This window comes from Cryptomeria japonica, chromosome 7 (genome assembly GCF_030272615.1).
Source record: "Cryptomeria japonica chromosome 7, Sugi_1.0, whole genome shotgun sequence".
In the NCBI taxonomy this organism is placed as follows: domain Eukaryota; kingdom Viridiplantae; phylum Streptophyta; class Pinopsida; order Cupressales; family Cupressaceae; genus Cryptomeria; species Cryptomeria japonica.
The window spans coordinates 592,252,832-592,324,920 of record NC_081411.1 but is presented as its reverse complement, the minus strand read 5'-3'; the positions used below and the strand labels follow the sequence as shown (position 1 = coordinate 592,324,920).

Genomic DNA, 72,089 nt, shown 5'->3' with positions numbered 1-72,089 from the left:
ATTCCCACCATGGTCCCGACGAATTTTCTCCAAATTTGTAAGGCAGATCCACATCAGTTTAATTAGCTCAGATCCAAAGTTACATCGCGATCCCGAACTAGTAACACCGCATTTCACTCATTTTCTCTCTCTTTTCCACTTAGTCAACAAGTCAATTTTCTCATTTACTAAAGAGGGTAAATCACATTTCAACCACTTGCAATCCACTTAGAATTCACATCCTTGTTCCCCTCGGATTTGGATCTAGTGGATTCAAGCCCCAGTTTTGAATGTAAAGTTCCTCCCAAGTGAAAATCAACCTAGTGGCTTCCTTTCTCTCTCCTAAGTGGGGAGTCACTAGGATCCAATTTTCCACTTTAGAAGACCATTGTTAGCAAGAAAACTAGGGGATACATATTGGAGTTTTGTACCCATAGGATAAAAAATTTCAACATTAAGCACATATGTACCCATTTATAAACCCCTTCTATAAAATGAGTTGGTACAATGAATGCGCTTTTATACCATTTGATTTATAAAATTCCAAGGCTATACTTTGAGTTAGTAAACAATTAAGGTAATTGTATAAAACTTAAATTAATAGAATAGATAAAATTAAATATTACTTGACATTATTAAATTGTAATTAAGAATAAAAAAGGAGGAAAATCTATAATGTATAGACCATTGTTAGCAAGAAATCTAAGGGATACAGATTAGAGTTTTGCACCCATAGGATCTATGATGTTGTAGTTTTATACCATAGACTTAGTCTCTATTGAGGAAATAAGAAAAGGTATTCTAGATCCTATCTTAGTTGTAAATTAGAATAAAATGTCACATAGACATAATAGACCAGAAATCAAAATTATTATTATTCATATATCAATATATATCCATTACATTTCTTATATCTCCTTTATATGTATATATTATCTATATCTTCTATCTCTTCTATATCTCTCATTTATTTTTGTTAATAGGTATTTCCTATCTACTTATATCAACAATAGGGGACGTGGCCCTTAGATGACATCCCTAAAGTAAAACCTATCTTCCAAAACTCCTATTTTGGACCCTTATTTCTAGTTTGCTATTACCTATCTATGGACCGGTTTTTGTATACTATTTTTCAGCCAACATCATCCCCTCATTAAAACATTAACTTATCCTCAAGTAAACCTGGTCCAGAATCATGATGAAAATGTTCTAACCTTTCTTTGTTGAGATATCACAGTAGGATTTTTTCATCTAAAGTCTCAAATTAGATTGCTTTAGAATCAAGAATATCATTGATTTTATCGTTGACCATTATAGTAAAGTTAAATTATTGAAATAGAAAGAGCCATCTCCATATATTGTTGAACTCTTTCAAATGCTAAAAGGGGGGGCTGAATCAACATATATAAAAAATTAACCGATTTAACCAATCAATTATAATTCATTCTATTTACCACATTTGCAGAAGGAAGGAACCAAAAAATATAATAGAAATCACACATGAATGCAAAGATTTTATGTGGAAAAACCAATAAGCAAAAAACCATTGTGAGAACTATCCTAGTATATGAAAAATAGGTTACAATATATTAGGTTGAAGGCCAAGGAAGCTCATTGCTCCTGATTTAGACTTACAAAACTGAGGCACACTCCTTCAGGGAAATATATAGGGGATTTTCAGAACTGAAGATCACTTCTTCAGAGAAGGATACAAAGCATTTGAGAATCAATTTTCAATATGATTTAATTGCAGATAACCACATACTTTGATATGCTGATTACAATCCACCATTACTACACATGTAAAACTACCTTCATTACTATGCAACTGCACTTGCACACCTTCACACTTACACAATATCACCCAATCATACCACATGTTACATTCAACTTCCTCCAAAATTATTTCATCCATACCATTCACAATCAAAATAACATCAATCAAGTTGGCCTAATTTGACATGTAACATGTAGATACAAATAGTTGACCCAAAAACACTTTTCAAGGTAATGCAAAAATTATACTGAGGTGTATGAAGCATCACACCATGTTGACACGCCTTCGTATCCATCCCATTTTGTAGATCCGCGTGTTGTCGTTTGGACCAAAACACCATAGGCCAGCTCCAAGAGATAAAATTGTCAATGTCTTCTAACCAAACTAATTGAATACATAATGTAGACCACCAAAAATACTTGCAAAGGCACTAGAAAGCATCATTAGACACCAACATAGCTAAACCATTAAACCACACCACCAAAACTAGTGAAGATAGAAGAATGCAACACACTCCTACAAATTTTCACTTTGCTAGTTTGTTCACCAAAACAATCACACTTAGCCAATACCAGCTATGGACCATTGAGATCATCTCCAAATCTATATAAAACCTATAATACAATTGGATACACCATTTGAATAATCCATAATAACCTTCCACACATTCGCATTACCACTGAATCAATCATCTATTATTGCACTAATTGAACATGTATCTGGATCAAAGATATCAACAAATTTGACAACTGAACACACATCCAAACCAAATATATCAACAAACTTGACAACTGAACACACATCAAGACAAAACATATCAACAATTTTGACATCAATGAAAACACAACTAATATTCGCAACAGTCTCCCCCTTTGTCATTGATGGCAACACACACCAACTCCAAAACACTCCACAATGAATTCTCTCTCCCCTTGACATCAAGGACAAAGGGTGTGTCCTCAACACAAACTTGATATACAAAACTTCAACGCAACTCCCCCTATCTACAACAACTAAAAAATGAAATGCATTTGGAAGCCAAAAATTGCACTCCAAACATCATCTACTTATCCACATACATACGAGAGCAAAATGGTCTTACTGATAGGATCTTAAGAACCTTGTAGAGATGGAGGCATGATGCCTTTATGAATAAGGTTAATTTATGGCTAGTTAGTCTTACATTCTTCTCCCGTGGAGGCTAACAATGTACATTAACACTCAGTCTTCAATAGAAGATCCTTTGCATCTTTGCAGCTAGTTGAAACCTTTATTGACTTCTCTAATTTTTTAGAACCTTCTAGAAACTTCACCATACTAGTGAGCTTTAGATCAACCACATCTATCATAAAAAAAATTGTTTCTTGATCTCCTCCCTTTGATTATTTAGTATATTCAATTTTAAATATGAATTCTCCAACTGAGCTCTGCCATTTCTATCTACATCCTTCTTCAAATCTGTTGAACAATATAGCTATACAAGCTAAGCTTTCATAATGTCTATTTGAATTTTAATTTCCTTAGTGGATTTTGGCCACGAATGACAAAATTGGTAAACGGACACTACATCATCCACAACCTTTTTAAAAACCCTTATGCTATCCTTCAATCAGGTGTGTGCATATGCAAAAAAATCCACCAACTCCTTTACTCACTTCTCTTCTATTCTCTTCTCTAAATCCTTCAAAAAAATTTGCATCTAAGTTGGAAATATGATCTTTTAAACAACAACAAAAAAGGCTTCATACCTTTCTTTCTTCTTGTCACCTATTGTTTAGGTGTTTCTCCCTTCTTTTTACTTGTCACAGTTCTAGCTAGGGTTCCAGAGGAATCAATCTTCATCAAAGGAGACACAAAGACTAACCTAGTCCTCCTTAGTACTTGCTTACCAATCGCTTCTTCAACTATAGGTAGATTTATCTTTTGGTAAAGTTTCTCCATTCTTTTTGCATGTCCTTTGTCAACTTTATCCTTGATAATTTTGTTCAAGATCTCTATAGTGGTTCCAGACCTCTCTTTATTCATATCAATTGCCAACATTAGTAAAGTATCAATGTTCTTGCCAACCTCTTTTGGAGTACCTCATAAAGTAACTTAGACAACCATGCAATCCTCGGTTCAACAAACTCAATGTAACAACAATCCCTACTCACCAGAAAATAGAATATTTCATTCTTGTATTTCCCAACCAAATCACAAGGGATCCTCTCCCTGGCTTGCATCTTGTTTTTTAAACTTTTGAACCAACCCCAATATTGCTTGTTGTATTCATCTATATCATTGTTGAAGCTTCTAATATGTGTTTCATGCTTAAAAATCATTAATGCAAAAATAGGAAATAAGGACGAATCACCAAATCCTTAACTATCAAAGCAATTTCAAACATAAACCAATAAAAATTAACACAAGATAAAAATAAATTCAGATAAATGAAACTCCTTCATCATGCATCATGGCTTCCATTGTACTTCTCCAAATTGTGCTTGTAGGTGGATCTCAAGTGTTGCACTGGGATTCCTGCATAGATTAGACAATTGTTTGAAGATTGTGATTATGTTACTCCAAAAAGCTAGATTGAATTGATGAAAATGATCTTGAATTTATAGATTTTCAACACAAAGGGGGTGAGAAATAGAACTCAAGTGTTGATTGATAGATAACTAAAATTGATTGATCAGTGAACTAGTCATGATTGATTTGTTAACTCAATAGATTGATCTATTAACAGGATTGATTGGAGAGTGAACTCAATAGATTAGCTAGTAAACTCATTTGATAGATGAGTGAGGTGAATAGACTAGGGAGATAACTGAATTGATGGATTAGTCATAAAAAGCTAATTTTGAGTTAAAAAAGATGATTGATGAGTTAAATAAGTTAACTAATTAAACAACTGATTTGATCAATCAATTCTGATTTGGCATGTGTTTTAGGAATTTGAAATTGAATTTGATTTTCATTTTCAATTTGGATTTGAATTTGGTCATTCGAATGCTAAAATGCACATGAAATTAACTGAAATTCAGATTTGGGGAAATTTGAATTTGGAAATGTAAAATTAGATGAAATTAAGTGAAATTCGAATTTGGGGATTTGGAAGAATAATTTAAATAAAATTATTCAAACATTAGAAATGAGCTTAATTAAATAATAAAGATTATTTAATTAAGGAATAAATCATAAATAATTAAAAAATAATATTTAATTAATCTTTAGAAAGGGAGTTAAATGACAAAATGATTAAAGAATGGAAATTGGATAATTAGTAATGTAGAATGTGGTGATTAGAGGAAATAGTTAGTTTAATCAAATAATTAAAGAATTACTTAATTAATTAGACGAATAATTAGTATACGATCGATGAGACATTTTTAGGTGTCTACATTTGCCCCTCTTTGACACAATGTCAAAATGGCATTGTTTTGAAGAAAACGAAAAATTTATGCCCTAGTATGCCCCGGTGACACTGTATAGTGGCCCCTCGAGAGATTGTTTGTGCATTGAAGGCATGAATGATCATTCAAAAGAAGAAGAATGTTAGATAAGAGATGGAAGAATGGTTAACTTGATGACATGAATGAGTTTGATTATAGAAAAGAAATGGTTGAAGTGATTTGTATATTGATTGATTTGATAGGATTGGATTAATAAGATTGATGGGATTGATCTGAATGATCTAATAAAGATAAAGTCTAGTTTCAAGAAGGACACATCATGTATAAGACAAAAATGATCAAAACATTTGGTTTCAAGAAGGATACATCACGTATAAGGCTAATCTGTTTGGTTTCAAGAAGGATACATCCTATATAAGACAAAGATAGATGATCACATTTGGTTTCAGGAAGGATACATCCTGTATAAGAAAAATGATAGGTCAAAAACGTCTGGTTTCAGGAAGGATACATCTTGTATAAGATGAAGATAGATAAAAAAAATGGATGAATGATAAAATATGATAAAGGTGTAGAATAATTGATTGATAGATAGAATAGTTGATATGAGAAAATGATAGAATTGTAGATGAAAAGATTGGAATTAAGTGATGAGAGAGATCATATTAGAATGATTGGAAGAATTGAAAAGGTGGATTCAAGAAAAGATTCTTGATGAGAGAATGATTTGAAGAGACAATTAGCATGATGAGATTAGAAAAAAAATGAAATGATATGATTGATGATGAATAGTCTTCTTGTCTTTATTCATAATGCAATACATTTTCATTATTGAGTCTTATTATGTAACAATGAAGCTTTGTACATCAAGGTATGAGGAACCAAGATGTAAATATATCTCATTGCAAAGAAACAAACACGTAGCAGACAAGGAATGAATCCTCCATTGTAAGAATAGCACCAGAGGTCGAGGTATGTGCAGTAGTCACAAGCATAGTTATCCCATGTGACACTTGCCAAATGAACGTACCAATCACAAACACCCGCTAGAACTATTACCCTATAACTTCATTTTGTTCACACCAAAAAACAACAAACAAAGAAAAGGATCGTGCCCATCACAACTCCTCTGGTCACTTTTGGATATCCTTGAGTAGCTAGAAACATGATATGTCGCCAAATGATAAAGATAAAAACTAACTAAAACAAATTGCAGCAGCCACACTGATCTGTGTCTTTGTTTTGATTGCTTGATGTGACAGTTGATAATGTCTGGTTTCAGAAGTTTTGGACCTCGTTTAAGACTGACTTGTTTGGTTTCGAGTGTACCAATTTTGTTTAAGACAAGATGTTGATCACGTTGATAGTTTGATAGTGATTTAATAGATTAAAAAGTTGATCAACTTGATTGCAGACGTTTTGACAAGATAGTTGTATCCTTTGTTTAACTTCATGTGAAGTGTTTGTTGGATATCTACTAGGGTGTTTGATTCTTGCAAGACATGTTATTGCAAGTTTTTGATGTTTTTTATTTGATTTTGAATTTTTCGATGTTTTTGGATATTTTCGATGTTTTTGTTATTGGTGAAACATGACCTACCATTAATTGATAAAGATAAGACTAACTTGGACAAAATCCAGCAGTCATACTAATCTATATCATTGTTTTGATTTGTGAGATCATTGATAGTAATGTCTGGTTTCAAAGAATGAGTACCTCGTATAAGACCGATCTGTCTGGTTTTGAGTATACCCTTCCTTGTATAAGACATGTTGATGTTTGATAAAGTTTGATCGATAGATTGATTAACAAGACATGTGATCAGTTTGATTGTAGACTTTGAGAGTTTTCTTTTTGTTGATTTGATTTGATGGATGGCCCATGCTTTCTTGCTTTGATTTTTTTTTTTTTAACTTTTTCAGGATTTTATCTCAATGTTTTTGATTGATTTTTTCAGGACTTTTTATGATTTTTAGAATTTTTTCAGTTATGTCCTCAAGTATGCAAACCTATGATGATAACATGATAATGCATAATGCGGTGGAGACAATGAATTTTTGATATGAGTTATGCTAATGCAGGATGCTTGACAAAAATGTAGTTCCTATTCGAACAAGGATGAGTGTGTGTGTCTTTCATTCTAAAATCCACTAATTAGATTAAAGGTGTAAAAGGTTTTAGAGATAGGAGTTCAATCCGTTCTCAAAAGACTTAGACCATCCAACCTAAACACTATCTAACCAACATTTATGAATGGAGGCACAAAAAATTTCTCCATAATTCTCGAAATGTTGATCTTCTTTTGCCCATGTGTGTGTGTGTTTGAGTTCATTTTGACTCTTATAACCATCAAAGACCCTTGGAATCCTATGTGGCTAGCTACGTGAGTTATTCTAACTTCAAAAGCAACTTGAATAGAGCCTTGCTGCCAGGAAGCTTTTAGGGCTCTGATGAGGTTATGCACTATAATCTCTCAAACATTTCTCCATAGCCAGTAGGCGTCCATAGCCCTGATGGAGTTACTTGCATGTTCCCATAGTCAAGCTTTTTATTGCACTTGTATGTGTGATATTTTAGTTATTTGCTCTTTTGCCTTGAGATGGATATTGACATAACACTTTTTTAATTTATTTTCTTACCTTGACTTGTAAGTAATGAAACCTACTTAGGTATGACAATTACAGTGGTGCTAAAGTAGAATATTGGAATTTTCACTAGCCACATGACCAACTAGGTATTTGTAATGACTTAGAGCTATTGGTTAATGTGTGAGATATAGCAATAGATAGATTTTGGGTAACAAGACTTCATAGTGAAACTTCTACCCAACCAAGGATAAAGCTTAATCACAATGTGACATTGAAGATGAATGACTAAAGGCCTCCTAAAGACTTCATGAACAAGTATCTAGGAAATGAGACAACCTTCATTCCTTTCAGTGTAGGCAAGTGAATAACTCAGACAATCATCATGTTTTTATTGATGCAACTATATGAGAAAGCAATAATGATATGTAGCTATATGTTGTGCAATGGTGATATGCTAGCAACTATGATGCACTCTGAAATGGAGATATGCAATTTAGTAAAGAAATATGCAAATGCAGTACTGAAAATTGAAATGAACCCACCCTTAGATGTAATATCTTTTTAGGTGCATGTTGTTATTGAGTTGGTATGAACTTTGTGTAGATAAATCATTGGTCTTTGTTTGAAGAGTTGGATGAACATGTCTTTTTCAATAGGACATTCAGCTGGGAGTCTTTCATGTATAGTTTCTTCTATATCCCCCTTATTTTCAAACCAATTCATCTATGGTAGACCGTCTTGCCCCTAGTCTTTCAAGTGTGGGTGTATGAGGCAAATAGATTTTGGTTTCAAAGTTGTGATATGAGCGGGTGTTATGCCTATTTTTATTGATGCACTTGAAGAGTATGATGAAATCATTTGGGTGTTGATTTCATGAGCTGGTGTTATGCTTGTGCTTGAAGAAGATGATGTAACAATATGGGTGTTGATTTCATTAGCTGGTGTTATGCTTGTTTCTGTCACGATATTGGAATTTGATGATGGCGCATATACAATTATTGATAGGTTGTCCTGTGAAGTATGATTTGGATTGGTGATTTCATTGATAAGGGGTTCATGAACAACTTGTGTATTGGAATCATGAGGGAGATTAAGAGAAATGATAATGGGATCTTGTTTAGGAGGTGGATGTTGGATGGTACTTGAAAGAACATCTCGCTCTTGCAAAACATGGGTGTTATTATGAGTGGAATAGAAAAGAATAAGGGGATCATAATAAGACTCTTGGTCGACGAGATCTTGATTGAAAATTGGGTATGATGAAAAGGTTTGTTCTTGATCTTGATTTATTTCATGACTGATTTCTTTTGATTTTCAATTGTCCTCCTGACATGGGAGATTTTTGGAAGGTTTCAACCTTTTGACTTGATGAGGAAGGACTTTGAATGAGATCCTCTAAATCGTGACTTGAATTAGATTGGATTTGTGCTATGAATACCCCTTGGGAGATTGTGTTATTGGATGAAGATAGCGTGGATTGGTCTTGTGTAACCTTAGGGGATGATGAAATGGTGGATAGATGTGGTTGATTTGGACTTTGGTTGAAAGGGATTTGATTTTGGTTGAAATGGGTATGATTTTGGTTGAAAGAGGTTTGATTTTGGTTGAAAGAGGCTTGATTTTGGTTGAAAAAGGCACTTTGAGTGTTGTGTTGATATAATTGGTATGATTGATATGTTGGGTTGAAAGAAGGTTGACATGACTCTAATGTTGGTTGAACTGAGTTAGGAATGATTTTGTTGAAGAATGAAGGTTGACATGTTTGAATGGTCTCACAAGAAGAAGAAGGTTGGTGTGATAATGATTCCCTCATGGTTATCACCTCCCTCATCTTATTTTCTAACCAGCCCCTATGGTTGCTACGATTAGTCATGTCTCTATGGTTGCTATGATTAGTCATGTCTCTCATTTGTTGTTCCAAAGTATTGATTTGTTAAGCTAATGTTTCTATGGATGGTGATGGAATAGGAATGGAAGAGATGAATTCTTCACCTTCCCTACGAAATGCATAACACCAATCCATGATGTTTGCTTCATTGGTTTGAACCAAAGATCACAACATGTAAGATGTTTTCTACATTTCTAGAATGTTGCAAAAGTTTGATTTGATGTTGATGTTGACAAGCTTGTTTGCTGCAGGGTTTTGATGTTGTTGATATTGAAACTTTACTTTGTTGAGGGATTTGATCTTGTTGATGTTTTTGACAAAACTTTGGTTGAGATTCCACTTTGTTTTTCGTATTTTCTAAAATGTTTGAACTTGGTGAAATGTAGCAAATGACACAATGGACACATCAAAAAGAATAAAACCATGAAAAGAACACTTTTTTAAGGAACTTTTTCAAATTCCCATAAATGTTGGAGTCTTTTTCAAGATCGCATTTTGTTTTTGTTGTATTTGGGCAATTCGATATCACATCAAGCAGACTCTCCTAAGGTTAAAAGGTCACAAGTATTATCATAGCCCACATCTTGATACTTCATCAGCTCAAATAACCCTGTCACACCCTAAGGTGCTCCAGTTTTTTTGCCTTTTTTCCAAAAATTAGACCAAAGAAGATTGCTCCTCAATTGGCCCGTTATCTTGGGAGATATATGGTGAGTGTCTTGGGGGCGGATTCTTCCCCACCCTTGCACTGTGATAATTCACGTGCCTGGTTACTGACTCAGTTTGGCCTCTAATTTTTAAGGTGTTTAGAAAGGGTTCTGTTTGAGTGGTCACAATCAGCAGCGTTTTACACTCCGTTGAGGGAGGTCTCCTAGTCTGTAGAGGTTACGCTCTATAGATTTTAACGTACTATATAGGCATTGAGGGAGGCATAACATTGTTGTGACAACATGTAACACTTGTCACATATGATTTTCATCACATACATATTTATTTAGAGTGGCTTGGATTACTTGGCTTTAGTCATTGCCACTTATGTCGTTCCCCTCTCACCGGCCTTAATGGTGCCCTAAGGGAAACTCGGGAGGGCAGGCCTTCTAAAGGATGTAAGTACAAAAATTTACTGAAAAGCATAAAAAAAAAGAGTCTGGTTTTTTTATCACCCATTGAAGGGGAGAGCATAATACCTATCCCTTCGAAGACACAAAAAACAAAGTTCTTTTTATCCTTCCATTGCAATGATTCTGTATTCTAAGTGGAGATGTTGCTTCACACAGGCATGGTGTTCATTTTAATCATCATAGCAATGATGAAAGTTGTATTGTTCTTTATTGAAAGCACAAAAAAGAAAGATTTCTACTCTAACCCTGGAGAGAAAATAACGTTAGTAGACACATGGTGGGCTATATAGCCTAATTTCCTTCCTTTGGTTACAAAAATCTGTTTCAGTGTTTATCAATGATCTGTTATAAAACAAAACACTAAAAGACTAGAATTTAAGAAAAATGAAAGAATAGAGAGGTTTTTTTTTTACATGAGGAACTTGCTAAAAATGGAAATTACAAAAAATAGAAACCTGCCAAAAATGGAAACTTTCCAGAAATGGAAACCTACCAAAAAGGGACACTTTTCAGAAATGGATACCTTCCAAAAACGTAAACTTTCCAAAAATGGAAACCTGCCAAAAAAGGAAACTTTCCAGAAATGGAAACCTCCCCAAAACGGTTTTATGCCAAAATGGAAACTTTCCAGAAGTGGAAACCTGTCAAAAATGGAAACTTTCCAGAAATGGAAATCTACCAAAAATGGAAACCTGCAAAAATGGAAACTTTCCAAAAATGGAAACCTACAAAAAATGGAAACATGCCAAAAATGGAAACTTTCCAAAGATGGAAACTTGCCAAAAATGAAATCTTTCCAAAAATAGAAACCTGCAAAAAATGGAAACTTTCTAGAAACATAAACCTGCCAAAAATGAAAACTTTCCAGAAATGGAAACCTACCAAAAATGGAAACATGCAGGCATACACAAAATTTTAAATTGTTGTTAGTTCACGTCGGGTTCACCAAATGTTTCATGCTTAAAAATCATTAATGCGGAAATAGGAAATAAGGATGAATCACCAAATCCTTAACTATCAAAGCAATTTCAAACATAAACCAATAGAAATTAACACAAGATAAAAATAAATTCAAATAAATGAAACTCCCTCATCCTGCATCATGGCTTCCATTGTGCTTCTCCAAATTGTGCTTTTAGGTGGCTCTCAGGTGTTGCACTGAGATTCCTACATAGATTAGATAATTGTTTGAAGACTGTGATTCTGTGATTCCAAAAAGCTAGATTGAATTGATGAAAATGATTTTGAATTTATAGATTTTCAACACAAAGGGGGTGAGAAATAGAACTCAACTGTTGATTGATAGATAACTAAAATTGATTGATCAGTGAACTAGTCATGATTGATTTGTCAACTCAATAGATTGATCTATTAAGAAGATTGATTGGAGACTGAACTCAATAGATTGACTAGTAAACTTGTTTGATTGATCAGTGAATTGAATAGACTAGGGAGATGACTAAATTGATGGATTAGTCATAAAAAGTTGATTTTGAGTTAAAAAAGATGATTGATGAGTTAATTGAGTTAACTGATTAGACAACCGATTTGATCAATCATTTCTGATTTTGCATGTGTTGTAGGAATTTGAAATTGAATTTGATTTTCATTATCAATTTGGATTTGAATTTGGTCATTCGAATGCTAAAATGCACATGAAATTAACTAAAATTCAGATTTGGGGAAATTTGAATTAGACGAAATTAAGTGAAATTCGAATTTGGGGATTTGGAAGAATAATTTTATTAATTTAAATAAAATTATTTAAACATTAGAAATGAGCTTAATTAAATAATAAATCATAATTAATTAAATAAATAATATTTAATTAATATTTAGAAAGGGAGTTAAATGACGAAATGATTAAAGAATGGAAATTGGATAATTAGTAATGTAGAATGTGATGATTAGAAGAAATAGTTAGTTTAATCAAATAATTAAAGAATTATTTAATTAATTAGACCAATAATTAGTATACAATCGATGAGACATTTTTAGCTGTCTACAATATGTTATTTGATTTTCACTTCAATGGGATGGAACTTCTACCACATCTTATTCCCTATGCCCAAAACATCATTCATAAACATGGAAGCCAAATTTATAATAAGAGACCCATAACTAAACAAATACTTTGCACTCTTGGTCTTCTCAAGGTTATCTATAAATTACAATCTCAAGAGTTTGCACATATCAAACTTCTCATCACGAACCACCATCTTATATGCAAGATAGATTACAGTGGCGGTAAAAGAATCCTCCCAGTTTTGAAAGTAAACCTTATATGCCACCCCCTTGGTAACATACTTGACACCTGGATTTGACTATATCTTCATTTCCATAGATCTCTTATTAGAAATTGAACTAGTCAACTATGCTATTATGTCATTCTTCACCATCTTCATCACTTGGATATTGTCAAAGGAGCACAATCTAGTCAAGGCCCTAATGGAATCCTTCATGATTCTACGAGACTAGTCAAGATACATCACATAATCTGAATCCATGCATGCTCATAGATGAAGTTGAGGAAATATTTCCAAGCACTAAAATCTAACTATAGAATATGCTTGTATTGGGGCTTGAATGCCAACAAATCATCTTCTACTTACTATTTCCACAAATCATTAAAGTTTACATGAATTACTTCTGTCAAGGTGTGCATGGATATAAGCCCTAACATATTTAGTGCAAACTATGTCTGTCAGAACCCTCGAAAAAAATCCAAAAAAGCCAAATATAACTAGATACACCATGTAAATCATCCACACATATGCAAGAATGCTAAATCACATATTGACAACTGAACAAAAGTTATCAACATGTTTGACATCAATGACAACACAAACTCCTATTTGCAACATATACATCCTTGTATCACTAATTTATTTAAGAGGAATTTCAAGGACCCATGATCAGTGTAATATGTGAAGGAAGTGTATTGTAAGTAGTACTAAAATTTGTGTAAAGTGTAGACCATGACTAAGGCTTCTCCCTCAATGGTGGTATAGTTTCTTTCTGCTTGAGACAATTTCCTACTGGAAAATGTTATTGGGTGGTCCTTGTTTTCCCTAGGTTGGGCTAATACTACACTTATGGCTATTCGGGATGCATCTACATGAACATTAAAAGGTACTGACGAATTCAAAAAAGATTAGAATGGGTGCTTCTTCTATCTTCTATATGATAGTGTCGAAATATTATTGGCTTTGTTCTGTACAATTGATGGTTTAATTAGTCTTCCATTTTTTCAGCAATTCATTTAAGGGTGTAGCTATGGTGGTGTATCCTTTGATGAACTTCCTAACCAGTGTATCCAAGGAACGTTTTTACTTTTGGGGATGTCTTATGGAGTGGTAGGTTCATAATTAGAGAAATTTTCATTGGGTTTACCATTAAGCCTTCTTTACAAATGATATGTCAAGTAATAGTGTGATAAAGGGGACCACAAAGATACATTAATTTAGGTTCAAATATATTTGCATACTCCTATATTTCTCCAACATTGCCCAAAGTGCCTAAATATGTTCTATTAGCAATCCATATACTTTCAAAAAGTAAGGAACAAAATCCTTAAATGTGCTGACCATTATCTAGCTAAAAATAGTAGGGGCATTCTTGAGCCCGAATAGCATTACTATGTACATGAATGATCCCCATTTGGGGGCAAATGTTGTTTTAGGCCAGTCTTCCTCCCTTATCCTTACCTAGTGGTGTCCAAAGAACCCATAGATGATTAGATATATTTCTCTTTCGACAACATATTCCAAGATTTCTTCTATGAAAGGTGAAGAGAACGACTCATGTATGCATGCTTTATTCAATTTCTAGAAATCTACACATACTTTTCCAATATGGTTTGGTATCCTCCTTAAATTGTATTTTCATGGTCCATGCAAGCAATCGACAATTTGAATGAAAACACGATGTAGTAGACTAATTAGGCAATCACAAAACCCAAATCTATCACACAAATCTCAATTGCAAATGAACAAAGAATGCATACAAGAATTCACAATCAATTGAAATGAATTAAAGAAAATCAAACTTCATTGGTTATTCCATTCATCTAGCCTCCATTGTCATTGTTTTTTAAAGAAAATCAACTTTTTAAAGAAAATCAAACTTCGTTGCTAATTCCATGCATCTAGACTCCATTGTCCTTGTTTTTCTTGTGTTGAAGTATTGCTCTCAACGTCATACTTTAAGAAAACTTGCAAAATGGATGCATAAGAATACAAGATGGCGGTTCCTAATAATGAAGATTGAGATTGAATTTATAGATTTTGAGAATTTGGTTTGATGGTTGAGATTGATTTAAAAACAAATTTGATCAATCATTGAGATTCGTTGAGAGAGATATGATTTAGAAGTAAGTGGAATTGATTTAGTAGTTGACTGATTTGAGGAATTGTTAAAATGCTAAGTATGAATGCAACCAAAGACTTAATTAGCATTACATAATTAAAACAATTATTTAATTATGCATAAAAGTGATAAAACAAATATTTTATTTGTTTTTAGAAGAATTTGAATAGAAAAAGCGAGAGATTAAATGAGTTAAAGAATTTATTTAGTTATGGAAGAGAGAAATAAATATTTTATTTATTTTAAAAGGAATTTGATTAGAAAAAGTAAGAGATTAAATCAATTAAAGAATTTATTTAATTATGGAATAGAAAAACAAATGAAATAAAGATTTTATTTATTATAAGAGGAAATTGATTTCAAAAAGCGAGAGATTAAATGAATTAAAGAATTTATTTAGTTATGGAAGATAAAAACAAATGAAATAATGATTTTATTTATTTTAAGAGAAATTTGATTTGAAAAAGGGAGAGATTAAATGAATTAAAGAATTAATTTAATTATGGAAGAGAAAAACAAATGAAATAAATATTTTATTTGTTTTAAGAGGAAATTGATTAGAAAAATGAGAGATTAAACTAATTAAAGAATTCATTTAATTATGAAAGAGAAAATAATTAAATAAAATAAAAGATTTTATTTAATTTAATAAGAAATTGATTAGAAAAAGTTGTTGGTTGAACAAAAGAAAAAGATTAAATAAATTAAAGAATTCATTTAATTATGGAAGACTTAATTAGCTAATTAAATAATTAAAATAATTATTTAATTATGAGAGAAAATAGAAATAGATTTATTTAAATAATAAAGATTTTTTTTTTTTTATCGGTAAAATATATATTTTATTTATTTGAAATATAAGCATTACAACTTCAGAAAGATAATGAACTATCAAAAAGCTCCCAAAACAAAACATCCATAACACTGCCATCACCTCCCTCCCAAAAAGATAGACTTCAAAACTAGTAACCAGCGCCCACACAACCACCCCCCATACTAAAAGTACGAAAAAACATAGTACATCTTACCTGTCAAAAAATAGGCATTTCAACTTGAAGTTTAAAGTTCAACTGTAAAGCTAACTGAAAAAGAGAGCAAAGAAAAATGGCACCTATAGGTACCATGTCTATTATAACCTATTCATAATTCCTCCTTCACGCCTCTTGCAATCGAGGCACTCGATTCACCAGCCACCCAATTACAGCGAAAGCCTCCTCTTGCAACATGTTGTCATCCCCTCCTTCCTTCTACATCCTTTCTCGATGCTCCTCGTAGGCCTGGAGAAACCACCCTGCCATCCCGTCCACCATCTGCATCATCCCTCACCTATTTCGCTAATTCTGTGGATAGTCTCCTTGTAATCCACCTCCTAGGGCTCACATTCTCCACCACTCTCCCTCCACCCTCCTGCCCGATCACATCTTCAATGTCCATGATCTGGACGAAGATTAGCAGCCCTTCCCAGCCTCTCTTCACATCATCCTTGAAGCACATTTTAACCTCCTCGTGACATCAAAGAAACTGAATGCACGAGTGGCGTGCCCTCATCTCCTCATTTTCCTCCAGGATACCTTCTGCAAGATTAAATCCCCATCCCAACACAACCCACTCCAACAAGGATTCCAAATTTAAAAGATATTCCCCTGGAATTAGTCTCTGCAACACTTTTCGCACCTCTTCAACCGTGTGTCCCAACTCTAGACCCCATGCCATGAGATGTGAGTACATGTCTTCTCTGCACCTATAACAGTGACCGATGACAACCACCTCTTCTCCTAAAACTAGCTGAACTGCTTTCAGAAGCAGAGGGTCTTTAACAAGAAACATTTTCTTGAGTTTCTTTGGAGGAACAGGACCACGAAATGCTGACATCATTTTGGAAGATTCCAAAGTGAAATTGGCTTCCATTTCTGAGATTTCAGAAAAATTGTAGAGATTTATGATAAAACTAGACACCTATAACAGTGACCGATGACAACCACCTCTTCTCCTAAAACTAGCTGAATTGCTTTCAGAAGCAGAGGGTCTTTAACAAGAAACATTTTCTTGAGTTTCTTTGGAGGAATAGGACCACGAAATGCCGACATCATTTTGGAAGATTCCAAAGTGAAATTGGCTTCCATTTCTGAGATTTCAGAAAAATTGTAGAGATTTATGATAAAACTAGACTTGAAACTGGTTTCACCAACTTGCCAGGTCTATTCATTATCAGTGCGGTCATTACGAAATTGGTATTTAATGCATGATTCTCCACCATTGCCGCCAATTCAAAGCATGTCACAATAACTGCTCATTAACTCACACTTGCGTAGGAAAAAAAACATCTTCTAACAAGGAATTTGAAATAAATGTTGTACCAGCTTGGCAATGCGTCTTAGTTCCATTTAATGGTTTCATTTATGTCATTCTGCCACCTCACCTCCCCTGACTCGAGGCCACATGCTTCATTTGACAGCTCATCTGCAAGAGTGTTTCCCTCTCTTTTCACATGTGAGATGCAATAATTATTGAATATTTTCAGTTTTTCACTTATAATATTTACATATTTTTTTAATTTCCAACACTTAGTATGTCCTTTAACCAAAGCATGGACAACAATTTGGGAATCACCTTCCAGATGTAATTTCGGCACCTTCATATTGGATGCTAAAGCAACTGCAAGTAAAATCGTCTTAACTTCCACCTCATTATTAATGCCATCTTAAAGCCTTGTAGCCCCCTTGCACAGGATCTTTCCTTCATCATCACAAGCCACACATCTCACTCTAGAGATCCCTGGATTGCCTTTTGAAGCTCCATCAAAATTTATTTTCACCCACCCCTTCTCTGGTTTTGACCATTTAACCATCTCTCTATCCAAACGGTCACTAGCAAGATTAACCCTGGGGAACCCATGAACGGGTCATAATAAAGATTATTTAGTTTAAGTGATGTGAAAAGGAATTAATTAAACATTAAATTATTTAATTATTTAAAAATTAGCAAAAGTAATGCTTATAGGCATGGCAAAATTTTAGGTGTCTACAATCCATACTTCTTCCTCAATACCATTCATTTTTGTAAAAGTCTAGGGAAAAAGCCCTTAATATTTTGTTAATGGCTCAATAATTGTGCAATAACTGCTTCTTCCCAATAGTCCCCTATTTTTCCCATCTTTAGGCTATCTAATATAGCTATATTTTAAACTTAAGGGTTGATTGTAATTATGTTTACCAAAGTTTGGCTTGAGTTCTAGTTTCCATTATCCTTCTCCTATCTTAAATCAAGCTTGGGGTCTGCCTCCTCACATCATCTTTGTGAACTTTACAACATCCATTGTGTGTTGGTTGTGCATGTTTATCCAACCACTCTCCTAGATTCCATACTCCTTGACTCTAGGGTGGTGGATTAGGCTCTAAGGATACATTCTTTGGTACATTATTTAATATGATCTCTTTAATTTTTCTTAGTACCTTATGTATCTTTTTTTTTTCATTCCAAAATGAAAAAGTATGGATAAAGTCTTGTCAAACATCTTCCCATTCCCTAGTTTCCACTTTTCCTTCCTGATTAATATACCATGTTTGACCATTGGTATTAATGTCCAATAGAATAATTGTATGACATAGAGCTAGTGATTGTATTCTCTATCTCTTGTCCATGTAGTAGCACAAGTGTAGAGGTTATCTTTCAGGGTTATTATTCGCTAGTATTTGAGATGATGGGGTATTCTCCTTCTTTTTGTAGGTATCAGGCTTTAAGGAGAATTTTGAATACAGGATCTAGTCCAAGATAGTGTTATTATGTGTGTTCTACCAACATGTAGCACCTCAAAATAATGTGTCTTGTAATGCTGTCATCCTCACTTTTTTTTCATTGAATGTTTTCTCCATTTTTGAAATATATTCAACAATATCTCCAACTCTACAAAATCTTGTTAACTTAATATGGTAGATACCTTATTTGGTTTTTTGTGTGTCTGATACTGGTTCTTCATTATCTGAGGTTGTAGGGGTATGACTCCTAATCTGAATACTCAGTGGAATCCAAAGAGTGATTGTTGTGGTTTTGGTGTGGAGGTCTAAGATATATTGCATAAGGGTTGGGAAGTGTTATTTTGAAGACGCGCAACATACAACCTATCTTCAATGCTTAGTGGGATAGACTATTTGTCCATTATCAACAAAATATATTTTTTTAGTCCCAGAATATATTATATCGTTAGAGTCAACAAACCATCTTAATTTGAGTAGATTCCTGAATGTGTTGAAAAGTTTCTTCGTTTCTACCACTTTAAAATCTACATATTGTTTAATTCCCTTTACATTCACCTCAACAATGTTCTAAGTGCCTAATGTCTCCATTCTAGAATCATCAACTAGACTAATATTCATTGGTGTTTTAACAAGCTTCTATCTCCCTAACTTCTCCCATGTGGTGGATAGAATAGAATGATATTTAGAATTGCACCCAAGTCCACCTTGACGTACTCCTCTCCTAATATCTTGTTCCAAGGTATTTCCTACTCGTTGCTTGCTTCTTTCTTCTCTTCTTTTTTCTTTGGTGATTTATCTTTCACAATTCTCCTGCTTTTAGACCTTGAGGGGGATGGGCCATTGTTTGAGGGTTGTGACTCCTCAAAACTTCTTTTTGTCCTCCTATTAATAAATGACATTTCATTAGTTGCTATTCTTAATGCTTGAATAATTTCCTCTTTCTTATTTCCTTCCTCCTTTAAATTATTTATACTTTTTTTAATTAACTTCCCCAAATACTCATTAGTTACAAATAGGAATTTATCTAGAATTGTAGGAACTCCTTACACATGTCATGTAGGTTGATTGTGATATTGCTAAAGTCCATTTTAGGTTTAGGATTTCTAGAAAGTTGTGGTAGGGTAGGAGCCTCTTTACTACTAAATTCCCCTAACAACAATCTTCTTGATCCTCCATATCCTTCCAAATTATTCTCCAAATTTCTTAGTAACTATTCTTCTTTATTCCAACATGAATTTGTCCTTTTTAGGATCTTCTCCTCTTTGTTTTTATTTCTTTTCTCTCCTTTCCCAGTAGCACCCACATTGGTGTGCTCAAGTCTTGACTTCGTCGCCATCTCCACTCTCCTTCTATGTCTTTATTCTCTTTCCAACTTCTATCTTTGTCTTCTTTCTATCTCATTAGGGCTAGCATTTCTTTCTTTCTTCTCTATTTCTGTTTTCTCCTTTATCTCTCTTGAATTCTTTTTCTCACCTTTTTCCATGGGGTTTTAAGATTTGGAATTGAATTACTCCTATTTTGTGTCGCTTGGTGGATATCTAGTTAGTTGTACTAATGGTCACGTCCTTTCATAGGTCTCTCTAGACCTTTTCCCCATTTTTTCCCCCATCCCCTTTGTGCCTAACCCCCATCACAAGGTAGACATCATAAAGAAAAAAATTTGTTCGATCATATCTCTTATTTCATTTTTTGTTTATCTCTTGATCTGATACTAGTTTTAATATGTGAAAAAATTTCTCAACAAAACTTAACCAAGGTCTCAATAATGGAGCCAATGTTGGCAAGAAATCTAGGGGATATAGATTGAAGTTCCAAACCCAAATATTTTCAGATGATGTAGTATTCTATGCTAGATTCAATCCTATTGAGGCAACAAGGAAAGGTATTCTAGGTCCTACTTAGTTGTAAATTAGAATAAATTGTCACGTACACATAATAGACCAAAAATATTGGAATTATTTGTATTCATATATCAGTATATATTCATTGCATTCTTTATATCTCATTTATATGTATATCTTATCTATATCTTCTATGTCTTTTATATGTCTCATCTATTCTGGTGAATAAATATTTCCTATCTACTTATATCTACAACAAGGGACATGACCCTTAGATGATATCCCTAAAGAACAACCTATCTTCTAAAACTTCTATTCCAGACTGTCATTTTCAATTCGCTATTGCCTATCTTTGGACTTGTGCCCGTGTACTAATTTCTAGCCAACAAGCATCTAAGAGCCCTCCCAATTAAATGAAAGCTCACCAAAGAACGATTTACAAAATCTTAAAGAATTCCTTTTCCCCAATATAGTTAAAATATGAGAAGAATGATAAAAAATAACTCCTAATGTACGAGCGATATACACGACTCTACAAGTTCCACCTATGTTCAATTGAAGCTTATATTGCATTGATGTATTTAAAGCCTTTGGAAATGAAGGCAAATGTGTGATTTTTCATTTACCCCTTTGAAATGAGAGAGAAATTATGTAATCTTTCATATATCCCCTGTGACCTTTCATCTCCTCTTGATGGAAAAGTTATTGGGATCTTTCCATCCTCTTGGAATTAGACATAAACACAAAACATAAATATATATGTAGCGTCCTAAAATTGCGACACTTGCAATTTCGACTGCATTTCGGTCTTCACGATGGCGACGCAACACGGAACCTAAATGGAGACCCCGAAACTTGTCCATGACACCAAAAACTGCATTTTCAAGCACCCTGGCCTGAACCTCCTTTGCACCCTGCTATCCCGGGAGGTGGGACCAGGGCGCCCAGCGCCCTGGTCCCTGGCCCTATTTTGGGCCCGGTCTCCTATGGGACTTCAGGTCTTTTTGTTTGCAAATTGGAAATAATATTTCCTGGTCGGCCTAAGGTCGGAAAAATCAGTCTTTTAACCCTAATTGGCAAGTATATAAACTACATTTTCTTCTCCCATTTGGGTAAGAAGGACATATGTGTACAAGCATGGAAATTATACTCAAGCATTCAAGCATTCAAGCATTCCTTCAAGCAATTGATCATTTCAAGTCTCCATTCAAGGCTAAGTGTTGCATTCAAGACAAGGATTCAACCATTGAAGAGGAGATCACTTACTACATACTACTACAACATACAACATACAACATCTATACCTTCGCACATAAGGATACAAACATCCTTACAACAAGGTATTAGTACTTGTTTTACATTACAGACATTTACATTTACAGCATTGCTCATTTCTTGGTTAATTCCAAAACCGGGGTTTGACCTAAAGGCAAACCCCTAATCCCTAACCCCCCAATCGTCTTCGCTTTTCTGTGTGTGGGTTGCAGGTACGCGGCTGAAATTGAAGATCTGGAATCCTTGTGCAGAGACGAACAGATCCCCCTTCGTTTCGCGGATTTTTCGGAGGACCATGGCGCTCGGGCGCCATCGTCCCGGCAACTTTCGCTCAAATTTGCAGGACAGCGCCATATCGACATTTTACTGCTAATTCCAGGTCCGCAGCTTCATACTGTATTCCTATCTCAGTTTATAAGCGAATCTTTCTCACTTTCTATGCATTCCTAGCTTAATTCTTCTATGCACATTCTTTACAAAAGAGGGTAGCCTTGCTGTCATAACCCTTGAAACTCATTTAGCATCCAATCTTGTATTGCGTGGGATTGGATCTTGTGGGTTTCAACCCCTCTTTTGAATGTAAAGTCTCCCAAGTGAAAACCATCAACCCTAGCGACCTCCCTTCTCTCTCCTTGGAGTTGGAAGAGGGGAGAGCAACTAGGGTTCGATCGCGATTTTCCGCTTTACAATATAAAATGAGTTTTCCACTTCTCTTAGATGATTTTCTTGTTCTTTATCCTTTTGAGGCCATAAATTTTGCATATAGGCTTGAAACAACATTACATTTTTTAAACATTCATATTTAAAAAAAAAAAAGAATCCAAATATTCAAACAAATGAATATTTAACTTCATAGTTTAAAAACTAGATCCATTTCATAAGTAGGAGATATTTTCCACATCAAGTCAAATTGTGATATTGCTATCACGATTCAACTATGTAGTTTTTGAGTCAAACTCATTGACCCATGTTTCATGAGTAGTGGTTCACAAGAACCCATCTCTCATGAGAATGAATGGTCCACTTAGCACTCATTGTATCTAGGTGATGCTCACAGAGGTGAAGCAGTGGGCCTTCCTTGGAGGTCACCCATCTCAATACTACTCCAACTAGATAGTCACAGAGGTGACCTCCCAAGAAGGCTTAATGATTCACCTTTGTGAGCATCACAACCTTACTCTACATGCTACACCTTAATTTTCTAGTCATTCTTTACATCCAATTCCAATTTTAGTCTTATGTGACTTACTTGAATATTTTATGTCCCAACCCTCGGTACTTAAGACTTCTCTTGCTAACATTAAATTTCATGCAATTACCCATAGATACAAATAAATGACTATGATTGAAGGACCCTTAGCATTCCTACCACCTTACCTAGTAGTTCTTCTAATCTATAAGAAATGCAAAATAACATAATAAAGGAAAGATCTAAGAAACCATATTAACTAAAAATAATAAGTAATTTTTCATACACTACAAGATATTTCAAGAAAAAAAATTGTAATCATGCAACATCACCAAAAATATATTATTGAAAAAGACAATTAAAAATAATAAGAACTTATTTTGTTCTAAAATGTCAATGGCTCCAAATCAATTTGCATCAACATAGATAATAATATTTACTTTCCTTCCCATAATAAATCCCTCATGGTAGCAGATAAAATACTTTGAATTATGCACCAATAAATCCCTCATGGTAGCACATAAAATATCTTCTTAGTCTTAAATCAAAATTCAAAATTCTTGGGATATTGAATTCTTGTTCTGAAGAAGAGGTTACAGTGACATGGTTTCCATGGATATGAGCTCAGAAATCCTCACAAGAATTGGGTGCATACTTCTTATGATACCAATTATGGGTTTCTGGCTCAAATAGGAAATATATTAACAGAGTTTCGTTGTCCCTAAATTTAGCTCCATTAAAACACAAACGACTTGGGTTCCATTGTGTCATTTTGATTATTGTGTTCTTTACAGTTGGTGCAATCACCCACCCTTCATCAGATATTTCAAGGTAAGCTCTCTATGTAGTATGTATTCAGTTACTGAGAATTCTTATCATTGTATTCAGATATTTGTGAGGTGATTGATAAACAGTATGTTATTTGTCTTTGGGTCAGTCTTGCATTAGGTCAATTAGCAGCACCATGAATGAAGGATTAAGGTCTTATAATCTATTGAATGTCCTTTCCCAAGATTATTATATGTTTTCTTTAGATATACAATGTCATTTCTTGGCTAGACCAATTAGCAGGCCAATGGAGGAAGCATTGAAGGTCTTATAATGTTTATGGATTACAGATTTAAAAATCATTTATATGGGCGTTGCATTTCAAGGTTACTGTGTTCTTCAAGGTTTCTTGACCGCCATTTTCCGATAGAGGGAGATTGAATTCTTGTTCTGAAAAAGATATGAGCTCAGAAACACAAGCGACTCGGGTTCCATTATATCATTTTGATTATTTTGTTCTTCACAGTTGGTGCAACCATCCTTCATCAGATATCTCAAGGTCAGCTATCTATGTATTCATTTACTTAGAATTCATATCATTGTATCGTCCATGAGCATAGGTGATTTGTGAGGGTATAGAATTATAGAATGCAATTGTCAAATGGTTAGATTATTTTGCAAGAAAGATTATGCTATTTGAAATGTGGGTCAGTCCTGTGTTAGGTCCTTGGACTGTATAGATTTTCTTTCTTTTTTGAACTTATTACTTGGCTAGATCAATTAGCAGCGCCATGAATGAAAGATTGAAGGTTTCATAATCTATTGGTTGTCCTTTTGCGAGATTGCTATATGTTTAGTGGCATGGTTTCCATGGATATGAGCTCAGAAATCCTCACAAGAATTGGGTGCATACTTCTTATGATACCAATTATGGGGACATAAAGATGATAGAGTATGACCAACAGTAAAGTGCTTAACAGAGGCAAGTGCAATAAAACCAGGAAATCCAAGATGTTGTCCTCTTACCTGATGAGGTGTTACTGTTGGTGCTACTGTCTTCTCAAAGATTCAGATGCAAAGACAAAGAATCTCTGCAATCTTCTTTCGAAGACAATCTCCATACACAACGGAAGGGAATTGAATATTTAGATAGAGCCCAAGGAGCTGCGGTAAGATGCCAGGCACCTGCACAAAATGTCCAATGGTCTGCAAAATCAATGGCCCTAGTTGACAACATTCATAACCCAGTTTTAACAGAGACCATGAAAGTGAATGCTGAGTTTACGAATTACTCCCAGCCCATTGAATCACATCACATGGTATATGAGAAGTTCATTACAGATTAGGATATTTTTCTGTTTGCCAAAGGTATCAACTATAAACGTTGCATCTTGAATGGCACAATAGAAACTACTGTAACTCTATTTGCTTTCTGCACAAGAGATCTTTAGGTGTGAGCATCCAGAAGAAGAAGAAGTACTTCATCAGTTGCTTGGATACAAAATCACTCTGTCAATCCTTGGAAACCCTATTCCTTCTGTTGTTTATTATTACATCCCACCATCTTATCACAGACCTCCGCAGTATGCTCATGTTAGAACTGCAGAAAGCAAGATGAAACAATGTGCCTGGACCATGGTGTTTATCTCTGGACTCCGGCCCCTTCTCGCAGCGGATCAACCTGGGTTCGCTCCAATGGACGCATATGCTGCCAGTTCAGTCGCCAAGTATCCTGCAGCAGCGTAAGATTTCATAATTCTTATTATTCTTATTATTCCAAACACTATTCGTTTTCCAGTTGCAGTGATAGATTGTGGCATTGCATATTGCAGGGCCTGCAATATGTTAGGTTCAAGATGGTTCCGTGTGGGGTAAATTTACTGCATACGCATCCATGAGCTTCAGAAATGCTTACTCTTATCTCAGGAGGGCATCTTCAAGTTGGTTTTGTTGACACTCAAGGTAAATCATACACCTGCCTTCTTTAAACACCTGCTTTATTTCCTTCCCGGAATCATTAAACACCTGCTTTATCAAATTAGGTCAAGCTTTCATCGATATTTTGCATCCTGGAGATGTCACCATATTTTCGAGGGGGACACTGCATTTTGAACTTAATGTTGGAACTGAAGAAGCTAATTATATCTCTGCTCTCAACAGTCAAAATCCTGGTGTTGTGGTAGGGAAAACACATTTATATACTTGTCAATCTGCTAGATACTCCATTTTACTAGTATCGTAATCGTTTACTGTTGATCATGGCAGACAAGCAGCATGTCAATATTGAAGCTTCCATTGAGAAGTGTGGCAACAGCTTTCAACATCACCCAACAAGCTGTAAAGAAATTAGATTGAACGATATATGCCAGTGCATTGGGACTGAAAAAAACATCCAAAAGCGATTGTGTTCCAGGAAGAGATATTACTGAAGAATTTTTAATTATATGTTGATTCCCACTCCACCACAATAAATGGCGTCCATTGGGAACCATATGCACCGACCCGGCATAATGTGAGCAGATATCCATTGCCATGGGCTAAGACACAGGAAGCAGAGTTTTCACACTGTGCTTTCATGGCCAGGGAAAAGTTCCAATGGATGATGTATACCGATGTGGATGAGTTTGTATTCTCTGATTCTTGGTTGAATGAGCAGGTGGGTCCTGAGGACAAGGGCTTTCAGGAAGTAAAACCCAGCTGCAAGGATCTTACTTCAGGGGCTCTCCTGAACATGGTTATGAGTCTAAGTTCACAGAGGAACAGCCTTCAAGAATTTCCGAATCTCATATCGGGCAACTTTCCTTCTAGTGTAGGAATTTTGGGCCATCAAGGCTTACCGAACACCCTGAGAGAGAGGCAGGAGAAAAGGTTCAAGTCCATACTTTTGTTGGAAGCAAGTGCTTCAGAACACTTGAAGCACTTGCAGTTAGTTGTTGATCTGATTTTGGTTAATTTGTAGTTACGTTAGAGGAGGTGATATTGGAAACAAATTTAAGATTCTTTGTGTTTAACAATTTCTATACACAACCAAAGGGAACTGAATATTTAGATATAGCCCAATTTTCCCACTTCCTTTTCAAAGCATTTTTTCCTTTGTATTGTTTGTGTTTTTGATTTTTTGTTTACTAGCTTCTTTGGGTTTGTTCTTGGTTTCTGATGTGATTCCTATCTTTTTATTCTCAAATCCATCCCATCCCTTCTTATCACCTTGAGAATTTTTCTTAGCATCTTATTTCAAAATATTTTTTTTGATTGCTATTCGTAGTTTCTCTTTCTCTGTACTTATTTTTTCATAATTTCTTTTACGATGATAAAGATTCCTAAAGTCTCCAACTAGAAATTCATTTATGTTTTTTGCAAGTTTAAAACTTTGTTAAAGTTTTTTTCGTAGTTCCTGCTCTTGTTGTTTTTCTTTTTCTTTTCTTCGTTTTTCAACCTATCTTTCAATCTGTCTAGCTTTTATCACTTTTTTGTGCTCTTGGAACCTTTTCTTTAGTTTTTGCACTCTTTCTAAGCGTTTCCGCTAATCTTCTAGCTCGAATACCTTTTCCAAGTTCTTAATTTCCTTTGGAGTAGTTGCGGAATCCAATTTTTGTAATCTCTGTTCTTCCATCTTTTATCTTTCTTGTTTTCGTTGTCTCCTTTCCTCTTTGATTTTTCGAAATTCTGAGAGTTTGCTTCTTCTTTGGATGTTCAATTCCCTTTAGTTTGTATAAAAATTGTTTGAGAAAAAACATTGCAGAGATTCTTTGTCTTCAAATCTGAATTTTGGAGAAGATGGTGGAACCAATAGTGACACTTCACCAGACAAGAGGACAACATCTTGGATGAATAAAAATCCATGGCTTTGCTTCATAGTCAGATTCAAGGATTGGAAATGATTCCTCTGTGAAGCACTTGCTTGTATGTGTATGTTGTATTCTATCATCTTTCTTCCAAATCCTTCTTGCAGACCTCTAGGTAAGCGCAAAGGAATCCTTAAATTTTTGTCTGATAACAACTCCTCTAACGTAACTCTAACTTAACCAATGACAAGTGAACAACTGACTCAGAAAAAATAGAATAAGGAATGCCTAAAATTCTCAGCTGCTGTCATCTATTGCAAGTATCCATTATGGCTACATATTACAAGGACAGAAATACTTCTGTGGCAGTACCAGCGTTTGAGGATCCATATCATCTTTGACTAAAACATCTGTGGTAAGTTTCCTTCAAGTGTAGGAATTTTGGGCCATCAGGGCTCACTGAACACCCTGACAGAGGGGTAACCCAAAGTTACACTGCAGAGAGAGGCAGGAGAAAAGGTTCAACTCCATAGTTTTGTTGGAAGCTGCCTCTACTTCATTGTTTAATGTAATACACCGTTTCCAGCTGAAGAAGGGGTACAGGACATTTTATATGCAGTCCTCCATGGCAATGATAAATCATTATAAATATTAGGCATGGATTGAGTTTAAGGTCAAGTTTAGGAAGCGAGTATCTGCCTATGTTGTGGATTGGAGTGCGTCTAAATATTCTGCTTCTCAGGACAAAACAGCTGGCTAAGGCCATTCAGCCAGATGATTGGGAACATAGATTTTGTGAGGTGATAGATACTGCATTGAAAGATTTTGCAATCAGGGTGTTTTGATTGAGTAATGAGCCAACTTCCAAACTAGAATGGCAGTTATAAATCTAATGTTTAATGTTCATATACCTCAAATTCTGTTTACTTGTATATAATAACAAATCCGTATTGCCCCAGGTTTAAACTTGACAATTTGAACTTAATGCCAAAGGCAAAGAGGATAGATCAATCTGTTACAGCATAAGCCGTATTTGAAATCATAAATTAAGTAAAAGAGCATAATTGTACCATGATATGTTTCACCAGGACAAGTCCTATTTGAAAGCATTTGGTGAAAATAAAAGTGTTAAATTTTTTATGGTTATAATCTCAAGACTAAAAGTTTTCCTTACTGTTCACCCCAGAATTTCCTTCCTGAATAAGTCGTTGTAGATGTTGAACTTGAATAAGTCGTTGTAGATGTTGCTTGCTTGCTACACTTATGCATATAGTTAACTTCTGATAGACACAACCTTATTGATAGGGTTGTTTTACTTTGTCCAAAGGAATTTATTATGTTATTAAAAGGAATTTATTATGTTATTAAAATGAATTTTGAGTTGCTTACTTGGGTGAACCATCATCCATGCTATTATATTGAAAATGGTTATAGTCTTAATGTTACATTGATAAATGCCCAAAAGAATCATCATACTAAGTTCTTCCAAGAAAATGCACCTAGCAAAGTTCAACTAGGCTAGTGTTTTTTTCCTAATTATTATGCTCCTAAAAATAGAGCATGCTATATGTAGCAAAAAAATGTTTTATTTATTAAGACTTTGAAATTTTTAAATGCTTACTATATTCGACGAAAAGCCTAATTTATTTATATATAGATTGATAGATTAAACAATAAATGAAGAAAAGTTCTCATTAGGTTGAAATATAATTTTCGATTTAAAGTGCATTTTTTTGTTGTATATGCCTTTGCATTTAGGAACTATCATGGATGTAAACAAATATGTCATCCAAGAAATTTTGATTTCTTTTTGTGCCCACAAAATGGACCAATCGTAAGAAATGCATGCTATCACATAATATTAGCAAACTCTCGAACCTCTTGTCGTATCTCTTGAACCTCTTAGTATTAGTTTGAACATAATAATAATTTCCTATTGTCTTATCTCTTGAACCTCATATGAGTGCAAGTGCTAGTTTAACTTCTGATAGACACAACCTTATTGAAAGGGTTTATAATCAGGCTAACTCCAAATTTAGTTGAAATTTTAAGGTTTTGGTTGCATCATTAAAGTCGTCTCAATTTTATTCCTATATTTGCAATCTCGTGAGTTTACATTGTGAAGTTGAATTTTTCCCATATTTAATTATTTTTTAATGAAAGTGTCATAAAGGATGTATCAAGTCATAAATATATACAAAATAATAATGATTGAATTCAAAATGGGATAATAATAATTTTTATTTAAAATAATATTATTCATTTATTTAAACAATTGTTTTATTATTTAGATCATGAATAGAGTCTTTATTTTTTAAAGACAAAAAGCATAATATTATATTTCTTTATATATTTTATATTTTATTTACTTTTCTTGTTTAAAAATGTGTCAAATTGTCATTTTTACAATTTCGAGTATTAATATGTTCTTGTGTCTATATATTATGCCCAAAATCAAGCCTTGTTACCTAACACCTCGTCATATTCATTATTGTTTGTTTCTTCATCTTGAATGTGTGTCATAGTTTTGTCCTCTAGGAAAAGATACCACATGGTGGTGTCCCCAAACTTCAAATTCTCCTTTTCTTGCTCAACTACCCCCTTTTTCATAAAAACCTAACCCTAGCTCCACTCCATTTACAGAAGAAGATTTTAAAGGAAACAAATGTCATTAGAAAGGCACATCAAGCACAACCAAGTATTCGCATACCACCTAGAGTATCATGAGCATCTAGGAGCTATTGGACTTCTATTCAATTTTTCTTAGGACACCTTTATTGCTACACAAACCCCATCTCTTCTTAACCACTTAGGATCAAACACACCTAAACATGTCCATTCTCTACTATTAACTTGACCGAATTATTTGATTTAGGTAGGTATCTCAAACAACCATTAGGTGTCCAATTTCTTACGAGTTACAATTTATCGGTTGGCTTCGGTACTTTGACTGAACATAACCTCTTAGAGTAGGAAATTAGTGTGTTATAGGAGACACCATTGTGAAAGAGAGATTAGACTTGTGCCAAATTAGACATGATCATGTGTTCGGGTTTGTGACAAGTCTATAATAGAAAATTAAATTATACATCTTCCCCCCATTCCCATTTCATGCTTCCTTCTAAAATGGGAATTACTCAAACTCAACTTTGCAATCTTCTAATGTTTGAAATATGTGATTATATGTTATTTGAATTGTTATTGTAGTCACCAGTTTTGATTTTAAATAAATAAGATAGTTATATTGTGATTAATTGTGATTAAATAAGGAAACATGGCTACACTCTAGTAAACATAATTTTTTAGTGAACCCAATATTCTTAACAAAAATAATAACCTTTTCCTTACCAAAAAATGACACATGAACCTTTTATTGTTCTTCCCTTTCTCTCTTGCATTTAGGGATAGGGCTAAATTGAGGGTGCTTTTCTTCAAAAAATCAAAACCAACCAATCATTCTACCTTCTTTTTTTTTTTTCCATGTGTCAAGTTTAAAATTTATTGTTTTATCTTCCATTTATCTTTCTATTCAAACACATCTAAGCCTCCTACACAATACTCTCTTAAATATGCTTTCCTTGTTTAGAAACTATTTTAGGTGTTATTCATCAAGTTTTGATATTTTAATCTATCTTACCTCATACAGATCCCTTCTCTTCATCCTGGCTACTAGGATTGGATCAAGTTACTTCCCTTTAGTGCAACACATTTCCTTCCCTTCCTATTCATTACTCTTTCTCTCCTTCGATTATGACTTCTCCTGATCCATAAACTTCTAGTTTTACCTCAATTTTAGTCATCTTATAAAACTATAAATAGGGTAAAATATTAGAACAAATGAAATCTACTAATAGAGTAAATTAGTCTCTATTTTCATTCGGAACTACATAACTAGAGGTAGGAGAATTTACAATATCCCCAACAATATGTCTGCATCATCCTTAATACTTGTTAACCTAATAAAACACTCATCACAATAAAGATTGCATTGTTATTAAGCAAAATAAAAGAGAGAGAAATCACCATGAATACTAGAGACATAACAAATAATATGGATAAAATCCTTGAGGGTAAAAACTCTAACAAAATTATGAGTCAAACTCACTTTAGTGCTCAAAATGATTTTAATACAAAAGGTTACAATGCATATACCATCTAAGATCACTCTCAACCCACCAAGACCTCTTTACCAATTCATTTGCAAATCCTTAATGAACTCCCTTGCCTAATATGCACATTCAAAACATGAGAAGAATGCGCATAAAACTCTCGTGGTATAAGAGATACAATACTATACAAGCTCCACCTATGCTCAATTTAAGCTTAATTTACATATAAAGAGTTTCAAAGCCTTGGGAAATGAAAAGAAATGTGTTACCTTACCAAATTACAAAATGTATTACAATCTTGTGAAAAAAATTATGAATAAAGTGTTGGCATATGCACACTTCAATGAGACATTATATGTGATTGAAGGTTTTGTCATTGATGGCAACCTTGCAATCCTATAGCACCGGCAAAGGCATTATACTGGCATCAACAGATCACACTCTACACCGGCACTGGCACAAAGAAAAGAAGTATACCGGCACAGAGGCCGACAGGATTTTGTTATATTATACTTTGCTTATTATTGTAAAAACTTTGTAAGTTGACTTGGCAAATTGTAAAATGACTCTTATATATAAAAGAGATCATTGTAGACATTTGGTAAGAGTGAGGAAGCGTTAAGGAAAAATATTAGGCAAATCTATCATGCGAAATATAGGCTAAGGGTTTATGTAAGAAGCAGAGTAGCAACCGGTACTGGATCAGGCATTATAGATGCTATTGTAAAGCAGTACAAGATATTGGATTTGTATAATCCTCATTGTAAGTCAGTGAGACTTCCCATTGAGCAGTGAGCTTTAGGCAGTTGGCCTTCCTGCATGTGCAGGCCCCTATTGTAAGTAATATTCTCTTATTGGCCAGTGAGTGAATATTGTGGGTCACAAATCCCACCAAGGTTTTTCCCACACCAGGTTTCCTCGTTAAAACCTTGTGTTATGGTGTGATTTTCATGTGGATGTTCTTGATTCTATTTATTGCATTATTTCTTGCATACCGGTACACTGTTATAATTTGTTCTGCATGGTTTAATTCAATAAATTCTACTCATCGGTTAGATACTGATTCAGCCCCCCTTCTCAGTATCTGTGGGATTCCTAACAATTGGTATCAGAGCTTGGTCCTCTATTTTCAGAAGCCTAATAGCTTGAGGAAGATCTTGACATCGATAAAGATGGAAAATCTGATGAAACAACTTGAAGGAGCTCTTTCAAACTATGATGCAAAGAAATTGAAAAATATCAAACTAGAAGATGATTTAAGGGCAGCTCAGGATATCATTCAGGCACTTCAAGAAAATTTTACTGTTGCAAGAAATAAGAGAAGAGAACTTTGTGAAAAATTGCAAAATGAGAATGATGAAAAGGAATCATTTAATGATATGATAAGCAAGTTGAAACAAGAGAACATGACAACAAAGAATGAGATGCAGGATATGACTATGAGATTTTGCAAAGTGATTGAGGATAGGAAGAAGAATGAAGAATAATTGACCAGAAGACTAAGTGATGCAGCAAATGAGAACACAAGACTTAGCTATGAAAATGACATGTTGAAGACAGATCTGATGCATACTCATAATGACTCAAATTAACTGATGAGACAAAAAGAAGTCTTAGAAAGAGAACTAGAAACTGCAAATCAACATAAAGAAAAATTCAAGAAAAGCTCAGAGGAACTTGGCACCTTACTGAAGAATCAAAAACCTAAAGGTGACAATTCTGGAATTGGCTTTGAAGTTGGTGAAAGCTCTGGTACTGTAAATACTTAGGATCACAACAAACTGGTAAGACAACCTAATGCTTATAAATTCAATGGAAAATGCTTTAACTGTAATAAGTATGGTCATAGAGAAAATGAATGTAGATCTAGAAATTATCAGAATATCAACACACCCACCGATCAATGTTCAAAATGCAACAAAGTTGCTCACAACTCTAAAAATTGCAGAATACCGGTCAATGTTCAAAATGCAACAAAGTTGGTCACAACTCTGAAAATTGTTGAATGAATATGAGATGTTATGTTTGTGGAAGATTTGGACATTTATCTAATCAATGTAGAACACAAACCGCCATAGGTTATGGGAAAGCTATTCAGAAGAATAATGTAACTTGTTATGTATGTAACTGTAGACACCCAAAATTGTCATGTCTAATTAAATAAATATTTTATTTATTTAATTATCTAAGCCTAATTCTTCTATTAATTAAATAAATCTTTATTTACTTAATTAATTCATTTATCCTCTTCTAGCCTTATTTCTCATTTAAATAAATACATTTATTTATTTAAATTATCCTTTTCCTAAATTAAATAAATATTCTATTTATTTAATTATCCCATTTCTTCTATTAATTAAATAAATCTTTGTTTATTTAATTAATTCATTATCTTTTTCTACACATGACACATGTCAATCATCTCTTAATTCATACACTACCTACCTCTTTCATTATTTTATTATTTCTTCTACCTACCCTCTAATCCTAGCCGACCTCCTTTTTACACCTCTCAATCTTATCCCTCCATTTCTTATTGTGTCTTCTATTTAAGGAGATGCTTTCTTCATTATCAAACCCTAATGCCCTAATGATCATTTTGGCTACACTACGATCCTACTTGCAACCACATTCTATTCTTTGTTGAGCTCTTGTGCACATAAAATCTGAGAGCAAATATATCAAACAAGATCAATGGAGATAGGAAGAATGGAGATTCAAAACCCTATTGGACATGTGATGGTATAATCTTTGTGATTTTGTTTTATTTGCATTGTCTTAGGTAATCTTCATATGTTATGGTGGATCTTTGTTGTTGTTAGGCTAGGGTTTTGTGGTTGAATTCATTTAGCCTTTCAATCTTGTTATTATTGTATCCATTTTCACCATGAACAGTAACAAGATTGGGCATATTGCAAAATTCTATAGAAGTAAAGGATCACCGACAGACAACAAAAGTTCTAGCTTGAAAGGTAAAGAAAAAGTTGAAGAGGTTAAGCAAGAATTCTCAAAACAATGGATTAGAAAAGCTGATCTAAATATTGGGAATACTCCTCCACTGATAAAACAAATCAATGCTTCACTGGCAGGACAGAGTGATGCTTCACCGGCAGGACAGAGCAGTGCTCCACCGGCTGGAAGTTCTTCATCTAATTGAAGAAAGTTTCCTTGAGGGTTTGGCAATCTAATGACACATGTGCTATTATTCCTTCGGTTAGAGATAAGAAGTTGGAAATTACTTTTTACCGACAGACAATGTTAAGTGAATACTTAACCGACATGCATTTAATGTGGTAGATGGCAAAAAGACACTATAAAATTGAGGTTTTGGCTCCATTCCATTTCACTGAGATTTCAAACCTACGAAGAGTGCGAAGATTCCGAGCTAAGGCATTTCGAGCAAGAGGCAAGAACACTCTAAGCATTCATCCATCCTAAAGGCAGCAAAAGGTATTTTATCATGGCATCCACCTCTGCAATTGAATATATAGCAAACCCTACTATTATCAAAGTGATAAAAAGACCTAGGCCCGTATTTCAGTTAGTTCCCGAGGTAGCAAAGAAAGATGATACCTTAGGTGCTTTTTCTCATATTCCCAAGGGAGTTGTCTATGTTGAAGACCCCAGAATGTACATCCACTGCAACATTGAGGAACTAGGAGATGAAGAGATTAAAACCATGTTTAAAACTGTGATATGTGATAAAACCAGCAATGTAAAAGATGAACACAAAATCATTGAAACCCTAGGATTTACAGAGATCCTTAGCATTCCTGAATTTCCCAAGGATGTGATTAGGATAGTCTTAAGCAGGGTACATGGTGAATTTTTCTAGTTAGATGCAATCCACAAAATCACTAAGGAAGCTGTGAAAGCTATCACAGGGTTACCGACCACCAGTAAAAGGCTAGATAAAACCAAAAAGGTATCCAATGACCTAGTTACAAACCTAACTGGTGCAACATTCGACAAAAGGTCCCTAAGAGTTAATGATGTAACAGACATTAATGTGAGATTTATTAGCATGATATTAGGGTATAAAGCTACTCATGCAAATAGACTCAATTCAGTTTCAAGTTTATGCATTAAGAGTGCTTATGATATGGTCATAGATAATGCAAGGATTGATATATGTGAGTGGTTAAAGGATGAATTAATTGACAACCTTGGAAAGATTAAGAAGGAAAAGAAAGGAACTTTCAGGTTTGGAAATATGTTAGTATGTCTGATGCTACATATAACCAAACAAGTTCCTGGTATAGGCTACACAAAACTTGGATATGATATATTGGTAGGTAAACAGTTAACAGAACTATTCAATAACATGGGAGAAGACAAGGAAAACAATATTCATGACTTCTTTCAAGCATTAAAGGCGAAAATGAAGAAAAGAATCAGGTTATCACAAAATATTGTCGACAAATAAAAAGATGAAATATGCTTTGTAATCAAGAAGGATGAAATCTGGATGGAAGCAGTCATCCCTAGGATAGTTTGGGTAACCGAGATGGGCTATGAAACAGATGATCGTATAATTGAAACATATGCTAAAGCACTTCTAGAAGCCCCCAAAGAACCTAAGGAAGAAATATTTGGTAGTGCAGAAACTATTGAAAGCCAAATACAATCAAAGAAAAGAGTGAAAAAGGTTGAGGTAGTTGTAAGGAAAGGTTCCAGACAAGCAAAGGCCATCAAAGAAGATATGTTGAAGAAAACCGGTATAACAGAGGATGAGTTAGCAGCTTCACAACCTGAAACTCACCTATCACCGGTAGGTACTTCTTCGGGGAGTGACATGCCTGCAACTTTCAAAAGAGTTGTAAGGAAAAGAGATCCCTCACCGGCAACTACACCCTCACCCAGGAGGACAAGACACAACAAGCAGTGAGATCTCCGGTAAGAAAGGCTACACCAAAGAAGAAGAAACTGACACCCAAAAAGAAGAAGAGGACAAACAAAGACTTGGCCCCTCTTGATATACTGCTAAATGAAATTACAGAGGAAGGTAAATTGAAAAATTTAGAGAAAATATATGGCACTTTAACAGCTGATGAAAAAGAACAAGTTGAAAATAGTGTTATATTGCATATGGACATGTATAAGAAGTTTTTGATGGAAGTAGTCAATGAAATTCCAAATGAACTATTTAAGAGACTGGAAGCAAGAAGACAAGCAGCAATAGAACTGGACAAGAAAATAAAGATTGAAAAGCTACTTGTTGTATATCCGGTAAACTCACCCAAAGAAATTGATGACCTAATTGCTCAAGCCAACCAGTCAGTATTTTCTACTGCACACCAGCACATTGCTTTAATGGTTGGAAGAGTTAATGAGGTGACTGAGGAAACAAAAAATGGATGGGATATATTCCTAGTTGAAAAAGAAAAACAAGAAGAATACAGGAACCCTAAACCCATAAAAGTTTATCAGAAAGATAGAGACAAGGGTAAAGGTAAAGTTGGTGGACCACCTAGTATCAAGGTTAGAGACAACTTACCCCCACCTCCTTTGATTACTCCATCGGTAAAAACAACAGCTACAGAAGATCAACCGGCAGCTAAGAGTATGGATGTAGAGGATGGTAATCCTAATCCTGAAGTCTTATATACTGTGGATGTTGATACTCCAAAGATCAACATAGTGGTAGACAAAGATACAACTGATAAGACTGACATGGCTAGTGAGCCTCCGGTAGCTAAGCAAATAGAAAACACATAGGAGAAACCGATAGAAGACAAAGAGAAAAAGGTAGAGACTCAGACTGAGACAATGCAACAAACAGAGCAAAAGGCTCTGGAATAGGAACAATAGCAACAAGAACAGGAACATAAGGAAACAATGCCACCGGCAACTAGAGAAATAGAAAAACTATTGCTTAAAGAAATGCAGACACAAACAGACCTACCAGAGGTCAATACAAGCTTGGTTACTTCCACTGGCGGTACTCAGAATGTTGGTTCATCATCAGGCTACAAATCAACTAATGTGACTGAGGTACTATTAGATTCAATCAAAAAGATAACAGACTACAGCTCACAAGCTTATAAGGCAATTGATGATACCATACCGATTTTGAAGGTAATTGCTCCTAACTGTAATATAGAAAATAAAGATTCTTTAGGACAATTTGATACACTGTGTAAATATATCACAGAAAACAATGAGAAAATAAAGGAAGAGTCATTAAAGGATAAAGTAGAGATTGAAAAACAAAAATTCTTTGATGAGCAAATAAAGAAGTGTAATAGAAATTTTGACACACTTCTACTGGAATTGTGTAATTTGTTGAAAGAGTTAAGACAAAAATTTTGACTGTAGATATAGACAAAAAGATGAGCAAGGTACAATATGAGATCAATAAACTTGCAGATAATTTTGTTAACTCACCTGATACACTATCAGTTTTGAGGAGAAGATAACAAATTTTGAAGAAGATTTACTTAAATTGGAAAGAGAGAGAGAAAGAATAGTGAATAAGGCAAAACATTTGAGATTAAAACTAAGTCCAAGATTGGACTATCTAGCATCACTACGGAAGGAAGTATCTGAGGCACTAATACAGGGACAGAAAACACCGGCAAAGCATTTGCAGCATCTCACCAGTACAGTGAAGAGAACAGAGACAACAATAAAGGATAGCAAGAATTTTATGGATAGTATAAACTTGATTTTGGGAGATCTTTTTCAAATTGTAACCACCCAGTTACAAGGTTGAAACTACAAACTCTACTGACATCTTGACAACCTTTGTCATTGATGCCAAAGGGGGAGTAGTCGGATGAGAAAATTCAATATCACAGGAATCATATGCTTAGGGGGAGCACACACATTTTTGGTAACATTTTTGGACTTCACATTTTTTGATACATTTTTGAAATTTCTCATGAGTGTTGCCATCAATGCCAAAGGGGGAGATTGTTGGCATATGCACACTCCAATGAGACATTGTATGTGATTGAAGGTTTTGTCATTAATGGCAACCTTGCAATCCTATGGCACTGACAAAGGCATTATACTGGCATCAGTAGATCACACTCTACACCGGCACTCAGGACACCGGCACTGACACAAAGAAAAGAAGTATACCAGCACAAAGGCCGACAAGATTTTGTTATATTATATTTTGTTTATTATTGTAAAAACTTTGTAAGTTGACTTGGCAAATTGTAAAATGACTCTTATATATAAAAGAGATCATTGTAGACATTTGGTATGAGTGAGGAAGCATTAAGGAAAAATATTAGGCAGACCTATTATGTGAAATATAGGCTAAGGGTTTATATAAGAAGCAGAGCAGCAACCGGTACTAGATCAGGCATTATAGATGCTATTGTAAAGCAGTACAAGATATTGGATTTGTATAATCCTCATTGTAAGTCAGTGAGACTTCCCATTGAGCAATGAGCTCTAGGCAGTTGGCCTTCCTACATGTGCAGGCCCCTATTGTAAGTAATATTCTCTTATTGGCCAGTGAGTGAATATTGTGGGTCACAAATCCCACCGAGGTTTTTCCCACACCGAGTTTCCTTGTTAAAACCTTGTTTTATGGTGTACTTTTCATGTGGATGTTCTTGATTCTGTTTATTGCATTATTTCTTGCATACCGGTACACTGTTATAATATGTTCTGCATGTTTTAATTCAATAAATTCTACTCACCAGTTAGATACTAATTCACGCCCCCCCCCCTCTCAGTATCTATGGGATTCCTAACATAAAGAAAATAAGTTACTTTTCCTATCAACAAGAATATGATTACCATATTGAATACAATTGAAACCATTGAGATTGTGGTATTGAATTTTTTTCAAACTAAGTTTCACAACCAACAATTGTTCAATCAAGTTAGTTTGTGAGATAGAAGTAAATAAGATATCAAACTCAACATCTTCAAATAGAATATTAATGTTAAACAATGCTTCTTCAGATACCAAACCAACCATTCTAGTAGTCCATGAACTTTGAGAATACCCATGTGAATCACCACTAGTCTCCATACCCTTACGAAATTCAATTGTGAGATTAACATCATTTTTACACTTATTTTAGGGTGGTTTCCTTTTAGATATAGTTTCCATCATGAACATCATATAATGTAGTACCTATCATAGTAATCATAATCTATAGATTTATTTTTAGCACATTTGGAATCAATTACCTTCTTATCACCTTTTTATCATTTTGAAAGGAAGAAAAGTGTAGAATAAGGCTTGTAAATTTTAAATCTAATAGGAGAGTGAATGCAATAAATTCTTACAAAACCTTTAACTACTATTGATTAGATGAAAAAATGAAAATTCAAATTTAAACAAATAAAATCATACCATTAGATTTATGTGGAAAAATTCTTTCAGGAAAAAACCCATACTCCAAAAGCCAAAGCTCAATTGTATACAATGCATAGAGCCAATGATCTTTAAGAGTAATTACAACAACTAAAACTTTTGGAGAAAATTTTGGCACAAAACATCTACATAGAAAATATCCAACCTATCATATAAAATACATTGAGAAGCCACATATTTAAAGATCTCAACGCATGAGTGAATTTAAGTGCCCATTGTTTCCAAAACCAAGTCATAGACTCAAAAGATAAGAAGTTTCAAAAAGAACAAGTTGTCATTCTTCCCATGACACATTGCACATAGAAACTTTATAAACCACTAACTCATGACTCACTTATAACAATCATTTCCATATGCAACACCTACCTCACACCACTTGTCAAAAGTGAACTCCTCTATAAATAACATCTGTCAAAAAATAACTCTCTGTGACTCTTCCACTGAACTAGTAATCGTCATATTAGTAAATAAAAGAAATTGCCATAGTCCCACCATAGCAACCTACGACACTAATCCCCTAAATTTTATGACTTCCAATGTGGGTGCAATAAATAATTAAATAATCAACATGTTAGGACTCTAAAGTTGAGACACCTTAATCCCAACACATTTTTAGTGATCTTATCTTCTTTGGACTTTGAATAATCAAAATAATCATCTACCTTAATATAATGATAATGAAAACATGCCTCGTCTATACCAACAATCTTAGATAGCAATAGGCATATGGACTGAGTATGTTAACCTAATATACATTTCATTAAAATTTCAACATTAAGCACATATGTACCCATTTATAAACCTCTTCTACAAAATGAGTTGGTGCAATGAATGCGCTTTTATACCATTTGATTTATAAAATTCCAAGGTTATACTTTGAGTTAGTAAACAATTTAGGTAATTGTAGAAAAGTTAAATTAATTGAATAGTTAAAATTAAATATTACTTGACATTATTAAATTGTAATTAAGAATAGAAAAGGAGGCAAATCTATAATGCATAGACCATTGTTAGAAAGAAATCTAGGGGATACAGATTGGAGTTCTGTACCCATAGGATTTTTGATGTTGTAGTTTTATACCATAGACTTAGTCCCTATTGAGGAAATAAGGAAAGGTATTCTAGATCCTATCTTAGTTGTAAATTAGAATAAAATGTCACATAGACATAATAGACCAGAAATCAAAATTATTATTATTCATATATCAATATATATCCATTAAATTTCTTATATCTCCTTTATATGTATATGTATATGTTATCTATATCTTTTATATATCTCTCATCTATTTTTCATGAATAGGTCTTTCCTATCTACTTATATCTACAATAGGGGATGTGGCCCTTAGATGATATCCTTAAAGTAAAACCTATCTTCCAAAGCTCCTAGTTTGGACCCTTATTTCTAGTTTGCTATTAACTATCTCTGGACCGATTTGTGTAGACTATTTTTCAGCCAACATCATCCCCTCATTAAAACATTAACTTATCCTCAAGTCAACATTTACTTATACTTTTGTTAACTAACTTCTCCAAATACTCATAAGTTATGAATAGGACTCTATCCAGAGTTTACAGGGACTCCTTAAACTTATCATCTAGTTTGATTGTGATATTACTAAAGTCCATTTTAGGTTTAGGATTTCTAGAAATTTGTGGTAGGGTAGGAACCTATTTATTACTACATTCCCTTACCAAAAATATTCTTGATCTTCCATATCCTTCCAAATTCTCCTTCAAACTGCTTAGTAAGTGTTCTACATTATTTTGGCATGAACTTGTCCCTTCTAGGATGTTATTGACTCTTTGTTTTTATTTCTTTTCTCTACTTTTTTGACAACACTCAGAATAGTGCTCAACAACACCCACATTGGCATGCTCAAGTCTTGACTTCATTTTCATCTACATTCTCCTTATATGTCTTTCTTCTCTTTCCAACTTCTATCTTTGTCTTGTTTCTAGTTTGTTAGGGATGGTCGTTCTTTCTTTCTTCTCTAATTCAATTTGCTCTTTTATCTCTCTTGAATTATTTTTGTCACCTTTTGCCATCAGTGTTTAAGATTTTGGATTGTGTTACTCCTATATTGTGTCCTATAGTGGTTATCCAATTGTACTAATGGTCACATCTTTTCAGAGGTCTCCCTAGACCTTTTCCCCCCTTCTATTTCCCATTCTCTTGCTATGTAACCCTCTCTCACAGGGTAGACATCAAGAAGACAAAATTTTGATTGATTATATATCTTCTTTCATTTGTTGTTTATCTCTTGATCTGGTACTAGTTTTAGGATTTGAAATTTTTTCTGACAAACCTCAATAAAACTTAACCAAAGTCCTAAAACTGAAACCAATGTTAGCAATAAATCTAAGAGATACAGATTGGAGTTGTGTACCCAAAGTATTTATGATATTGTAGTCTTCTACCCCAAACTCAATCCTATTGAGACATCAAAGAAAGGTATTTTGTATCCTATCTTAGTTGTAAATTGAAATAAAATGTCACACATACATAATAAACCAAAAATTAGAATTATTTGTAATCATATATCAATTATATATCCATTACATTCCTTTTTGGATCCTATATTAGTTGTAAATCAAAATAAAATGTCACACATACATAATAAACCAAAAATTAGAATTATTTGTATTCATATATCAATATATAGTCGTTACATTCCTTGTATCTCCTTTATATGTATATATTATCTATATCTTTTGTCTCTGCTATATCTCTCATCTATTTTGGTGAATAGATCTTTCCTATCTACTTATATCTAGAATAGGGGATGTGGCCCTTATATATATTTGTAAAGTACAAGATGTCTTCCAAAGCTTCTATTCTAGACCCTTATTTTAGGTTTTCTATTGTGTATCTTTGGACCGGTGTCCGTATACTATTTTTTGGCCAACAACAATCTAAGAGCCCTCCCAATCAAATGAAAACTCATAAAAGACCAATTTATAAACTCTTAATGAACTCATTTTCTCTCATATATTTAAAATATGAGAAGAATTCTCAAAAATAATTCTAAACACAAGAGATGTACAAGTATCTACAAGTTCCACCTATGCTCAATTGAAGCTTGCATTGCATAGATAAATTTAAAGGCTTAGGAAATGAAGGAAAATGTGTGATTTTCCATCCACCCTTTTGGAATGAGAGAAATTGTGTAATCTTTCATACCACTTATGACCTTTCATCTACTCTTGAGTGGGATCTTTCCATCCTCTTGGAATTAGACAAAAACACAAAATGAGAATATATAAAGAAAATTTTCAACTTCTCTTAGATGCTTTTCTTGTCCTCCATATTTTTGAGGCTTAGCTTTAGACCTATTGCAAGAGATGGGCACAAATCGATATTTTTGTTTTTGTTGAATTGTTGCAATTGGATAAGATAGAATGATTAAATGAAATTTATTTGGCTAATGATGTAAAATCAAGAGTAATAAACATACACAAAAGTTTTGGAATATATATGCAGACTCTAAGTACATATTTGGAAATGAGAGTCAAAGAAGAACTTGTGTCTAAAATTTGAGCTTAAAAGTGCCAAACTATGGGGCTAGGAAACCTAGTCCTCAGGGTGTTAGATGTGAATATTAGAATTAGTTTTGGGATCAAAATGTCACTTAAAATATTCTCTTGAAATTTCATTGTCAAAGTGTCAGACACTATTCGGTGATTGCCACTATCTAGTGTTTTTTGCTTCCTTAAAATCTAGTTCCGTTTCTCTCGATTGGTACTTTTTGGATTTGTTTTCCTTCTCTTCTAAAATTGTAACCTACACACACAAGAGAGGAAAAATGTTGTTGGGTTGATAGGTGTTTTCCTAGGTCAAACCTCAAGTTTGGAATTAACGCTTTAATGAGGAATTAAATAGAAAAGAGAGCTTATCCTTATAGGGAAATAAATGTTGAATTGAAATGATATACCTTTCTTTATGAACCTCCTTTTCCTTAAAGTCTTTATAAAAAGGTTGTTGTTGTCATGTAGAACTCATCCATGTCTTTATATAAAATTGATCATGGATACCATCTTGAATGCTTGAAAACCTAAATACTTGACATGTCCTTCACTTCTCTAATGATGCTTGATTGCTTGTTCACTTGAATTTGAATTTCTCTTGAGGAATTATAATTGATAGATCTATTTCAAGTTAAAGGATAAGACTTGATTTTAACCTAACCTCACAAAATGTGTTAAAAATTACAAAAAAGGCTCACATTGAAAATCATTCCCTGCTCAACATTTATGATCGTTAGAGGATTAAAAAATGGGCCCTTTTCACTTGGACTATGGCACTTAGTGCCCTAGTCTAGGAGGACAAGGGAACTAGGCACCCTAATCTAGTCCATATGCATTGAGACAAGGTCCAAAATTCAAAGCAAAAAGTAGAGATCATAGATTTGACATTGGTATGAGCAGAATTAGGCATAATTAGAGAATAAATTGGAGAAATGCTATAGCGAGGTCTAAGTGAGTATAAAATTGTATTGAGGATACAATTTACAATACTAAATTAGGCTTGAAATAATATTTCATTGTTTGAATATTCATATATTTTTTTTAAAGGAATCCAAATATTCAAACAAATGAGGATTTTATTCCATAGTTTAAAAACAAGATCCATTTTAGTTGATATAACATACTTCTTATTTCATGTCATGAGAAATATAATGGTATTAATTCTTGTCAACAACTCTTTTAACATCATCTTAACATTCTTGACCTAATGATTTCCTTCTTTAACATAAATGAGTTCCCTTTTTTTCTTTAACATAAATGATTTCCTTCTTTTTCATGGAATGCCTTACTTATGAGCCCATATTTGTGCACTTTCTAAGCATCTATCATCATGCTTCATACAACTTTCAATATCCTTTTCTCCATTTATACCACAAATTTGTTATGTTATCTCTCTCTCTCTCTCTCTCTCTCTCTCTCTCTCTCTCTCTCTCTCTCTCTCTCTCTCTCTCTCTCTCTCTCTCTCTCTCTCTCTCTCTCTCTCTCTCTCTCTCTCTCTCTCTCTCTCTCTCTCAAATGAAAATATGCATGTTCTCTTTTTATTGATTTTTTAAATCTCTAAGGCTCAAACACATTTTTTGGGATTGAAAATCCTAAAATGATGTGTATGTATGAATTTATTTCCTCTAGATGCATATATTTCACTTTAATAAACATGTTCTTTTATCCACCTTTCTTATTATATTGGAGGATGACTCACTTCATTGGTTTGATTTCTATGGAATGGATTATAATTATTTTCTTGAGGATTTTTTTTTATTGGTTATATTACAATATAATCTCACACTTATACTTGTCTTACCCTTGCATAAACTAAAAAAAACTTCAATCTCCTTATCATTTCCAAATTTTGTTGCTTATCATACAAATCACCCACAAGTTCTTGACATCTTATATTGATGTTTCTAAAAATATAACATCCCAATTTTAGTCTTATGCAATTTACTTGAATATTTTACATCCCAACCTTCAATACTTAAGACTTCTCTTGTGAACACTAAATTTAATGTAATTATCCATACATACAAAATAATGTCTATGGGTTGAAGGTCACTTCCCATTACTACTGCCTACCTACTAGTTCTACGAATCTATAAGAAATGCAAATAACATGATAAAGGAAAGATCTAAGAATCCATGTTAAGTAAAAATAATAAATAGTTTTGCACACACTATAAAATATATCTAGAAAATAACTTGTAATAATACAACACCACCTAAATATATTATGAAAAAGGTGATTCAAAAATAATGAAAAATTATTTCATGCTAAAAGAATGCCTTAAATATTTATAGTTGAATAGGTTCCAACATGCACTTATTATATGAAAATACTAGCCCTAGCATTTGATTTACATACAACAATAATCTATAAAACAAGAAGTAGTTTCCAAAACTATGTGCTAGATACTTGCCTTGGAAGGTTCCCCCCTTGGTCTCAATGGTTCTCTTTTCGACAAATTGGTGGCTTCCTTTTTGGGTGACACCTTATTCTTTTGTTTGGATAAGTAAAGGTTGCACAGAGTGGGCACATGTTTCCTTGGCACAAGTTCTCTTTAAAGGTTTTCTTCTACTTTTTCAAGGAGCATCAAGTGGTGACTCTACATGCTACTATGCATAAAGTCAAAGGTGAGAGACTTTTGATGCCTAGTACTCAGTGAGCCACATGTCATAACAATGCATGTTTGAGGATTTTTTGAGGACTGTGCAACTTTTGAAGTTGTGTCATTGGTGGATGTTGCCAAAAGGGTCAATTGGTAGAGATGATTTTGGAAAAGATAAGGGAGAAACACATGGTGTGACCCCGCCTATTTGACATGAGAGAATTTTATTGTAGTTTTAAAGGTACACTATTGGCCCAAACGATTTATGGGTCCCTACTACCAAGCCTCTACCAACGAAAGAATGTAAAGACAAATGACACTGTGACAATCAAGTTTTGGCCACTATAGGAACAAATTGTTCTTGGCATTTAGTTAGAAGGGCCTCCATGCCATCCATGATGAAAGACAAGGAAGAGGTAGTCATCATTGTTCACTTAGGTTGTTCCAACGACTACATCATGGAGTTCCACTCCTATGGATTTGAAGAGATTTTATTGCCTCGAGATCTCTATAGAATAGAGGGGCCGAGTATATATGTTTTACTCAACTCATTGTTAAGGGGATGTTGGCATAGATTTTTACCAAGTTTAGGGGGAGTAGTAGTAGCAATAGTGGTAGTTTTTCAATTCCATCAGACATTAGCATGTATTGTTTGTAAAAGAAGACTAGAATATATTAAATTGTGCATAAATTGTCTCTATAATATGTTCTTTTCCAATTAATAAAAAGATTCAATGCTCCATGTTCATCTTTCTGAAGTTGTAGTTTATTGTTATTGTTAAATCACCTTCTATAGTTCTTGTTTTGTATTAATATTCAATGTCTTGGATCATGTTTTACTCTTTCAGGCTCTCATGAATGTCTACAAAGCTATAATTATATTATGCTATCATAGTTGTGAATCTCATTAAAGTCTTGGTGTTTCACCTTAGAATAGTTTTATAAGTTTTTATTTGATTTCAATTTTTTTGTCTCCCTTTTCCTCCCCCCAAGTTTGAAGAGCCAACTTCTAAAATCCTAGAGTTTGTTTCATGGAGTGCAATTAAGTTCCCCATCCATGAAACTTCCCATATGTTGTACTCTTGAGAGTTGGTTTAAAAGATCAACAATACCCTCTAAATATACAATATGACTGACAAGTCAATAATCCACCTCGTCAAACTAATCACTCCAATTTGATTAGTTGATTAAAGATGCTCCTTCTAGAATCTCTTTGTAATGGACTCTACTTCAATGCTCAATTTAACATCTCTTACATGTCATAAGATCCAATATATGTACTAGGATTAATCTCACAAGAGGATCTCAAGATTCCCTATAATACAAAACTAAAATCCATTAAAATCAATATTACAATAATATTAAATTATTATTTATGAAAATGCACAACACAACTTCCTTAAAGTCTCCAACTTTTTGTTCATAGATAAAATTAGTGAGAAAAAAATAAACTTAAACTAATTTCTAGAAAGAAAAATCCTCATTGTCATATTGCACCAACACAACTTTTTAGTTTTTATTGCCATAAAAATCCACACCAAATTCACCAAAGTGTCAATCTTTTCTATAAACACCTTTAAAAAAAGACATTGAAGATCAATGTTCTTTGTTTGAGCATGAAACATTGGGTGCTTGATCAAACTAACATCGGGTACTCGACCAAACTGATTGTGTTTGACTATCACAATCTATCCTTGTAGTTTCCTATAAGAGGTTAATATCTGAACATAATACCTGTAGGTTCCACACTAGATCCTTACAAGAGTGGGCACTTTCCATATAATCCTCTTTTGTAGTTGATGTAGAAACAACTACTTACGTCTTAACGATCCAACTAATGAGTTCATTAAACAAAACAATTACTATGAAAGCAAGTCATGCGTTTGCACTACCATTCAAATATTTACGTTAATTAGTTAAAATCATTTCAGTGCAACAACAAACACACTACATCAATTATTTTCTTTCTTTAATCAATATTCAAAATTGCTGGGATTTGTTGATCGCCATTTTCCCTTAGAAGAAGATTGAATTCTTGTTCTGAAGAAGAGGTTACAGTGACATGGCTTCCATGGATATGATCATGCTCAGAAATCCTCACAAGAATTGGGTGCATACTTCTTATGTTACCACTTATGGGTTTCTGGCTCAAATAGGAAATATATTAACAGAGTTTCGTTCTCCCTAAATTTAGCTCCATTAAAACACAAACGACTTGGGTTCCATTGTGTCATTTTGATTATTGTGTTCTTCACGGTTTGTGCAATCACCCTTCCTTCATCAGATATTTCAAGGTAAGCTCTCTATGTAGTATGTATTCAGTTACTGAGAATTCTTATCATTGTATTCAGATATTTGTGAGGTGATTGATAAACAGTATGTTATTTGTCTTTGGGTCAGTCTTGTGTTAGGTCAATTAGCAGCACCAAGATTATTATATGTCCTTATAATCTATTGAATGTCCTTTCCCAAGATTATTATATTTTTTCTTTAGATATACAATGTCATTTCTTGGCTAGACCAATTAGCACGCCAATGGAGGAAGCATTGAAGGTCTTATAATGTTTATGTATTACAGATTTAAAAATCATTTATATGGGCGTTGCATTTCAAGGTTACTGTGTTCTTCAAGGTTTCTTGACCGCCATTTTCCCATAGAGGGAGATTGAATTCTTGTGTCATTTTGATTATTGTGTTCTTCACAGTTGGTGCAATCACCCTTCCTTCATCAGATATTTCAAGGTAAGCTCTCTATGTAGTATGTGTTCAACAAAGGCAGTGCACAGGAGAAGCTAAAGAAGAAATATATCAAGGGAGATTCATTCTCACTAAAACACAAGCGACTTGGGTTCCATTGTATCATTTTGATTATTTTGTTCTTCACAGTTGGTGCAACAATCCTTCATCAGATATTTCAAGGTCAGCTCTCTATGTATTTGCCCATGAGCATAGGTGATTGATATATAGAAAGCAATTGTCAAATGGTTGGATTGTTTTGTTATGTGGATATTAGCAAGAAAGATCATATTATATGCCTGTGGGTCAGTCCTGTGTTAGGTCCTTCCAGTGGATTGTTTTTTTTTAAGTTATTTCTTGGTTAGATCAATTAGCAGCAGCATAAATGAAGGATTGAAGGTCATATAATCTATTGACTGTCCTTTTACAAGATTGCTATATGTTTTCTTTAGATATATAATGCCATATCTTGGTTAGACCAATTAGCAGGCCAACGCAGGAAGCATTGAAGGTCTTTTAATGTTTTTGGATTACATATTTAAAAATCATTTATATGGGTAGTGTATTTCAAGGTTACTGTTTACTTCTTTAGACATACAATGGTCTGTCTTAGTTTCCATGATGAAATTCTGGCTATATCTTAGTTCAAGATTTTGTTCTATTCTACTATATTGGTTTAACTTATAACATGACCAAGACTATCAAGATTACAAAAGTTTGTGCTCTCATGTTACCTACAATTTTACAACGTTTACATGGGTGAAAGATGATATAGATCCTCAAACTCTGTTAATGCCACAGAAGTATTTTTGTCCTTGTGATAGTAGATGACCTTCTTCTGCTTGCAAAAGATGACAGAGCGGTAGAGAATTGTAGGCATTCCATATTTTTCTGTTAATTGTTGACTTGTTCTTGGTTAATTTGCAGTTACGTTAGAGGAGGTGTTGTTGGGCACAAATTTAAGGATTCCTTTGCACTTAGCTCGAGGTCTGCAAGAAGGATTTTTATTCATCCAAGATGTTGTCCTCTTACCTGAGGTGTTACTATTGGTACCGCTGTCTTCTCAAAGATTCAGATTCAAAGACAGAGAATCTCTGCAATGTTCTTTCAAAATACAATTTCCATACACAACTGAAGGGAATTGAATATTTAAATAGAGCCCAAGGAGTTTCTCCAGTAAGATGCCAGGCACCTGCACAAGATGTCCAATGGTCTGCAAACTCAATGGCCCTAGTTGACAACATTCATAACCCTGTTGTAACAGAGACCATGAAAGTGAATGAGGAGTTTATGAATTACTCCCAGCCCATTGAATGACATCACATGGTATATGAGAGCTTCGTTACAGATAAGGATATTGTTCTGTTTGGAAAGGGTATTAACCGTAAACAAGGACTAAATGTTGCACCACAAGACCTCCGTTGCATCTTCAATGGCACAATAGAAACTACTGCAACTGTATCTGCACAAGAGGTCTTTAGGTGTGAGCATCCAGAAGAAGAAGTACTTTATCAGCTTCTTGGATCCAAAATCATTCTGTCAATCCATGGAAACCGTATTCCTTCTGTTGTTTATTATGACATCCCACCATCTTATCACAGACCTCTGCAGTATGCTCATGTTAGAACTACGGAAAGCAAGAAGATGAAAATGTGTGCCTGCACAGTGGTGTTTAATGTAGCAAAACTCATAAGAGAATGGGTAATGTACAATTCCCATTTGGGTGTAGAGCATTTCTTTCTGTATGATAATAACAATAAAGACAATCTGGAACAAATTCTTGAAAGCGGGTTGTCAGGGTACAATGCGAGCAGATATCCATTGCCATGGGCTAAGACACAGGAAGCAGGATTTTCACACTGTGTGCTCATGGCCAGGGAAAAGTGCGAGGGGATAATGTATAACGATGTGGATAAGTTTTTATTCTCTGATTCTTGGTTGAATGAGCAGGTGGCTCTTGAGGCCAAGGGCATTCAGGAAGTAAAACCCAACTGCAAGGATCTTACTTCAGGGGTTCTCTTGAACATGGTTACGAGTCTAAGTTCATAGAGGAAGTAGCCTCCAAGAATTTCCGAATCTCATATAGGGCAACTTTCCTTGCAGTTTGGGAATTTTGGGCCATCAGGGGATGAGGTGTTACTATTGGTGCTACTGTCCTCTCCAAGCTTCAGAGTCAAAGACAAAGAATCTTTGCAATGTTCTTTCTCAGACGATTTCTATACACAACTGAAGGGAATTGAATATTTATATAGAGTCCAAGGAGTTGCTGCAGTAAGTTGCCAGGTACCTGCACAAGATTTCCAATGGTCTGCAAAATCAGTGGCCCTAGGTGACAACATTCATAACCTAGTTGTAACTGAGACCATGAAAGTGAATGATGAGTTTTATGAATTACTCCTAGTCCATTGAATGGCATCACATGGCATATGAGAGCTTCATTACGGATAAGGATGTTGTTCTATTTGCCAAAGGTATCAACAATAAACATGGACTAAACGTTGCAGCATGATATCCCCATTGCATCTTCAATGGCACCATAGAAACTCATGTAACTGTATCTGCACAAGAGGTCCTTGGATGTGAGCATTCAGAAGAAGTAGTACTTTATCAGCTTCTTGAATCCAAAATCACTATGTCAATCCATGGAAAACCTATTCCTTCTGTTGTTTATTATGACATCCTACCATCTTATCATAGACCTCTGTAGTATGCTCAGTTTATAACTACAGAAAGCAAGAAGATGAATATCATAGATATATAATGTCATATCTTGGTTAGACCAATTAATAAGCTTCTAGTGACATGGCTTCCATGGAATTGTGGGCATTCGATATTTTTTGAGTTAATTGTTGACCTGTTCTTGGTTAATTTGCAGTTACCTTAGAGGAGGTGTTATTGGACACAAATTTGAAGATTCCTTTGTGCTTAATGGAGGTTTACAAGAAGGATTTGGAAGAAAGACAATAGAGTACAACCTACAGGCAAGTGTTTCACAGAGGAATCATTTCCAACCCCTGAATTTGACCGTGCTCCAAAGCTATGGAAAATTATCCAAGATCTTGTCATCTTACATGATGAAGTGTTACTATTGGTCCCACTGTCATCTCCAAGGTTCAGATTTGAAGACAAGGAATGCAATGTTCTTTCTCAGACAATTTCTATACACAACTGAAGGAAATTGAATATTTAGATGCAGCCATGCTGCATGCTGCATCTAAATATTCAATTCCCTTCAGTTGTGTATAGAAATTAACATTGCAGAGATTCCTTGTCTTCGAATCTGAATCTTGGAGAAGACAGTGGGACCAATAGTAACACTTCATCACGTAAGAGGACAACATCTTGGATGAATAAAAATCCATGGGTTTGCTGCATAGTCAGATTCAAGGGTTGGAAATAATTCCTCTGTGAAGCACTTTCCTGTAGGTTGTACTTTATCATCTTTTTTCCAAATCCTTCTTGCAGATCTCCAGGAAAGCGCAAAGTGCAAAGGAATCTTTAAATTTCTTTTTAATTACAACTCTACGTAACTGCAAATTAACCAAATGACAAGTCAACAACTAACTCAGAAAAATATGGAACGCCTACAATTCTCAGCCGCTGTGTCATCTGTTGCAAGCACAAGAAGGTTATCCACTATGGCTGGATATTACAAGGACAAAAATACTTCTGTGGCAGTACCAGAGTTTGAGGATCTATATCATCTTTCACTAAGAACACAGTAAGGCTTACAGGTTGTATAACCCTCACACAAATAGCATTCTTGTATCAAGAGATGTCATTTTTGATGAAGGGGGACTGTATTGTCATCAAAAAGACTATGATGAGAAGTTTAAATCTCTTTTGAGTCCTTGACACTTTATATACACAACTGAAGAGAATTGAGTATTTCGATAGAGTTCAAGGAGTTGCTGCAGTAAGATGCCAGGCACGGAGCACCTGCACAAGATGTCCAATGGTCTGCAAGATCAGTTGCCCTAGTTCACAACATTCATAACCCTGTTGTAACAAAGACCATGAAAGTGAATGCTGAGTTTATGAATTACTCCCAGCCCATTGAATGGCATCACATGGTATATGAGAGCTTCATTACAGATAAGGATGTTCTGTTTGCCAAAGGTGTCAACCATAAACACGGACTAAATGTTGCAGCATGAAACCTCTGTTGCATCTTCAATCGCAAAATAGAAAGTACTTTAACTGTGTCTGCAGTTGCACAAGAGGTCTTTAGGTGTGAGCATCCAGAAGAAAAAGTGCTTTACCAGCTCCTTGGATCCAAAATCACTCTGTCAATCTATGGGGACCCTTTTCCTTCTGTTCTTTATTATGATATCCCACCATCTTATTACGGACCCCTGCAGTATGCTCATGTTAGAACTACAAAAAGCAAGAAGATGAAACTATGTGCCTGCACCTTGGTGTTTAATGTTGCAGAATTCATAAGAGAAAGGGTAATGTACAATTCCCATTTTTGGTGTAGAGCATTTCTTTCTGTATGATAATAACAGAGAAGATAATCTGGAACAAATTCTTGAAAGTAGGTTGTCAGGGTACAATGTGAGCAGATATCCATGGCCATGGGCTAAGACACAGTAAGTTAGGTTTTCACACTGTGCTATCATGGCCAGAGTTGAATAAGCAGGTGGGACTGGGTCCTCAGGCCAAGCGCATTCAGGAAGTAAAAGCCAACAGCAAGGATCTTACTTCAGGGGCTCTCTTGATTGTGGTTACAAGTCTAAGTTCACAGAGGAAACAGCATTCAGGAATTTCCGAATCTTATATAGGTCAAGTTTCCTTCAAGTGTGGGAATTTTGGGCCATCAGGGCTTACTAAACACCCTGACAGAGGGGTAACCCAAGGGTACACTGCAGAGAGAGGCTGGAGAAAAGGTTCAAGTCCATACTTTTGTTGGAAGCTGCCTCTCCTTCATTGTAGAATGTAATACACTGTTTCCAGCTGAACAAGGGATACAAGACATTATAAATGCAGTCCTCCATGGCAGTGATAAATCGGTATAAATATTAGGCATGGAATGAGTTTAAGGTCAAGTTTAGAAGGAGAGTGTCTGCTATGTTGTGGATTTGAGTGGCTCTAAACATTCTGCTTCTCAGGACAGAACACCTGGCCTTAGCAATAAGACCATTCAGCCACAGGATTGGGGACATAGATTTTGTGCGGTGAATGATACTGCATTGAAAGATTTTGCAATCAGGGTGTTTTCTTTGAGTAACGAGCCAACTTCCAAACTAGAATGGCAGTTATAAATCTAATGTTTAATGCTCATATACCTCAAATCCTGTTTGCTTGTATATATATAAACAAATCGATATTTGAGGGGTGATTCATTGCCCCATGTTTAAACTTGACAATTTGAACTTAATGCCAAAGGCAAACAGGGTAGATCAATCTTTTATAGCGGAAGCCGTATTTCAAAGCATATGTTAAGTAAAAGAGCATATTTGTATAATGATATGTTTCACCAGGACAAGTCCTATTTCAAAGAATTTGGTGAAAATAAAAGTGTTAAATTTTTTATTGTTATAATCTTAAGACTAAAGTTTTCCTTACTGTTCATCCCCAGAATTTCCTTCAAGTTCCTTCCTCAATAAGTCATTGTAGATGTTGCTTGCTTGCTACACTTTTGCATATAGTTTACTTAACTTCTGATAGACACAACCTTCTTGATAGGGTTTATCATCAAGCGAACTCCAAATTTAGTTGAAATTTCAAGGTGCTGCTTGCATCATCTAATTCATAATTTTTTTTATTTTATTTTTTATAAAAGTGGAATTCTCCACTAAATTATATATATATATATATATATATATATATATATATACACAGGGTTCAAAGAGCATACCGGAGGAAAGAACCCTGGAAAGAAAACCTCCGGTCACAGCTCATAAAATAAACCTATAAAAATATCCTAACAGTTTATACAATATGTCGCTTAGAAAATGCGGTCACCTATAAAATCAGCTTTACATAGAGGCCATATGGCACTTAGCAGACCCATCAGATAATTCTCAAAAAATAAACTCCTCTGCTGCTAACAATGGAAGGAGACAGATGATTTCATAGCCCCGCTCTAGACCCGTGAACCAAAATCTTTCTTCTATCATTTGCTTTGTAATACCTTTACTATACTACAAAACCAAGAGTCTTTATGACAAGGAATTCAAATACCATGTGCTAGGGCCTTCCAATGGAGGAGAAGAAGGAGGCACCATCTGGATAGGCAAAACTGCCACTGGCGAAGATCGAACGGTGTGCATTGATTCTAAGAGAAAGTGAATTCCTGCAAATATATTGACAGCTGCGGCCAAACAATCTAGTGATACATGATCTAATAGAGGTACCATAGCAAACAACGTATCATCATATGAGTTAGATATCAAACCATTCCTTAAAATTGAAAGAAGTTCCCCATGCCAACCGGAAGATAATAACTGAGAACGAGAAATAAAACCAGCATACTCAAAATCACCAAATTCAAAATAGTAATTAGATAATGCACTATCCAAATCAGCAGTAGTGTAGAAATGGGAGTTGAAATATGCATCAAAAATTGCCCTGACCATAGCAGAATCCAGAAGCACATCCATACAGATAGTGAGAAACCGAGATGCAATATCAACAAGAGAACAACCTGAACTCTCCGCCAGCCATCGCTTTCCCAAAACCTTGGGAAAAGCCAAAGAAAAATCCAGCGAATAAACTTGAAACAGATGCCCAAGCTTTTCATCATCCAAAGCATAAGAGTCTTGGAAATCATAATGTTTGCGAGGCATCAAAATGCGGTAGCCCACTGATTCCATCAAAAAAGATAATGCAAAGCCAAGAGAAAGCACAGGAGTATAAAGAGCTCAATGCCATGATAAGAAAGCAACACAACCATGAAAGGATGGCACAATAAATATTACCTCAAGCAAGCCCAAAAAGATACGTGCAAAACAACAACAACAAGCCGCCACCTTTATAAAAAATGATGACAATATCCACACAATGCTCATAGCCATAAATCAAAAACATGCCAAACAATAAACCAAGATATCCACAAGAGCAAAATCTCCCATATGAGACGAGAAAACTCAAAAATCTTCCACCACTTGGGAAGGAAGGTAAAGGACACAATAAAACTGAAAGCACACCATCCGGATAGAGTACAATCACCATGAGATGAGCACATGAAATCCGTGCAGTCATCAAGAATTAAACAAGCAAATGACATATGACAATAATGATAATCGCAGGGAAGATTTCAATCGTGCAAAATATAATTACCCCCGCACACCACAAAACCCAGCTAATTTGCAATAAAGGCAAACCTGTACCGAGACTGAGATTACACGATAATGCAGTCATAATGATTGTTGTATGCCTAAATATAATCATCATGCGAGGTACAAGGTCAATTTGTTACAAATGTGTTAGAACAAACAAACACAGAGTGAAAACAAAGAGTATAGCATGATAATAAGAGACTTCCCACACACCACAAATTCCAACCAAATGCTAGAAAAGAAAAAACCCGAACCCTTCCTGAGATTACACATAGTAATGCAAACATAATGAAGTAATGAGGGCCAAAGAGTCCGACACCACCACATTAAGCTGCATGCCTGAATGTAATCACCAGGCAAGGCACAAGGTCGTGCTTCTGCAAATAACCTAGCAACAGTTAAACCAGATGAGGAGGTAAAGAACTGGAGGCCACCTCAACCAAGCATTGGATATCCTCATCCAATGCTTTATTAGCCAGGAAGTCTGCCACCTTATTAGCTTCCCTAAAACAGTGAACCATAGTGAAGGAATTAAACAAATCAAGTTGATCAAGAATCCTATCCAACCAATACTTTAAATGCCAGGAGTGGGATGAGCGATTAGTAACCATGTAAAAAACTACTTGAGAATCACCCTCAATAACAACATCCAACAAATGTAACGAAAGAAGCAAATCAAGACCCGTGGAAAGAGCATGAAGTTCAACCACATTGTTAGTCCCATAGGCAATACATTGACATTGAGCTTTTATGATACCAGCCTTGTCATCAGAGACCACAATCCCAATGGTAGAATTACTAGGATTGCCATGAGAAGCTCCATCAAAGTTCAATTTAACTTTTGAAGCCGGAGGTGGCAACCAAACCACTTCCTCTCTATTTACTAAAGGGCGCGGTTGAGAAATTGCACCACTCAAAGGGAGTGTTTGCAAGGTTGCCCAATGTTTGGTAACCCAATTATCCCAAGGTGTGAAAGTATTATGCAGACTAGAACCTTTATAGATGAATGCCAAGACAGTCTCCGAAATCGACTTCTCTATACAAAAGAGCACATCATGCAGAGGGGAGGAATGTTTCTTAAAAATCCTATTATTCCTCTCAAGCCAAATTTTCCAAATTAGAACAGAAGGAGCAATTATCCAAAGACAAGCATAAAATGCAGATGGATATAACAGGGGACAACTCATGAAGTGAGATCTAAGGTCCTTACTAAGAGTAGACCTCCAATTTAACTTATTAAAAAGACAATTCCAACAATGATGAGCAAAGGGACAATGCAGGAAGAGATGATCCACGGATTCAAGGGACCCACCACACATGACACAAGGAAAAACCACAGTAATACCCAACCTATCTAACCTCATGCTAGTAAGAATTCTATCCTGAACAGCCAGCCAAGCAAACGCTTAAATGGCAAATCATCCCTTTTAACATCTAAAGACAAAAAATTATATCCTTCTTTGACCGAGTATTCCCCTGATTTTGAATAAGTCCAAATGATCTCATCATCCTTCTCCCAGAAGAGTAATGGGCGTTTCTTAAGCTCATCCACAAATGCAAACTTAATGTCTTGATCCAACGGAAGAGAATCAATTGATTTCCATTTAGCCACAGGCAGGGAGCCTGAGGAGTCTACAAAAAAATAATCCGCCACAAAAAATACCCCAGGAGGATTTAAGGATGGACATAAGGGGCAACCAATCCCTAAGATTAGAGAATACAGGGAAGCCATTCCATACTTCATCCCAAAACCTAGCCTTATAGCCGTTATGGATAAGCCAAGACAGTCCTGGAAAAATGACAGATCTACACTCAACCATGAAATTCCAGATCACAGACCCCTTGGGAAGTGAAGAAGCAGTGAAGATAGCCTCCCTAGAACAATTATTCAGGTACTTTGCAGATAAAAGGGATGCCCATTTAGAGGTAGGCTACTTATAAAATTTCCAAACTAGCTTAGCACCAAGAGCCAAGTTCTACTTACCTAGATCCTTAATCCCAGCACCTCCTTTTTCCCTAGGAGCACAAACCCTATCCCAAGCCAACAGGGAGATCCTATTTTTCTTATTAACATTATCATTCCATAAAAAAGATCTTACAATTGATCGAAGAGCAACCATGGATTTTTTAGGAGCCTTCAAAATGGATAACAGATAGATAGGAGCTGCATTTAAAACAACTCTAATAAGCACAATTTTACCAGAAAAAGTTAACCAATTGTGAGACCAAGAAAGAATCCTGGATGAGATAACCCCTGAAACCCGTTCCCAAAAATTATGCTTCTCTGAACCAATATAAAACGGCAACCCTAAATATTTACAAGGAAATTGACCCACAGAGAAGCCCCAAAATCGAGACAATCTGGTCTGCACCAGAGGGGAGACATTAAGGAAGAAAATTTTTGATTAGTCTGATTAACCTTTTGTCCAGAGAACAGAGAATAATCCAAAATGATCTTGTTAATGACCTGAGCTTCCCCCATAGTAGCTTTGCCAAACAGTAATGTGTCATCCGCGAATAAGCAATGAGTATGACTCGTGGGCATATGAGGGATGGAAATCCCCTTCCACAAGCCACTCTCCCTGGCAAATGAAATGGCTCTACTAAAGGCTTCAACCAGAATGATAAACAAAAAGGGCAACAATGGATCCCCTTGCCTAAGGCCTCTAGACGAGGCAAAAAAACCACATGGAGAACCGTTCAAAATTATTGAGAACCTAGCCATGCTTATACAAGCCTGAACCCATTTCAACCATTTAATTCCAAACCCAAATTTCTTGAGCACAGTCAAGAGTGCCTGCCAATTTACCCTGTCGTAAGCCTTCATCATATCCAACTTGAGAATCATGGCCGGAATAGATAACTGAGAGATGGAATGAAGAATCTCATGGGCCACAGTAGCCCCTTTTGTCGTCTCCCTACCAGGGACAAAGCCCCCCTGCTCACCCAAGATGATTTTAGGAATGAGCCTAGCAAGCCTTAATGAAATAGCCTTAGTAATAATTTTATATAAGGTGTTGCATAACGCAATTGGGCGAAATCCAAAAAAGACTTAGGATTCTCACATTTCGGAATAAGAGCAATTAAAGTTGAGTTAAGCTCTCTTAACATGGTCCTATTACATCTAGCTTCTTCTAAAACCAAACGAAGATCCTCCCCAAGAAAAGACCAGCATTTTTGAAAGAAGAGAGCATTAAAACCATCAGGACCAGGAGCCTTATCCGGCGACATTGAGAAGACAACATCTTTGACTTCTTGAATGGAAAAAGGAGCCATGAGCATTGCATTATCCTCGTCCGTTATAAGCTTAGGAATGGAAGAGGCAAAATTATCATTAAAAATAGATAACTCTTCTAAGAGCAAAGACTTAAAAAACCGGACACCCTCATTAACAATCTCCGATTCTTCCCCGTCAGAGTTCTGAATACAAGAGACCCTACAACGTTGGCGTTTCATCTTGGTTGAAGTGTGGAAGAATTTGGTATTTCAATTTCTATCACTCAACCATAAATCTCTGGATTTTTGTCGCCAGTAGATTTCTTCTCTGGAAAGGATCTCTTCTAACTGAGAATTCAAAGACTTATGCTTCTGGAAAGTAGCAAAATCCATGCCACCATTCATAAACCTATCATTAAGAGCTTCAATTTCTTCCTGAATCTTAGCCTTCTCAGAAAAAATATTTTTGAAATGCAAAACATTCCATTTCTTGATTTCTAGCTTAAGATAAGAGAGTTTTTTAGCAAACCGAAACATCCTAGTACCTTGAACATAAGGAGCCACAGACCACCAGGATTGTAAGAGCAACAAAAAGGAAGGATCACGAAACCACATTGGTTAAAACTTAAAAGAAGAACGACTAGGGGCTTTGTCATCAATGATGGATAACACAACCGGAAAATGATTAGAGCCAGCATAAGGCAAGACCGAGGCAACCACATCCACATTAGAGGAGATCCAATTGTATTGGTGATAATGTTTTCAAAAGTAAATCCAAAAGAGTGTAGACATTGTGGCTGCTTTAGGTAAGTGTACGGTTTGGACACCATGATTGACAATTGTTTGAAGTCCAAGGAAGATACTAAGCATTGTTGTAAGTCAAATATTTCAAACTTTAAGAGATTAGTTTTTGTAATTTTCAGTATTTAATAGGTTTTTTAGAATCACAAAACTTGGTTCAAAAATTGTCACTGCTATATGAAAATTTATGGTGTGAACATGAAGAATGCCTGTGAAAATTTATGGTGTGAACATTGAATGATATCCCATTGACATTAAACAATACAATTTTTTTGTGTCAATTTCACTTTGGCCTCTCAGAAACTACATGTTAATCGAAAATAGAGCTCACCCTGTAACATCTAGATATTTTTGCAAAGACTGTAATATGGGTGGTTCACCTATTGGGCTTGGAAATCAGTGTCGTAGTGCATAATTATAGAGCGGTCTTGCATTTGAAGCTACCAATAAGTGCCTTATTTTCAATGTTGAATTTTGTTATTTCAATTTTGTTGAGTTTTTTTTTCTTGTTTTAACCTAAAATTTACCTTCCGGGTAGCATATAGTCTAATGGATCATGAACACTCCCTGCATGAGGGCCATGGATGATGTAGGACTCCCTGCACTTGCCTTGATAAATAGGGCTACAGACCAGGCTCTAAGGCATGGACGTTCAGAGAGTGAAAAGGAATTTTTTTTTTAAACCTTCCCATTTTAACATGTAAGGAATTATTAGAAGGTTTAACATTATGAGATTGAAATTGTCTGCGTGCTTGAATTGTGTTGGTTACCTTAGGTCCATATCACCTTGATGATTTGAATGAGGATGTTCTGTTCACCCAGAGTGCTTATGTAGGAAGGAGGTATCAGTGCATCAAGCCTGTGAACAACATTCACTTCAAGATGACAGCCATGTTTCAAGTTGATATGCATAATCAAAGAATCTATAAAGGAGTAGAGATTGCTCTGTTCAAATGGAACAAGAAGGATGATTAGAAATGGAAGATCAATCCCATCTGTAAGCTCCCATGAAATTATTCTTCAGCTTGCTTTAATTAAATACTTGATTTTATGTCACTTAAATGCAATTTTATTAAGAAGCATTGAACAAGAAGACTTTAGCCAGAAATTCAGATTCATCGAGTCTCTGACACTCATAACTGTTATCTTTGCATCGAGTACAGTGCTCTGATAATGGAGACCTTATTCAAAAATGTAAATGTATTGAGCCTTTGTTAGAACATTGTGTTATGCTTACATATATATTTGAGGCAACAATGGCCTATGAATGGCGAATTTATGATTATGCCAAACCCAAATTAATCGAGCCTCATTTGTTTAAAAATATAAATCTTTTTCTGAAACCCAAATCGATTGAACCTCAATGAATGTGATTATTCTCCAAAATTCCAGAGGTCACAATGGTCCAATAATGGAGACATCAAAATCATATTTGGTTGAGCCTTCTTCATTAATGCGATGTATCTGTAGAGTCTTGAGCTCACAATGGTCTTGGTGTAAAAGCAGAGAACATATTCCAGAGGGTTTAATCTTTTTCTCTGAGGATGTATCTATTGATAAATGGTCTGATCAAGGTGATGCCATCACAAAATTCTAGAGGGTTTAATCTTTTTCTCTAAGGATGTCATTAAGCTGTGGGTGCCTCATCTTGGAAAGACAAATATAATTGAAGGTTATGATGTAATTATATTTGTTGTTTTTTCTTTCTACTTTTTTAATTGAGATGTTATCAATTTTTTCTTCTAATTAATGCAGCAAATGAGTCTATTAGATTTCAAACTAAAAAGAAATGGCTAGTTCTCTTTGAGGATGTGATTTAGCTGTGTTTTTGAGGAGGAGTTAGTGAGTTATAATCTGTGTTTTTGAGGAGGAGTTAGTGAGTTATAATCTGATCATGTCTTGAATGTTGAGTTACAAGCTATACTAAAGGTTGTTCTATTTTGTCTAAAGAAATTTGTTATGTTAAAATGAATTTTTCATCATAGTCTGCTATGCATTGAGTTGCTTACTTGGATGAACCATCATGCATGCAATTGTATTGAAAATGGTTATAGTCCTAATGTTACATTGATAATTGCCCAAAAGAATCATCATACTAAGTTCTTCCAAGAAAATGCACCTAGCAATGTTCAACCAGACTAGTGTGTTTTTTTCTAATAATTCTGCTCCTAAAAATAGAGCATGCTATACATAGCAAAAAAATGCTTTATTTATTACGACTTTGAAATTTTTAAATGCTTACTATATTTGACGAAAAGCCTAATTTATTTATATATAAATTGATAGATTAAGCAATACATGAAGAAAAGCTCTCATTAGGTTGAAATAGAATTTTTCGATTTAAAGTGCATTTTTTTGTTGTATATGCCTTTGGATATAGGAACTATCATGGCTACACAAATATGTCATCCAAGAAATTTTGATTTCTGTATGTGCCCACAAAATGGGCCAATTGTAAGAAGTACATGATATCACATACTATTAGCAAAATGATGTTTTTTTTTCTAAAGATACAAGGGACATTTGTTTGTTGCTTTGATTCCTCTTTTGATGATTTTAATGTAGGGAACATCTAGACCTGCACATCACCATGTATGATTTGATGAAAACAAGTTTGGTATAGACAATATTCAAATTCTTGTTCATGTGTTGTCATATGTGTCAGAATCAATGAATTTTAAGTTTTTTCCTAGTTAATTGCAATGTTATTTCTATTCTAGTGTATAAATTTATTGTAATATGTATTTTCTATCACATGTATCAAAAATTACCACAACAATATCTCTAGGTAAGTTTGGACTTCTTTATGAAGTGATTTCATTGAGTTTTGTCTTCCAAGTATTAAATTTTGATTTTGAAAGTCATCATTTTGATGTTTATTCTTGAATTATATATAGTGGCTCCAATGCCCATTTGACTACCACACAAATGCAATAGTTCTCAATTGTTAAGGACCTATTTGAATCTATCATGGAAACACTCAAAAGGTATATCTAAAATATCAAGGATTTGAATGCATTAATATTTTTAGATTTGATGTCCACTACCATGATTTCTCTAGTGTTTTCATTCAAATTACAGATAAATGCACCAGACTCTTAATGTGTATGATCAATCCATCAATGAGATGTGAGATAGAATTACCTATGGAATTAGGGTATTTGCATCACAATCACAAACTATTATGACTTTCTTTTAACAAAAGTTGTGTCTTTTTAACTTCATTGCCACAATGGATATTCAATGAAATTTCATCTTTTATTTTCCTATTGTTGTATTCCTTGAACCTCTTATGAGTGCGCAAGTGCTAGTTTAACTTCTTATAGACACAACCTTATTGATAGGGTTTATAATCAAGCTAACTCCAAATTTAATTGAAATTTTAAGGTGTTGGTTGAAACATCAAAGTTGTCTCAATTTTATTCTTATATTTGCAATCTAGTGAGCTTACATTGTGAAGTTGAACCTTTCCCATCTTTACATTTTTTAAATGAAAGTGTCATAAAGGATGTATCAAGTCATAAATATATCAAAAATAATAAATGATTGAATTCAAAACGAGATAATAATAATTTTCATTTAAAATAATAATATTCATTTATTTAAACAATTGTTTTATTATTTAGATCATGAATAGAGTCTTTATTTTTTAAAGACAAAAAACATATATTTATATTTCTTTTAATATTTTATATTTTATTTACTTTTCTTGTTTAAAAATGAGTCAAATTGTCGTTTTTACTAATCGGAGTATTAATTTATTCTTGTGCATATATATTATACCCAAAATCAATCCTTGTTACCTAACACCTCATCATACCCATTATTGTTTGTTTCTTCATCTTGAATGTGTGCCATAGTTTTGTCCTCTAGGAAAAGATAGCACATGGTGGTGCCCCAAAAATTCAAATCCTCCTTTTCTTGCTCAACAACCCCCTTTTCATAAAACCCTAACCCCAGCTCCACTCCATTGATTAGAGATATTTTTTTACAAAATAAGATTTTAAAGGAAACAAAGGTCATTAGAAAGGTACATCAAGCACAACCAAGCATTCACATACCATCTAGAGCATCATGAGCATCTAGGAGCTATTGAACTTTGAATAATCAAATAATTAAATACCCCCTTTTCATTGGACTTTGAATAATCAAATAATTATCTACCTTAATATAATGATCATGAAAAAATGCCTCATCTATGCCAACAATCTTAGATAGCAATAGGCATATGGAGATGAGTATGTTAACCTATTATACATTTCATCAAAATTTCAACATTAAGCACATATGTACCCATTTATAAACCTCTTCTAGAAAATGAGTTGGTGCAATAAATGCATTTTATACCATTTGATTTATAAAACTCCAAGGTTATACTTCAAGTTAGTAAACAATTTAGGAAATTGTAGAGAAATGAAATTAATAGAATAATTAAAATTAAATATTACTTGACATTACTAAATTGTAATTAAGAATAAAAAAGGATGAAAATGTATAATGCATAGACCATTGTTAGCAAGAAATCTATGGGATACAAACAAGAGTTTTGTACTCACAGGATTTCTAATGTTGTAGTCTTCTATCACAGACTTAGTCCTATTGAGGCAACAAGGAAAGGTATTCCAAATCCTATCTTAGTTGTAAATTAGAATAAAATGTCACATACACATAATATACCAGAAATCACAATTATTTGTATTCATATATCAATATATATCCATTACATTTCTTATATCTCTTTTATATGTATATGTTATCTATATCTTCTATCTCTTTTATATCTCTCATCTATTTTGGTGAATAGGTCTTTCCTATCTACTTATATCTACAATAGGGAATGTGGCCCTTAGATGATATCCCTCAAGTAAAACCTATATTCTAGAGCTCCTATTTTGAACCCTTATTTCTAGTTTGCTATTACCTATCTCTAGACCGATGTTTGTATACTATATTTCAACCAAAATCATCCCCTCGTTAAAAGCTTGACTTGTCCTCAAGTCAACCTTGTCCAAAATCATGATGAAAATGTTCTAACATTGCTTTGTTCAAATAATACGGTAGGATTTTGCCATCTAAAGTCTCAAATCATATTGCTCCAAAATCAAGAATATCATTGATTTTATCATTGACCATTATAGTAAAGTTAAATTCTTCAAATAGCAAGAGGCATCTACTTATATTGTTGAACACTTTTGGATGCTAAGAGGGGGGGGGAATCAACATGTATAAAAAATTAACTAGTTTAACCAATCAATTATCATTCATTCCATATACCACATTTGCAGAAGTAAGGAACTATAAAACATAATAGATATCACACATGAACACCAAGATTTTATGTGGAAAACACGATGAGGAAAAAACCATGGTAAGAACTATCCCACTATATGAAAAATAGATTACAATAAATTAGGCTGAAGGCCAAGGAAGCTCATTGCTCTTGATTTAGACTTGCAAAACTTGAGGCACACAACCTCAAGACAATATATAGGGGACTTTCAAAACTAATGATCGCTTCTTCAAAGCAAGATACAAAGCATTTGAGAATCAATTTTCAATATGATTGAATTGTAGATAACCACATACTTTGATATGTTGATTACAATTCATTGTTAATACACATCTGAAACTACCTTCATTACTGGTCAACTACACTTGCACACATTCACACTTACACAATATCACTCAATCACACCACATACTACATTCATTTTCATGCAAAATGATTTCATCCATGCCATTCACGATCAAAATAAGATCAATCGAGTCGACCTAATTTTACATGTAACATGTAGATACAAATAGTCGACACAAAAACACTCTTCAAGGTAATGCAAAAGGTTTAACGAGGTGTGTGAAGTATCACACCATGTTGACATACCTTCCTATCCATCCCATTTTGTATATCCACACATTTTCACATGAACCAGAAACACTATAGGTCGACTCCAATATATAAAATTGTTAATATCCTTTAACCAAACTAATTGAACAGATGATGCATATCACCAAAAATACTTGTGGAGGCACTAGAAAGCATCATTAGACACCAACATAGCTAAACCATCGAACCACACCACCAAAACTACTGAAGATAGAAGAATGCAACACACTCTCGCAAACTGTCACTTTGATAGACTGTTCACCAAAACAATCACACTTTGCCAATACCAACTATGGACCATTGAGATCATTTCCAAAGCTATGGAAAACCTATAATACAATTGGATATACCATTTGAATAATCCACAATCAACTTCCACACATTCACATGAAAGATGAATAAATCCTTAGTTACTGCACTAATTGAACATGTATATGGATCAAAGATATCAACAAGTTTGACAACTAAACATACATTTGGACCAAATATATCAACAAGGTTGACAACTGAACACACATTTGGACCAAACATATCAATAAGGTTGACATCAATGACAACACAACTCATATTTGCAACAATCTCCCCCTTTGTCATTGATGACAACACTTGCGCCAACTCCAAAAACACTCCACAATGAATTTTTCCCCTTTGGCATCAAGGACAAAGGGTGTCTCAACACAAATTTGATTTACAAAATGTCAACACAACCCCCCCCCTATCTACAACTCAAAAATAAAATGCAATTGGAAGCCAAAAATTGCACTCCAAACATCATCTACTTATTTGCATATATACGAGAACAAAATGGTCTTATCAAAAGGATCATAAGAACCTTGTAGAGATAGAGGCATGATGCCTTTATGAATAAACTTAAGTTGTGATTAAGTAGTCTTCCATTCTTCTCCCGCAGATGCTAATAATGTACGTTAACACTCATTCTTCAATAGAAGATCCTTTGCATATTTGCAGCTAGTTGAAACCTTTATTGACTTCTCTAATTTTTGGAAACCTTCAAGCAACTTCACCATATTGGTGAGCTTTAGATCAACCACATCTCTCTCAAAAAAAATTGTTTCTTGATCTCCTCCCTTTGATTATTTAGTATATTCAATTTTAAATATGAATTCTCCAACTGAGTTCTGCCATATCCTTCTTCAAATTTATTGAACAACAAATCTATACAATCTAAGCTTCTATGATGTCTAGTTGACTTTTAATCTCCTTAGTGGATTCTAGCCACTACTGAAAAAATTGGTAAATGACCACTACATCATCCACAACCTTTTTAAAAACCCTTATACTATCCTTCAGTTGGGTGTGTGCATCTGCACACCAATCCACCAACTCCTTTACTCTCTTCTCCCCTCTTCTCTTCTCTACATCTTTCAAAAAAAGGTTGCATCTAAGTTAGAAGCATGATCTTTTAAACAAGAAAAACAAGCATTGTACCTTCTTTCTTCTTGTTTCCTATTGTTTAGGTCTTTGTCCTTTCTTTTTACTTGCCACGGATCTAGCTAGGGTTCCAGAGGAACCAATCATCATCAGAGGAGACACAAGGACTAACATAGTCCTCCTTAGTGTCTGCTTCCCAAATGCTTCTTGAACTATAGGTATATTTATCTTTTGGTAAAGTTTCTCCATTCTCTTTGCATGTCCTTTCTCAAATTTATCCTTGATAATTTTGTTCAAGATCTCTATAATGGTTCCAAACCTCTCTTTATTTGAATCAACTGCCAACTTTAGTAAAGTATTAATGTTCTTGTCAACCTCTTTTGGAGATACCTCATAAGGTAACTTAGACAACCATGCAATCCTTGGTTCAATAGACTCAATGTAACAACAATCCCTACTCACAAGAAAAGCAAATCTTTCATTCTAGTATTTCCTAACCAATTCACCAACAATCCTCTCTCTATCTTGCATCTTGTTTTGAAAACTTTTTAACCAACCCCAATATTGCACATTGTATTCATCTATATTTTTGTTAAAGCTTCTAATATGCTATTTGATTTGCACTTCAATGGGATGGAACTTGTCCAACACCTTATTCCCTATGCCCAAAAGCTCATTCATAAACATGAAATCCAAACATATAATAAGAGACCCATACCTAAACAAATACTTTTCACTCTTGGTCTTCTCAAGGTTATCTATCAATTATAGTCTCAAGAGTTTGCACATGGAAATTGGGTGATGAAATAATTAAAAATCATGTAATTATGAGATTGGAGGGAAATTTGGTTTTTGAATTTGAGTTAAAAGAATGATAAGTTAGATTAATTAAATAATTAAAATTATTTAACTATCTCAAAGAAAAATTAGTAAAATTAATGCTTATAGACATGACAAAGTTTTAGGTGTCTTCAATCCATACTTCTTCCTTAATACAATTCATTTTTGTAAAAGTCTGAAGAAAAATCCCTTAATAGTCTATTAATGGCTCAATAATTGATGTGATAACTAGTTTTTCCCAATAGTCCCCTATTTTTTCCATCTTTAGGCTATCTAATATAGCTATATTTTCAATCTATTGGTTGATTGTAATTATGTTTACTGAAGTTTGACTTGAGTTCTAGTTTTCATTCTCCTTCTCCTATCTAAAAAATCAAGCTTGGGGTTTGCCTCCTCATATCATCTTTGTGAACTTTACACATGTGTTGTGTATTGGTTGTCCATGTTTATCCAACCACTCTACTAGATTCCATACTCCTTGACTCTGGGGTGGTGGATTAGGCTTTAAGGATACATTCTCCGGTACATTTTTAAAATGACCTCTTTGGTTTTTCTTAGTACCTTACATATCTATTCGTTTTCATTCCAAAATGAAAATGTCTGAATAAATTATTGTCGAGAATCTTCCCATTCCCTAGTTTCCACTTTCCTTTCCTAATTAATGTACCATGTTTGGCCACTAGTATTAATATCAAATAGAATAATTGTATGTAGAGCTAGTGATTGTATTCTCCATCTCTTGTTCATGTAGCAACACAAGTGTAGAGGTATTCTCCTTCTTTTTGAATACAGGCTAGTCCAAGATAGTGTACTTATGTGTATTCCACCAACATGTAGCACCACAAAATAGGGTGTCTTGTAATGTTGTCATCCTCTCTTGTAATGTTGTCATCCTCACTTTTCTTCTTTGATTGTTTTCTCCATTTTTGAAATATATTCACTAATATCTCCAACTCTACAAAATCTTGCTAGATAACTTACTATGGTAGATACCTTGTTTGATGTTTTGTGTGTTTGATATTGGTTCTTCATTATCTGAGGTTGTAGGGGTATGGCTCCTGATCATGAATACTCGGTGGAATCCAAAGAGTGATTGTGGTGGTTTTGGTGTGGACTTTTGAGATATATTGTATAAGGGTTGGGTAGTGTTATTTTGAAGAGGTTGAAAATACAACCTATCTTCAATGCTTAGTGAGATATACACTATTTTTTCATTATCAACAAAATATATTCTTTTAGTCTTGGAATCTATTATATTGTTAGAGTTAACAAGCCATCTTAATCTGAGTAGATTCCTGAATGTGTTGAAAATTTTCTTCATTTCTACCACTTTAAAATCTACATATTGTTTATTGCCCTTTACATTCACCTCAACAATGTTCCAAGTGCCTAATGTCTCCATTTTGGAATCATTAATTAGACTAATGTTCATTAGATTTTTAACAAGCTTATATCTTCCTAACTTCTCCCATGTGGTGGATATAATAGAATGATATTAAGAACTGCACCCAAGTCCACCCTAACATACTCCTCTCCTAATATCTCATTCCAAGTGATTTCTTGCTCATTGCTTGCTTCTTTCTTCTCTTATTTTTTCTTTGGTGATTTCTCTTTCACAATTCTCTTGCTTTTAGACCTTGAGGGGGATGGGTCATGGTTTGAGGGTTGTGACTCCTCAAAAAGACTCCTATTAGTAAATGGTATTTCATTGGCTGCTATGCTTAATACATGAATTATTTCCTCTTTCTTATTTTCTTCCTCCTTTAATTTATTTATAATTTTGTTAACCAACTTCTTGAAATACTCATTGTTTACAAATAGGACTTTCTATAGAATTGCCAGAACTTGTTAACACATGTCATCTAGTTTGATTATGATATTGCTAAAGCCTATTTTAGTATTTCTAGAAATTTGTGGTAGGGTAGGAGCCTCTTCGCTACTAAACTCCCCTAACAACAACATTGTTGATTTTACATATCCTTCCAAATTACTCTCCAAATTTCTTAGTAACTATTCTTCTTTATTCCAACATGAATTTGTCCTTTTTAGGATCTTCTCCTCTTTGTTTTTACTTATTTTATCTCCTTTCCCAGTAGCACCCACACTGGTGCACTCAGTGCAACACCAATATTGGTGCAATCAAGTTTGACTTCATTTCCATCTCCTCTCTCCTTCTACGTCTTTCTTCTCTTTCCAAATTCTATCTTTGTCTTCTTTCTATCTTATTAGGGCTAGCCTTTCTTTCTTTCTTCTCTATTTCAATTTTCTCCTTATTCTCTCTTGAATTCTTTTTCTCACCTTTTTCAATAGGTTTTTAAGATTTGGGATTTCATGACACTTATTTTTGTCGCTTAGTGGATATCTAGTTAGTTGTACTAATGGTCGCATCCTTTCATAGGTCTATCTAGACATTTTCCCATTTTTATTTCCCATATCCTTTGTGCCTAACCCCCATCACAAGGTAGGCATCATGAAGACAAAATTTTGATTGATCATATCTCTTCTTTCATTTTTTGTTTGTCTCTTGATCTGATACTAGTTTTAGGATGTGAAAATTTTCCTAGCAAACCTCAACAAAACTTAACTAGGGTCTCAACAATAGATTCAAGGTTAGCAAGAAATCTAAGGGATATAGAGCGAAGTTCCATACCCAAATAATTTTTTATTTTGTAGTATTCTATGCTAGACTCAGTCCTATTGAGGCAACAATGAAAGGTATTCTAGGTCCTATCTTAGTTGTAAATTAGAATAAAATGTCACATACATGTAATAGACCAAAAAACCTAGAATTATTTGTATTCATATATCGATATATATCCACTGCACTCCTTGTATCTCATTTATATGTATATCTTATCTATATCTTATATCTCGTCTATATGTCTCATCTATTCTGGTGAATAGATCTTTCCTATATACTTATATCTACAACAAGGGACATGGCCCTTAGATGATATCCCTTAAGTACAACCTATATTCCAAAGCTTCTATTCTAGATCCGCATTTCCAAATTTCTATTGCCTATCTTTGGCCCAGTGTCTGTGTACTATTTTCTAGCCAACAACCATCTAAGAGCCCTCCCAATCAATTGAAAACTCACCAAAGACTGATTTACAAAATCTTAATGAACTATTTTTCCCCAATATAATAAAAATATGAGAAGAATGCTCTGAAATAACTCCTAACACAAGATATGTACAAAGATTCTACAAGTTCCACCTATGCTCCATTGAAGCTTATATTACATAGATGTATTCAAAACCTTAGGAAGTGAAGGAAAATGCATGATTTTCATCTACCTTTTTTAAAATGAGAGAGAGAAATTATGTAATCTTTCATATCCCCTGTGACCTTTCATCTCCTCTTGATGGAAAAGATAAAGTGGGATCTTTCCATCCTCTTGGAATTAGACATAAACACAAAACATGAATATATAAAATGAATTTTCCACTTCTCTTAGATGATTTTCTTGTTCTCTATTCTTTTGAGGTGATAAATTTTGCATTTAGGCTTGAAACAACATTACATGTTTTGATAGACGTATTAGCAACAGGACATATTAACAACCGGACCCGACGGAGGGGTGCCTATCCTTCCTACACCGGTGGGATGGACAGTTTTCA

General features: G+C 34.4%; 2 protein-coding genes and 1 long non-coding RNA gene across 4 annotated transcripts; 2 read left to right on the top strand and 1 right to left on the bottom strand.

Moving 5' to 3' along the window:
* Positions 1 to 23,689: 23,689 nt before the first annotated feature.
* LOC131048811 (uncharacterized) lies at positions 23,690 to 28,829 on the top strand. The gene is made up of 6 exons (XR_009358360.1): positions 23,690 to 24,008; positions 24,296 to 24,504; positions 24,803 to 25,687; positions 25,778 to 25,907; positions 25,988 to 26,124; positions 26,211 to 28,829. It is a non-coding gene; the product is annotated as an uncharacterized LOC131048811 (long non-coding RNA).
* A 19,345-nt stretch (positions 28,830 to 48,174) lies between these two features.
* On the top strand, positions 48,175 to 54,565 carry LOC131048789 (glycosyltransferase family 92 protein Os08g0121900). 2 transcript variants are annotated; one of them, XM_057982876.2, is made up of 3 exons: positions 48,175 to 48,608; positions 49,020 to 49,233; positions 49,978 to 54,565. In XM_057982876.2, the coding sequence occupies exon 3, from the start codon at positions 50,374 to 50,376 to the stop codon at positions 51,097 to 51,099; it is 726 nt and encodes a 241-aa protein (XP_057838859.2). In that variant the 5' UTR covers positions 48,175 to 48,608; positions 49,020 to 49,233; positions 49,978 to 50,373; the 3' UTR covers positions 51,100 to 54,565. The 2 variants fall into 2 exon arrangements, with proteins under 2 accessions (XP_057838859.2, XP_057838844.2); XM_057982861.2 differs by having other exon boundaries at positions 48,893 to 49,233.
* A 2,166-nt stretch (positions 54,566 to 56,731) lies between these two features.
* LOC131856862 (uncharacterized) lies at positions 56,732 to 59,789 on the bottom strand. The gene is made up of 5 exons (XM_059208811.1): positions 59,475 to 59,789; positions 58,801 to 59,271; positions 58,318 to 58,699; positions 57,738 to 57,965; positions 56,732 to 57,369 (listed from the first exon to the last, which is right to left on the bottom strand). Exons 1-5 carry the CDS (start codon positions 59,787 to 59,789, stop codon positions 56,732 to 56,734), a joined length of 2,034 nt encoding a protein of 677 aa, XP_059064794.1.
* Positions 59,790 to 72,089: the final 12,300 nt, after the last annotated feature.

Excerpts from the sequence above, each read along its gene's own strand:
- LOC131048789 (XM_057982876.2), top strand. The coding sequence starts at position 50,374 with ATGGTATATGAGAGCTTCGTTACAGATAAGGATATTGTTCTGTTTGGA.
- LOC131856862 (XM_059208811.1), bottom strand. The coding sequence starts at position 59,789 with ATGAAACGCCAACGTTGTAGGGTCTCTTGTATTCAGAACTCTGACGGG. Across the intron at positions 59,272-59,474 it reads TTGGGGAGGATCTTCGTTTG|GGGGGCTTTGTCCCTGGTAG; the intron begins GTTTTAGAAGAA and ends TTGGGTGAGCAG. Across the intron at positions 58,700-58,800 it reads CTACTATGGGGGAAGCTCAG|ACCAGATTGTCTCGATTTTG; the intron begins GTCATTAACAAG and ends CCTCTGGTGCAG.